Genomic DNA, 72,089 nt, shown 5'->3' with positions numbered 1-72,089 from the left:
AAAGAAAGAAAGAAAGAAAGAAAGAAAGAAAGAAAGAAAAGAAAAGAAAAAAAAAGAAATGGACATTTTTTTAGATAAGTACCATATACCAAAGTTAAACCAGGACCAGGTGAACATTCTAAATAGTCCTGTTAGTCGCGAAGAATTAGAAACTGTGATCAAAAACCTCCCTACCAAAAAGAGCCCAGGACCAGATGGTTTCAATGCAGAATTCTACCAGAACTTTCAAGAAGAGCTAATACCTATACTCCTTAAGGTATTTCATAATATAGAAACAGAACAGTCATTGCCAAATTCCTTTTATGAAGCTACAGTTACCCTGAAACCTAAACTACACAAAGACTCAACCAAGAAAGAGAATTACAGGCCAATCTCACTCATGAACATCGAAGCAAAAATTCTCAATAAAATACTGGCAAACCGAATCCAAGAACACATTAGAAAAATTATCCCCTACGATCAAGTAGGCTTCATCTCAGAGATGCAGGGCTGGTTCAACATATGCAAATCTATCAATGTAATCCATTATATAAATAAACTGAAGGAAAAAAACCATATGATCATCTCATTAGATGCTGAAAAAGCATTTGACAAAATTCAACACCCCTTTATGATAAATGTCTTGGAGAGATTAGGGATACAAGGTTCATTCCTAAATATAATAAAGGCTATTTACAGCAAGCCAACAGCTAACATCAAACAAAAGGAAGAGAAACTCAAGGCCATCCCACTAAATTCAGGAACAAGACAAGGCTGTCCACTCTCTCCTTATCTCTTCAATATAGTGCTTAAAGTCCTAGCAATAGCAATAAGACAACATAAGGGGATCAAGGGGATTTGAATTGGAAAGGAAGTAGTTAAACTTTCGTTATTTGCAGATGATATGATAGTGTACATAAGCGACCCCAAAAACTCCACCAAAGAACTCTTACAGCTGATAAACGCCTTCAGTAACGTGGCAGGATACAAGATCAACTCCAAAAAATTAGTTGCCCTCCTATACATAAAGGATAAGGAAGCAGAGAGGGAAATCAGAGAAGTATCACCTTTCACAATAGCCACAAATAGCATAAAATATCTTGGGGTAACTCTAACCAAGGAAGTGAAGGATTTATTTGACAAGAATTTTAAGTCTTTGAAGAAAGAAATTGAAGAAGATACCAGAAAATGGAAGGATCTCCCTTGCTCTTGGATTGGGAGGATCAACATAGTAAAAATGGCAATTCTACCAAAAGCAATCTATAGATTCAATGCAATCCCCATCAAGGTCCCAACAAAATTCTTCACAGATCTTGGGAGGACAATAATCAACTTTATATGGAAAAATAAGAAACCCAGGATAGCCAAAATAATCCTATACAATAAAGGAACTTCTGGAGGCATTACCATCCCTGACTTCAAACTCTATTACAGAGCTACAGTATTGAAAACAGCTTGGTATTGGCATAAAAACAGAGAAGTTGACCAATGGAATCGAATAGAAGACTCAGATCTTAACCCACAAATCTATGAACACCTTATTTTTGATACAGGAGCCAAAAGTGCACAATGGAAGAAAGAGGGTATCTTCAACAAATGGTGCTGGTATAACTGGATGTCAACCTGTAGAAGAATGAAAGTAGATCCATATCTATCACCATACACAAAACTCAAGTCCAAATGGTTTAAACACCTCATTATTAATCGGAACACACCGAGCCTGATAGTGGAGAAAATGGGAAGTACTCCACAACATATGGGTACAGGAGACAGTTTCCTACGTATAACCCCAGCAGCATTAAGAGCAACATTGAATAAATGGGACCTCCTGAAGCTGAGCAGCTTCTGTAAAGCAAAGGACACTGTCACTAAGACACAAAGGCAGCCTACTGACTGGGAAAAGATCTTCACCAACCCTGCAACTGACAAAGGTCTGATCTCTAAAATATATAAGGAACTCAAGAGACTAGATTTTAAAATGCTAATTAACCCATTTAAAAAAAGGGGGCTCTGAACTGAACAAAGAATTCTCAACAGAAGTTCAAATGGCCAAAAGACACTTAAGGTCATGCTCAATGTCCTTAGAGATCAGGGAAATGCAAATCAAAACAACTTTGAGATACCATCTTACACCTGTCAGAGTGGCTAAAATCAAAAACACCAATGATAGCCTTTTCTGGAGAGGTTGTGGGGCAAGGGGTACACTCATCCATTGCTGGTGGGAATGCACACTTGTGCAACCACTTTGGAAAGCAGTGTGGCAGTTTCTCAGGAAAATTCGGGATCAACCTACCCCAGGACCCAGCAATTCCACTCTTGGGAATTTACCCAAGAGATGCCCAATCATACTACAAAAACATTTGTTCATCTATGTTCATAGCAGCACTATTTGTAATAGCCAGATCCTGGAAACAACCTAGATGCCCTTCAGTGGAAGATGGATGAAGAAACTGTGGAATATATACATATTAGAGTACTACTCAGCGGTAAAAAACAATGACATCTTGAATTTTGCAGGCAAACGGATGGAAATAGAAATCACTATTCTAAGTGAGGTAACCCAGGCCCAAAAAGATGAACATGGGATGTACTCACTCATAATCGGTTTCTAGCCATAAATAAAGGACATCGAGCCTATAATTCATGATCCTTGAGAAGACAATAAAGATGAACCCAAATAAAAACATACAGTTTCCTCCTGGATGTTGGAAGTAGATAAGATTGCCGGGCATAAATTGGGAACTTGGGGGTTGGGTGGGATTGGGGCAAGGGGAGATGGGGAGAGAAAAGCGTGAAGGGGAGGATGGGGAGAGCTTAGAGGAATGGGATGCTTGGGATATAGGAAGGGTGGACATGGGAGCATATATCTTAATTAAGTGAGCCATCTGAGGGTTGTCAAGGGACTTGACTCTAGAGGGGTTCCCAGGTGTCCAGGGAGATGCCCCCAGCTAGTTCCTTGGGCAGCTGTGGAGAGGGAGCCGAAAAAGGCTAGATCCTATAACCATACTCATGAATATCTTGCATATCACCATAGAACCTTCACCTGGCGATGGATGGAGATAGAGAGAGAGCCCCACATTGGAGCACGGACTGAGCTCCCAAGGTCCTGATGAGGAGCAGAAGGAGAGAGATCATGAGAAAGAAAGTCAGAACCATGAGGGGTGCGTTCACCCACTGAGACGGCAGAAAAGAACTAACAGGAGATCACCAAGTCCAGTTGGAATGGGACTGATGGAACATCTGACCAAATCGGACTCTCTGAAAGTGGCTGATGGTGGAGGCTGACCGAGAAGCCAAGGACAATGGCGATGGGCTTGGTCTCTATGACAAGGACCGGCTCTGTGTGAGCCTTGTCAGTTTGGTTGCTCACCTTCCTGGACCTTGAGGGAATTGGGAGGACCTTGGACTCAACATAGTTTAGAGAACCCTGATGGCCCTTTGGCCTGGAGAGGGAGGGGATGGGGGTATGGGTGGAGGGGAGGGGAGAGAAGGGGGAGGGAAGGGAGAAGATGGCAATTTTTAATAAAAAATAAATAAACTGGAAAAAAATAAAAAAATAAAAAAATAAAAATAAAAAAGATTATCTAACTGAAACATATCTCTACATATCTAGAAAATCTAACATGAGTACAAGCTTGACTATTATAGATGATTATTTATTAACCTATATTTCTTAATTGTACATTACCTTTTTAAATGAGTTGCATAATCACAATACCTTAATCAAGAGCAGAAATATATATACATGGTATAACAAAATTGACCTTAAATTTGTATTAATGAACCAAAACCCATACCTATAAAAATCTCTATAGCATATCTTCCCTTAAATGTAAACAAATATTTATAAACAATATTTGTAAATTTGGGCATAGTTTTCTCCAAATTGCTTACTGCTTTTTGTTGAATGGAGTAATTTTGGGGGGTGTTCACAGCGATCTTTCAGGGGGACTTTGTCCATCAAGCTACATTAATCTGGAAGCAATCCACAGGTTCTCACCCTCTCTGGAAACAACAACAACAACAATAACAAAATGAACCTCTTTTCTGATATGAGATTCCCTTCTGTATGCTGTGAATACCATTGATTAATAAAGAACTGGGTTAGCCTGATAGGGTAGATTAGAGCTCTGCAGGGAAAACTAAGCTAAATGTTGGGAGAAAGAAGGCAGAGTCAGGGAGAAGCCATGTAGCCTTGATGGAGAAAGAAACTGATAACTTTCCCTTGTAAGCCACAGCCATGTTGCGATACACAGATTAATGGAGATGGGTTAAATTAAGATGTAAGAGTTAAGCTGGCGGTGGTGGCGCACTCCTTTAATCCCAGCACTCGAGAGGCAGAGGCAGGCGGATCTCTGAGTTCGAGGCCAGCCTGGTCTACAAGAGCTAGTTCCAGGACAGGCTCTAGAAACTACAGGGAAACCCTGTCTCGAAAAACAAAACAAAACAAAACAAAACAAAAAAAAAAAAAGATGTAAGAGTTAGCCAATAAAAAGCTAGAACTAATGGGCCTAGCAGTGGTCTAAACAATATAGTTTTGTATAATTATTTCAGGACTGAGCAGCTGGGAACCCAAGAAGCGACCTCCTTCAACAAATTGGCGCCAACGTGGTCAACTAAATCCACATAAAATATGAAAGGGATTGGAAAAGAATTCTAGACACTAAAAGACAAAGTTTAACAGCATATTCTTTTTTCCAGATGGACTTTGCTTGCTGGCAGCATGCTGCAGCTCCTTTAAGAAAAGTTTTCTTGATTTAGCGGTAGCAGAAAAAAAAAAGCCATGGTTTCAAAATGGCAGCTTCCTGGTTCATGAGCACGAACACTCTGGCTCTTTTGGAAGGTTTGGCTGTGGAGCACTTGAATGGGGTTTGTTGGCCCTGGTGCTTGTACACCTGCTGGGAAAGTAGCTGAGATCATGCTCACAGCTCAGTGCCCCCTGCCTAGGCAGGTTGCAGGATCAGGACTGCTAGGAGTGCATAGGCAGGAGAGCATGGCATCCGCCATACACAGAGATATTTCTAGGCTGCCCAATGCTCTGCATGGCATATTTAGCTTTTTCTCAGATTAAAAGGGTTTATGTGTTGCATGCCCATTCTCAGAGTGGTCTCAGAGCTGGCAGTAATGGTATCTCTATCATTTAAAAAGTGGATGGAGGTGGAGCCAGCATCCAGAGCCACTACGACCAAGCTGCTTACCGTTTTAAAAGCTTTCGAGACAGTAAAGTATTACAGATATACAATAGAACAGATTCAAACATAAAAGACCTCTAAATCTGTCACAGTTTTGGATAAATATATGTAGGCTTGGAAGAGAAAATAAAAAAAAAAATAGACAGCTATAAAAAGAAGTAAATGTTTTTTTTTTTAAAGGTCAAGTCTTTAAAGAGACAGAGTACAGACAGTCATAGATTAAAGGAGTAAAGATAATAAAATAAACATTAAAAGGTAATAGATTTAAAAAATAAGCCACATAAAGATGAAATACAGAGAGTCTGGCTTATGTGTATTATTGTATTTTCTTTGAATTTTTTGACTGTGAAGGAGCTAAGTACAGAGAGACATTTAATTGTATGGGCTGCTAAGCTAAACCAGCATGTATATTATAAAGGTATCTTGTTTTCAAAATGTGTGTTGGAGGTTACGTTGCTTTGAAAAGAGATTCTTCTTTTGTTTCCACAAAGGATGAGAGCCTGCGGACTCTTTACAGGCTGATGTGGTTTGATGGACCAAGACTCACTGAAAGGTCACCTTGAACACCCCTCAAAAAATTACTTCACCTAATAAACAGCAGGAAGCAGTTCAGAGAGAACTACTCCCATTTCCAAAATATTGTTTATTAATGTTTCTTTACATTTAAAGGGGGATATGATATGGAGATGAATACTTTGCACTGGTATGGATCTTGCTTTATAGATACAAAATTAAGTTCAATTTTGTTATACTGTGTGTATGTGTATATATATATATATATGTATGTATACACATATATTTCTGATCTTGATTAAAATATTGTGTTTGTCAAGCTCATTTTAAAAATGTAATGTATAATTAAGAAATATAGGTTAATAGTCATCTATAATAGTCAAGCTTATACTCATGTTAGTTAGTTTTATAGATATACAGAGATATATTTCTGTTAGATAGGTATTCTTCAAATTTTTCAAAGGCTTTCAGAATATGGCATTTAAAATGTTTTAAGAAGTTAGGACTTTTCATGACAGTGAGACACATCTGCTCCTGGCAGTACCAATCTACTTCAAGAGGAAGATGGGCATTGAAGAGGCTCCTTATGGAGTTAGTTAGCCATTTGCACAAGAAACTGCTCTTGCCTGGACTGCTTAACTGGACACAAAAAACCCGCAGAGAGAGGACTGCTGAACTTGCCTAAAGGTGAGATGCTTCTTTGGGGTTCCTGTTTCATGAAACAGTCTGCAAGACATTCTGAAGGATACAGGAGAAAGTGACTGAACTGTCCTTAAAATTTCCTGCTTCGTGGAAATGTCCATTGAATACTATGGGCCTGTTGGCTGAAGATGGATGCTCCAACAGTACAGAAAAACTTTAGGTGACTGTTCAGGCAGGGAGATATCGCTGTCATTTCTAGAGTTTTGGAAGTTGCTTACTTCTTGTTTACTTAGGTAATATTATATCCTTCTGGAGTATTTGATAGAGTTGAAGAAGAGTTATAGTTATAGTTTTCCTTTGTTATGATAAAGAGAAAATAGATATAAATATTGTAACTGTAATTCTTGCTTGATAATTGTTTTGTTATATGTAATTTTACTATGTTAAAGTTAAAGCCTTCCTTTTTGTTTAAACAGAAAAAGGGGAAATGGTGTAGGAGGGTCTTCTTTCTATGTGTTGCTTTCATTGGTTGAATAAAGAAACTGCCTCGGCCTTTTGATAGGGCAGATTTTAGGTAGGCGGAGTAAACAGAACAGAAGGCTGGGAAAAGGAAGGCAGACAGGGAGAGCTGTCATGAAGTCGCCAGGTCAGAGACGCTGAATCTTTCCCAGTAAGCCACGACCTCGTGGTGATACACAGATTAGCGGAAATGGGTTAGATCAGGATATGAGAGTTGGCCAAGGAGAGGCTAGATATAATGGGCCAGGCAGTAATTAAATTAATACAATTTCTTTGTGCTTATTTCGGGGGTTAAGCTAGCTGGGCAGTGGGACGCAGCCTACTCCTTCTACAACACTGGCTAAACTTTGATTTTTAGTATCTAAAATTCCTTTCCAAGCCCTCTCAGGTTTTACATGGATTTAATCCACCACATTGGGTGCCAATCTGTTGACTGAGGTTTTCTGTCCCACCAGGTCCCACAGCCGTTTAGTCCCAAAGAAAGACACAGGTCTACATTAATTATAAACTGATTGTCCTAGTAGCTCAGGCTTCTTATTAACTCTTATAATTTACATTAGGCCATAACACTTGTCTGTGTTAGCCATGTGGCTTGGTACCTTTTTTGGCAAGACAGTCACATCTTGCTTGCTCTGTGTCTGGCTTCCTTTCTGTCTGGGTGACGACTGTAGACTGAAACTTCCTTCTTCCCAGAATTCTCGTTGCTCCACTTCTACTTCCTGCCTGGTTGCCCTGCTGATACTTCCTGCCTGGCTATGGGCCAATCAACATTTATTTAAAATACAAGTGACAGGGTACAATCTATGTCCAACAACACAAGTTTGTGGATTTAATCCTAAATTGTGCAGTTTCTTCTGTTCTCTTTCTTTCCTACATTATCAAAAATGGAGAGAGAAGCATAAATTTCTTGAAGTAGGGGTTTTCCCCATTTGTCTCATACTTCTACTATTCTAGCCTACTTGGGATGTAGCAGAGTTGGGGATATACTCATTTGTAATAACTATACCACTTGTTTTCAGGCAGGAAGTTTACAACTTTCCTTGCCTCAAATTCTGCCCAAGTGAACCCAAACTCATGTAAATAATGGAGAATATGGATTAGTTGTTTTTCTACTAGCGTAATAAATCCCAGGATAGAAAATCAGATTACAAAGAAAAGCTTGTTTAGGCTCAGAGCTTTGAAAGTTTTGGTCAAGAAGTGGTTTTATCCCTTGCCTTTTGGCCTGTAGTAACACTTCCTCAAAGAAGAGTATAACACAGAGAGCATCCCATGCTTCTCATAGCCAGGAATGAAAGAGAGAGGCACCACTGTCTCCCTGTTCTTCACATAGCAGGCCTCCAATGACCAAAATCCTGCTACTAGCCAGCCCTTTTTGGACCCTTCCAATCATACCAACCTAGGCCCTCACCTTTAATATATGCTGTTTAGAGGGATATACCAGATGTGAACTATAGCATAGATGACAGGACCTTACATAACTGAGACACCGTAAAAAGGCTACAGTGAGGCCTCTCTTTCTGGTATGCTTCACCTTTAAGCTGGTTCTCCTCACAGTAGAAATAGGAACGCATTAGCTGCAGGTGTGACACACATACCAACAGAGTTTGTGTCCCACATTCTTCTTAAAAGTTCAGCAGTTTCAATGACAGTCCTTTCTTTCCTCGAATGCTCCTATCTTTACAGATAATCAGCACTTTAGTGTACACTCACTGCCGCAATTCATATTATATGCTCCACTTACAAAACTAGTGCTTCCTAGGATTTCAAAGATGCCTAACAGAAATAAGGAAGAAGGAGGTCATAGTGTTCTCCAGAGAGAGGGACCAGTGGGTATTCATCGCTGCAGGGAAAGAGATATGATATGCGGCAATAACTCATGTGTGTATGCGGGGGGGCTGTGGAATTCAACAGTTTGTTGCTGCTGGAAGCTGAGGAAAGTGATGTTATCTCAACCCAAGTGTCTGGGAACCAGAGAGTCCAGTGGTGTGACAATAAAACCATAGAAGTTAAAACTGTTCACCTGTTGGACAAATTAGTGAGGAGTGCTAAAAGCTTACCTCTGGTTTACGGTAGAACGTAGGAAAAGGGAAGTTGGCATATTTTAAGCGACCAAACTGCTGTGTTTGTTAACAGTGGCTCTGATCTCAGGACTCTTAGTGTCCTTTCTGCCTTGTGGTTGACTTGTGCACATTCTTCTCAGCCAGGCTCCCTCGGATGCCCAGGACTTGCTATCCCATCATATTTGTGCATTGGTTCCCATGATGAAATTCAGATGTTCTTCAGTGAGATTATTATCATAACAACTTCTATGACTGGATAAGAAAAAAGACAAAAGATAACATGCACTATTATATTAGGTAAAAGAGAAATACTGGCTAAATATTACTACAAAAGGCTAGTGACATTTTATTACTGTAAAAACAAGCAGCATCAAGCCATAGGCTGGGGACCATGCTATGCACTGCCTCTGAAAGTAATGCTTCAATTAAAAACGGAAAAGTTTGCTTTCCAAAAATCACTCTTGCTTTATTCCTTTCCATCTGTTGGCTCTAATGACTGATGCATTCCTGAATCTGTTTTGTTCTGTGTCCAGACAAATGAGAAAGCCATGTCCACAGCTATCAGAGGATTGCTTGCATGTGTAAAGAAATCTAGCTCACAGTAACTTGATACTTGAAAGCGTTCCCGATCAGCACTCCTTTAAATACTTAAACATTGCACGGGACCCTAAAGGCATTTTATTTGTGTGTCAATATTTACCAAATAGAAAATCAAAGCTAAGGATGGTTTAAAATGTTCACTTAAAAGTCATGTCATTGCCATAAGTATACGAATAGCATGTTATGAAAAGTATGTTTCCAAAACAAATGTAATTGAATAGGAAAAGTGACACTATTTTACATTTTCCAAATCTTTTTCATGCCTCACTTAATAGACAAAGTCAAATTTTCACATCTGCTTCTGCATTTACTATTTTGCTACATCCTTTATTTTGTAGATTCTGGGAAATACTGGATATTTGAGAGAACTGAACAAGGCCACTGCAGACTCCATATTATTGAACAACTTTCCCTTTTGTAGACCCTCTACAAGTGTCAACAGGATTTCCAGGGTTCTCTAGATAAGCTTTTTAAAACCATTGTTTTTCATATACACTCCATTGCAACATACATGATTTTCTCATGTCTTTCAGTAAACAAGGTGAATCTTATTCTTAAATTGAACAAACAATATGAGAAAATATGGCATTTAGGAAAAACAGTTTGGAGAAGAATGGGAACCAGAAGATGTGTGGTACCTATGAAATTCTTTCATGCACGGGTATGAAGAAGTAAATTATAAATACAGCCACTGCTGAGACGCCAGCTGCATCTCCTTTATCTTTAATTCAGTGACACAGAACAAAATGCCAATGACAGGAACATTATCACAGAGATGGCTTCAGTCTGTTAGGCTCTAATTTTATTCTTCAAGTAACTAATTTGAATGCTTCAGCCTTTAATAATGGCTAGGAGCTAAATACACAGAAAAAAAAAACCACTCCTGATGATTTTGGAAAAAAAAGTCTTGCATAACACCAAAATGGGAACCAATATTTTTCAAAAACCTGGCGATGTGATAAATAGTATTTAATAAATTCAGTGATTGTCTGCACCTGCAATTACCAACAAAGAATAAGTTCACTTTTTCCCATTTGTATGTATGTATACCTACCCCCACACACATTTTCTCTCCTGCATACATTCACTAATCCATTAGGCGTTTTTTGTGGGGAACTTGTCTAAATAACGGCAGGCATTATTCCTGGCAATTGGCGTATGTGTTTGCTATTTCTCCTGTAGCTATGATAAAATACCCTAATAAAAGGGACTTAAGGCAAAAACGGTGTGGGGGGGCTGGTTTGGGCTCAGGGTTCTAGGGTCCAGTCCATCTGGCAGAGAAGTCATGGCAGCTTGGATTGGTCACATTGTCTCCACAGCCAGGATGCAGAAAAGGGTGAAAGCTGATGTGTGGTTCTCTTTCTCTTTAGCCCTAAGGTGGGTGCCAGCTCAGGAAACGGTACTACCCACATTTAGTGCAGATCTGCCCACTTTTATTAACCTAATCTAGACAATCCACAACAGGCATACCCAGAGATTTGTCTCCTTGGTAACCCAAAACTCCTGCAAGTTGACAAGATTAGTCAACATACCATGCAAATAGAACACAAATTCTTGCCCTTGTGAGTCCTGTGCTGTGGCTCAGCCAACAACTCAACAAACATGGGTAAGTTAAATACTATACTTCTAACTGCAGCCTTTGCTGACTGGTCGGCCCTGGTGGTGAGGCACAAAGCGGGCACTTAAAATGTTTCCTGAGTGAAGAAGTTACACGTGAGACAGTCAAATTTCTCTCCACAGCTGCTCCCTTTTGCTAGTGTGTTTTAATGACTCCAGTTTTGGCTGTATCACAGACTGAGGATAATTTCAAGAAGAAGAGACAGAGAGCATGAAGAAACAAGCACGGGATTTGGCTCTTGGGGTTCTCTATTCACCTGCTTCCCTGGGTGACTTGTTTTAGAACAGCACCCCTAAATAATATGGCATTCCATCCATTAGACTGGGTGTACACATACTGCCATAAGTATGAAAGAGAAAATTGAAAGAATAAGCGATGTTAGTAATAAATGATATGATGATGTAAAAGATGAAGGGAGAGGACTATAAAAATATTTGCGCATAGAGGGAGAGAGCAAGCCATTGTGGGAAAGAGTGCATAAGGGGTGAGGAGGGAGGAGAGCAAACAGCACAGAATGGTGACTGAGAGTTTGTGTAGGGTATTGTGGGAACAGGAAGCTGGCTGAGAGGTCTGGGAGCTGATAAAGGAGGGTGGGCACACAAAAGGACTTTTGACTTTCTTTGTGTTGGGAAGCCAAGGGGGGTTGTGAACAGAAGAGTGATGAGCCTCACATCTTTTTAACAGGTTTGGTTTAGAGACAATATGATTAAAGTCAACATAATGATGAATAGTGTCCTGTGTGTATTTTGAAGATGGAAAAAGCCAACAAATTATTTGCAAGGAAAGATAGAGACACTATAAATGTGTTGGGACACAGATACATAGAAGCATTTGCTGACATGACAATGATTGAGGGCATGGGAGAGGGGCCTACTCTGAAAGAGCATTTTAATTAGATTGCTGAGGCTTCATTTCTGCCTTATGTGCTTCAGTAGGCCAACAGAGTAGAACTCTCACCTCTTAGATATACTATGCCTCATCTGCACCCAAGGAGACTGAAGTATAGCAGAAAAACGCCTTTTCCTAATAGATGCGAGGACCAGGCAGCATGTTTATATTCTGATTCTAGCTCTCTCAAAGAAACATTTCTTTGTGGAATTCATTTTCTAATCCAGGAAGTGAATTGCAGCATGCACCCTCATGGAGCCTCTATCGGAATTCAATCCCAGGTATGAGCTATGTATCAGTTGTGTAAAATGGCAACAGGAAAAGGCCCCACACCAGGTGATTGTGGGACTGGATGTACCACATGCAACCCAGGATAAAGGGTAGTACTGTTATTGTTCCTTCAAACTTAAGTCTTGATGTAAACATCAACATTTGATATCACTTTGCTATGACTATATACATCTACTGTAATACCACAGGGACTAAAAAAAAGGATATGACAAGGAACTAAGCTTAAAGTTAGATGACATATCTCCCAATATCTGTACACTAAGTAAGGTTATAAAATATTATTTAGAAGAAAATTTATTGACGCTTTTCTCACCAAGAGACTTTTACATGTGGGTGTGTGGTGATATTTCATTTATGATCTGACAATAAAGCTTTCCTGAAGATCGGAGTGCAGAGCTAAACCGCTAGAGGCCAGGCAGTTCTGGCACACACCTTTAATCCCAGGACTTGGAAAACAGAGGCAGACGGATCTCTGTTAGTTCAAGGCCACCCTGGGCTACACAAAATCGATCCAGTCTAAAAGAAAAATAGAGCTCACACAAAGGTGATGCAAACAGTTGGGATCGTATGCCTTTCATCCTAGCAGTAGGGAGTTGGAGACAAGAGTGGTACAGCTGGGCTGAGAGGAATGTAAGGCAGGAGGAGATAGGCACTCATTGTTGTCTAGGCAGTCTGAGCAGTTACTCTGAGGATGCCACTCTGAGGATGCTGTCAGTCTGAGGATGCAGTCAGAGAATGCAGTCTGAGCAACTAGCTGAGGACAGGATCACCCCTTTGGGCTGAGCACTGGTAGAGGTAAGAACTCTAGTGACCAGTGGCTCTGCTTCTCTGATCTCTCAGCTTTCACACCCTAATATCTGACTCCGGGTTTTTATTATTAAGACCAACTAGAATTCATGCTAAACACATACGTGTGTGTGTGTGTGTGTGTGTGTGTGTGTGTGTGTTTCCTTAAAGAAGCCACACTTAGGAAGATCCTGTGAACTGATTGGCTGATTAAACTTTGTAATAGCGGTACAGAATGCTGCAAACAAGAGCCAAATATTTGCCCACCCCCCCCCAATATAATCACCATAGTAACCATTTGCTCTTCATTCCTGTGTCATCTTTGTGACTGGTATGTACTGCTGAAACCTAGCTGGCCAGTAGCTTCTATCAGCGTTTTTTAATTTTCCTGTGGTTCTGTATAATAGTAGGGATTGAATCCAGATCATGATAGGAAAATACCCTACCTCTAGATACCTATTTCGTTTTACAGCCTTGAAACTAAGAATGTTATAGCATTTAAACATATAGAATAGATCTATATGCCCCCAAAGTCGCCGACCTAAGCAATGTCCTATCCCTACAAAAATATTTGGTAAATCCATTCATGTCTAACTTTCTCTTTTGGTGGCTATAAAAGTTCATGAACTATTTTCTAGAACAACAGATCAAACAGACTGAATCATGTCTGGATTCACAGTTACCCATGGTTGTCTCCATATGAATTCTTCCTCCTTTTGGAGCAGAGGCTGTGTTTGCGGCTATCATATTAAACACCAGAAACATGTTCAGTACTGAAGTAAAACAGTTAATGAAACCTCAAAAGGCAACATTGTCGCAAGCACAATGCAACAGTTATAGAAAGGAAACACTTAAAAAGATGAAAAGGCCCCAATCGTCTCCCTGTTTAACTGCCAGTAGAGAAAATTCACTCTGTTCTGTAAAAGGCCATGTGTGGGTTAAAATGAACAACGCCTAGATTTTGACGTTTAAAACTACATGCTTGCCCAAAAAAAAAAAACGAATCCGCGAAATTTATTCTAGATTCTTAAGATGATTGATTTCTTTTTTTTAGCTTCTTATGCTGTTCGGGTTCAAGAGACTTGAGGCCCTTGCAGACCCCCTTCCCCATTAAACTTCCTAGTGAGGTGAATAAATTGGAGCGTTCCAGGGGACCCTCCAGCCCACGCCGTGCCTTTGCTGAACGTCTTCTTGATAAGGAACAAGCAGTACTCTCCTTAAGGGCACTTCAAAACGAAACTTAGGACTTGGCCAAGGGCTCCTTGGGGTCAGAAGCCTGGATTTCGGGAAAGCTCCTCTTCCTGGTCCTGAACGTCGTCTTGCTTCCTCCTGCAATGGTCTCCGGTGGACCCTCACCGTGTCAGAGCCAAGTAGTGATGAGGTCACGTAAAGAGCAAGGAAGAGTCGGGGCCGGAGAGCCGGCCCACCGCGGCGAACAGCCTGCGAGGTCCGCGAGCAGAGAACCGACAGCGGGTTGCGGGCGCCGCGCGCGCTCGCCGCGGGGGCGTGTCTTCCGCCGGCGCGGCCCCGCCCCCTGGAGCGCCGGGCGGTCACGTGGCGGCCGCGCGCGTCCCCGTCCGCTGCGGGCTCCGAAGCCGAGGAGAAAAGGCTGCGAGGTGGCTGCGGCGGTGGCCGAGAGGTGGGCGCCGGGCGGGACCGGTGGCGAGCGCGGGTGTCCGAGGGCTGCGGGACCTCGGCGGGCGGCTCTGAGACCGCGCTGGCTGCGGGGCGGCTGACGGCGTCCGCGGCGGGCGGTGGCGGGGTCGGGGCCGGTAGGACAGGGACGCCCTTGGCCAGCGCGGCCCGGACGGGCGCGCGGAGGGAGGCTGAGCTGGCGCAGCCCGGACCGTGACGGGCGCGGCCCCGGCCCCGGCCATTACTACGCAGGCCGGGCAGCCGGCAGCGCCACCGGGCTCGGCCGGGCCTCGCTCGGCCACGGGCTGCATTCTGTCTTCCCCCTGCCCTGCCGCTGCGAGCCGCTGCCGCTGCGAGCCGCTGGGTCTTACCCAGCGCTCGGAGCCGTCCCTCCTCCTTGCGCTGGCGGAAGCCTCCGAATGTTCTTGTTTTGATGGCTACCAAAACGTGAAACCACCGGGAGGTGTCGGAATACGCGTCGGGGCCTCCCTAGCCGGGTGCATCTTGAGAGCCCCGGCTGTCGCTTTGTTCTGGTTGCTGGGTGTGGAGTTCTTTCCCTTACTCTCCAACCCGTGAGAGCGCACGGGATCCCCATTGTTGTCGCTGTCTTATTTTCCTGAACGTTTTTTTTTTTTTTTTCTTTAGAGAAAGGCTAGGTTACTTGTTTTTTTGAGGATGTGGAAATGGAACAGTCCTCTAATTAGGTAAGAGATTCCGGACTGTAAGTTAGCACACGCATTCTGACAACTATATTTTATCATTTCTCCGGATGCTGTTTAAGCACTTCTCAAGTTTTCAACATTTTGTTTTCTCTTTTTTACAGCACCGAAATACTAGAGAACTTTAGGGAAGAAGAAAGCCAAAAGGAGATAGAAAAGGCTTTGTTCTTTGATTGACATTTCAGGTGCCAGGGTGTGTTCACCCCCCCCCCCCCCCGTGTGTGTGTGTCTTGTTTTGCAAACGGGATGTGCACCTGAAATGTGGGTATTGAAAACCATATAACAAATTTGGACGCATAGAACATTTCAGTAAATAATCTGTATTACACATTATTAAAGGACATGGCATGTTGAAAACAAATGAAGAAAATGACCCATACAAACTAGCAGTAAAGCGTCTGGGTGCTGTAAAAGCACCTGAAAATAGGTCACGTAAATCTCATTTTTAAAGAGGAAATTCAAGAGTGACTGCCACACTAAAGGTGGAGTTTTGGATGTGTTTTGGTCTTGGATATGGGGGAGTGGAACACTGGGTTTATGTCTCAAGTGGGCCTGTGAAATGTGGGCAGAATGAAAACCTCTGTGCGTAAACGTTTCAAGTTTCTGTGACTTGCTGGTGATGGTTAAGAACTGAGAAGAGTTGCAATCGTGGGAAAATGTCCCACATAGCTGGTCACTAGATGAGAGGAATGAAAACTGGTTCATTTAGGAGACTTGTCAAGTGGGGAAGTGTCACTTTGGAATTGTTTTGTTTTTGTTGATTTGTTTGTTTTGCTTTTGTTTTTCGAGACAGAGTTGCCCTGTGTAGCTTTGGAGCCTGTCCTGTAACTTGCTCTGTAGACCAGGCTGCCCTTAAACTCAAAGAAGTAGATCCAGAGCTTCCTCTGCCTCCCAAGTACTGGGATTAAAGGCATGTTTGTTTGTTTTGTTTTTAAGGATTCAAGATAATTCCTTGACTTGGAAGAAAATAATAGTAAGAAATTTTTCATATTCAGCTGCTTAAGGCACATTTTCTGTTAGGCATACACGTGTTTGAGGAATTTTACCAGTTGTTCCTGGTTCTTAGACATATTTTTTCTGTCAGTATTAGAAAGGGAAGGTACTGAGCCTTTTTTTCTATCCTCCTGCCCGGTTGGGTTCTTGATAACAGTGAATATGCAGAACTGCTGACTGGATTAGAAACTGTCTTTCTGAGGATAGACACTGTGTTTACACTGGTCTACAGATTACTTTGCTTATTTGTACACTCTCATTTACATTTCTAGTTAATTAATACAAAGCCTGTCGTTAAAGGCCTGTTAATCAAAACATTAAAATTGTAAAATCACAGAGGAGCGGGTGAAGCTGCAAAAGCAGAGGCATGACTTGTCCAAGGTCACACATCTAATTAGTCAGAGGACTTCTTATTCACAGAATGGTTGCTGGCCTTGAAACATCTGTGTTTGATATGATTAAAGTATCTATCGACATTCATATCTCTTGAGTTATTGAAATAAATGCAAAGTCTACTTTGCAGAGAAGAAATTTAAAGATTTACACTTAAATATGAAGACTGTGAAGGCAGTCAGTAGACTCATAGGTTGATGCTTGTTACATTTAACTGGTGTGTTTTGACATAACACTTGTTTCCAGGTTTGACTTAGTCTTCTTTTGACAACTGATTTGATGATGAAGTGCAAAATTTGATACATACTTGTGCACTTGGGAGGAATCTTTCTTAAGAAATTTTAAGATGTGTATGTTAAATCCCACCTTACCTCTTTTCTAGTGTTTATAATAATATATAAACATAAACGTGTATAGATAACTGAGGTTTGAAGTAGACCCCCGCATCATTGATACCTTTTGTATTTTGACTAAAGAGTAAACTGTTTCATTAAACCTTAACTTTAAATAGGAAAACCAGAAATTGTTCAATAGTGTATACTTTGATACTTATAGTTTTATTCATGTTTTTATATGTTCATCTTTCTCTTTTATTTTTTTAAAAAAGGCCAATATTTTATTTATCTATTACTTAGGGACAGTGGACTTTTAAAAAATTTAACTGAATTGAAAAATGGGATTGCTGTTAATCCTAAATCTTTTCACTAGGAACTAACAGTGTATTTAAGTAATTGTAGTGTGAATTACTTTAGTGGTTATAGTATTTAAGTAATACAATATGACTTTATTTTTCAGTTCTTTTTTAATTTAACTGGATTAATTGATAAAGATCTAAATTCATTACTAATCTATAAACTTCTTTATATGAATTTAGTCTGTCACTTTTTTCTGCACAATTGCTAAGAGGCAAATAACCTTGTTTCTTTTCTGTTTTTGTTACTTTATTAGTATTTAGAGTTTGGTGTATAATTTGAAAGTTATTGTAGGAAGAATTATGTATATTTGAATCATACATGTTCACTAAATTATTTCTAGCAAGTAGTTTGAAATCACCTCCTCTACTTTAAAAAATCTTCTTGATTAAAATAAGAACACCTTTATGACTTTAAAAGCATCTTGTTTGAAATAATGTGAAAATTCTTTTCTGATGTCTTCATATTGCCTCTTCTGAGTGTTAAATATATGTCTTGTGTTTTACCTTTTGACATTGCTGTTTGCAAGATTGTAGTCAATGAGTCAGTTTGGCAGCCTCACCTAAACCTGTCCACTTTGATCACAACAGAATATATACAGTTTGGGTTTTGTTGGTTTTGTTGTTTGCTGTGTTCAGCAAAATAAGCTATCATATAGAGTTCAGTTTTTCTGTTCATTGTTTTTAATAATAAAAATTATTTTTTATTTTTTATTAATATGTTTGTCAGCTTCATATTTTAAGAGAGGTGTGTGCGTTAACACAGAAGACATTGTAGGTCCAATTTGATGAGAATGGGAAGACTAATGAGCCACTTAGTACTCAGCAGCTCTGAGTTGTGCTGAATAGAAAGTATATATGGATTTCGGTACACACACAAATGTAAAGTGTTCCATTAATGATTTTATATTGAATACATATTAAAATAGTAATACTGTAGATGCATTGAGTTATATAAAATAGAATTTTCAAATTAATTTAACTTGTTTCTTTTTATTAGCTTTAATTCACCTAGTAGAAAATTGGAAATTAGATACTGGCTTGTTTTTTAAATAGTGTTAGTTTCCCTAAGAGAAAGATTTTGGGTTTTTTTGTGGTGTATCCTTTTTCCTCTCTCTCTCTCTCTCTCTCTCTCTCTCTCTCTCTCTCTCTCTCTCTCTCTCTCTCTCTTTCTGTCTTCCTTTTTTCTTTGAAGGAGAGTGTGTGCTTGTTTGTTTGTTTTTAGATAAAGCCTCATTATGTAGCTCAAGCTGGCCTGGAACTCCTGGCAATCTTCCTGCTTTTGCCTTTTCAGTGCTAAAACAGCTTTTTTTAAAGAAATTTTTTGAAAGAAGAGATGTAGTATACTTGAATTTGAATCCCATCTCAAAGTATCAGTAGCGTTTTGACTTTGAGTAAGCCATATTCCTTTTGAGCTTGTTGTTCTTTGTAAATTATGCAGTGCCACCCAGTTCCAAGGCTGTTTGGAGGATGTACTGACAGGTTGATCTCCCAGTGCTTCGTGGACTTGAGGACTTGGGTGTGCACATATGTAACCAGAGACCTGATTCTAGTCTGGATTCATACATTTGTTTCCAAGGAACCTTCTGGTAGTACAGTGCTAGGCATTTTCCTTCCCTAAATTTTACTGTCCATTTGTCTCAACTTTGAAAATTCTGTGAGATACAGAAATGGGAAAAGTCACTTAGAAAGTGTATGCACTATGCCCTCATAGAGATACTATGGACTGGAGACCTTCTTACATCTGTAAAGTTATTCCCATTTGGCTGGGCTCATGTTTGTTGAGGGGATACTTTGGCACAGTTGTGTCTGAGAGTCAAGGGTTTTGAAAATAAAGGCATAGTTGGAAGTAAAATATTTTAAGAGTGCGCTGAATAAATAAGGGTCAGTTAGGGTAGCACTTGAGTTTGTCCTATTGTTAAAGATCTTTGGAGGAAGAAATAACAGCCAAAATTTAAAAATTGTTGAAAAGAATTTATAAAAGTCTTACCTTCTATTCTTTAGGCCAGAATAAAAATGAAAAAGAATGTTAAAAAATTCAGGCAACGTAAATGTATTTTAGCAGAAAGCACATTAACTGGTGGGGAATCATACTGCCAGACTACAACCTTCTTAGGTGTCTAAAAAAAAAAAAAAGAATGAGGTGTCCGAACACAGTAATACAGTAATTCTTAAAGATTTATATGAGTTATTTTTGCAACTTCTTAGCTTCTGTTTACTTTAAAGTACAAGCCAGTTGTGGATATAAAATATTTATGGACAAGACTGGAGTAGACAGGTAAGTGAATAGGCAGGGACAGTTTTGAGTCACCACAGGGAAAGCGTATGTAAACAGTGTAAACAAATGCATGGATGAAGTCAAGCATTAGAAATAGGGACAGTTTTTTCCGTATGTTTCATTATGAGGAAAAAGGCACATTTTCTCCTTCTAAACAATGACTTGCCAAGATTTTTGTAAGAAATTAAAAACCAAATTTTTAGGTGATAATTTTAACATTTAGTCATATATGTGCCTGGAATACATGATTAAGATGACTCAGATGGTTGGTTCTGTTTTAAACAACTTGTGAGATGGGAAGGACAGACAGTAAATATCCAACAGAGTTTTTTGTATACACACACATGTTAGAATGTGGACAGGGGTGTACAACACACCACATACATGCACACACACACATGTTAGAATGTGGTCAAAGTGTAAATTGACTTCTGAGTCATGTTCCAAAAACATGACGAATGAGGCACAGAATGTCTGTATCCTTTCTTTTCCAAACCAGAATATTCTTTTTTTACGAGACAGAGGACATATAGATTACTGTACCCTCTGGTCATCCTTACCTTTATCAAGAAAAGCCTGCTAGTCACTGTTTGGCTGTCTGTATTCTTGGGATTTATCTACACTCTGGAGCATCCTTCAGTAGTCATTAGCCAGGTGACTCGTGTGTTTGCCAGATGATAGAAGGATGCCAGGTTCTAGAGCTGTTGCACGCCGTCAGTTCTTCAAGGAAGGATTCCTTTATGGGTTTGGTAGTTTTCAGAAGATACCTTCTTCTCAGAAGAACACAGATATTTTATGTGAACAGATAGATAACTTACGTATTGCAATCTTTAAACAAATTGCAGTTGAAGTCAACACAAATTGATTGGTAACTTAACCACTTAGAGACATAAAATTTGTCTTCAGGATTCAGTAGAAAAGTCGGTGTATAAATTAATAATGCTAATGTTCATGGTAAGCTCAATAATTGGAAAATATGTAAAATGCAGGAGAGGGAAATGGCTTAGGTGACCATTCCTGTGCAGTGCGGTGAATTTTATTAGGCATTTTATAAGCTCTAGAAGAGGAAGATTCTTAAAGGCAGAGGGTGTACAGAATTGTCAAGGGCTCTCAAGAGCACTCATTTCATTTAACTGTGGTATTAATCTGGAGGGCTGGTTGTCACTGATAAATACGAGGCAGTTATGTATTTAGGGTTCAGAGACCTAAAGCCTTTGTTTTCCTAAAGAGGTTTGCCTTTATTGTCTGTACTAGAAAACTAAACTTGGGTTTCAAGTGTAGGAGGTCCATGGTCTGTGTTTCTAGAAGTGTCACTCAGAGGCATACTGAGTGAATGTAAGGCTGGTTACATAGTAGTACATAGAAGTAGATTCCTAGATAGAGGTTGACAGACATTGGTGTGATAGGCTGTATGGCCAGAGAAAGTAGCGAGAGTGTTTTCTCTTTTTCTGTGTGACCCTTAGGTGAGTAAGGTATGGAAACTGAAACGCACATTGCAAGACTCATCAGAGGTAGACCACAGAGGAGTTAAAAATACAAGGTTGCCAGACACGGGTTCTGATCAAGAACTTTCACATGATTCTAGATTGGGCAGGAAAGGAAATGACATCAGGAACTGTATAAAGGAAAGACAGTGAGGAAGTGGTCAGAGGTCTTCATAACTAAGAACAGGTGTGTGAATGAGAAGTGAGCTAGGAGGACCAGTACTTGGAGTTCGAAAATGGGATTATGGCTTCTGATTTTGGGTGGCAGTGTCAAATGGTGCTTTATTACTGAAGGAAGTAAAGTTACTTAAATTTAGAGAGTTATAAGTTGAAAATAAAGGATATTTTTATACTTTATGGACTCACCTTATCAGTATCTCTAGCCTAGAATCTACAGTGGGAGAGTTCCCCAAAATGCATACTTCTAAGAAACTGTGCACTTGTTTCTAATGAATATATATTGGAGCAAGATTTAAGGAAATCTGGGAAGCTAGCTGTCATTCTCAGGGATCCACACTTCAGAAGTTTGTGGTGCAGCCAGGAGCTAGCATGAAGAGGATGCTGTGTGGTGATGTGAAGCTGACACAGCCAGTGCCACACATCTCAGAACCAGTGGTTGTGGCAGGATGTTTACCACTGACCTGCAGATGGGAGCCGAAAACATCGTGAGAAAGTGGACATTGTCTCCTCTCTGTAGGCTGTGAGAGGGAAGTGCAGTGAGAATCCTGCAATACTTCTCAACTTTTTGGCACCATGCAGGCCAATGAAAAAGCTGGCACAGAGTAAAATAGTGGCTTCCATGTTATCTAAAGTGGGAGCAAAATGAAGCATATTTCTCAGAAACGCTGTTTAGCCAGTTACTTAGAAAATTCTTTAGCTTTGAAACCAGTTCTTTGTTCTCTTAAGCATTTGACGGGGAAAGCTGGTTTCTATTTAGAGGCCACGGGTGCTACATTTACCTTTAGCTAGCAGATTCTTAGATAGGTTATCTAGATAGCTGCCAACTGTGAGAGGCTTACGGAACAGAAAGACAGGATCCAAGTCTCTTCTCTCTTAGCTTTACCTACTCTGCAGTGATCATGTGCATGGTTTTAAGGAAGCTTTTCATGAAATGATGTGCCCTACAAGTGGGCATTAGAAACACGGGAAGGAATATTATATGAGAAGAACTGGTGGTGCTTGTGGATTCCCTGTACAGGACATAGCTTGAGAGAAAGTGGGCATAAAGGTTGTAAAATTGGGTGTGTTTGTACATATAAAGCAAACCCTTTAGTTAATGTGCAGGAGGGTATCGATGCTGACTCATCTCTGTATTGTGGACGGCCAATTGACATTTTGTTGCCATTTTGACTTGTTCATACAGAACTTGCTTATTTTACTTAAAATATTTATTTTAATAGAATGTAAAAATTATGACATACTTTATTCTTTAACCATTTTCAAAAGTACAACTTTATAGATAATTTTATTGACATGTTGTAGAGCCATCCTTACTATATATTTTTAGAAAGATTCCATATTCCAGACAGAAAATAATGACGTTTTGAGGCAGCAGCTCCCTATTATCTCTTCCTTCTGGTCTTTGATAACCCTTCAGTTGGTCTCTGTGAAATTCCCTATTCATTTAGGACTATAGATAGTATTTCTCTCTTTGTGTCTAGTTCATTTTGTTTTCAAGGTGCAGCCATATTGGATAAACTTCATTTATTGGATAAACTTCATTCTTCTTTTGTTTCTAATAGTGCACTGTTAAATGCTATGTTTCCTTTATCCATTCATCTGCAAAGAGACACTTTGTGTCCACTTTTTTACTTATAATTCTATGATGAACTTTAGTATACGAATCTCTGTGAGTCCTAGTTTTCTTTTAGTATGGATCTGCCAGTGGCATTGCTAGGGTGTTATAATTATCAAACATCCACAGGGGTGACATCATCAAAGGTGTAATTTTTCTGCATGCTCACCTACATGTATTTATTTCTGCTGTCCCTGTAGACACATGGGACATGGCTGTGGGTCTGACTTACATTCAGCTAACAATTGCCAGTACTAAGCACCTTCCCATGTGCTCACTGGTCCTTTTCTCCTCCAAAAAGTGATTTCTCATACCTGGTGCTTATTTATTTTTATTTGTTGTTGAGCTGTAAGTGTTTTTTAAGTAGTTTGAAAATTAAGTCTCAGTTTTCAAAATGGTCTTTTATAAGTTATCCATTTTTTTTCTGGTAAGGTCTAATTTCTATTTTCCTTTTGTTCCCTGTGCTGTTGTGTGTTCCAGTGCTTAAAGAGTTTCCCTTCTGTTGACTTCCAAGATTTTGAGGATTTGCTTATGATATTCTGGTCATTGACCCAAAATTTTTGTGTGTTATTTCTATGTGTTGTGTGAAGTATGACTTGACTTGGTGGTGTAAATTAGTAGTCCCAACAGTTTTTGAATGGGTTTGATATATTTTCTCAAAGATCAGGTGGCTGTATGTTTATTAGTGAAAAGATTTATTTACATATTTAATGTTCTTATGTGTGTGTGGCTGTGTAAGTTTATGTGTATTACATACATGTAACAGCCAGTGAAGGCCAGAAGAGGGTATCAGATTTCCTGAAACTGACATTATAGGTGGTTGTGTGTGATCTGCTATGTGGGTACTGAGATCCCAAACCTGGGTTCTCTGCAAGGGCAGTAAACTGCTGAGCCATCTCTCCAAGGCCATTCCTGGACTCTTAATCTTATTGATACATTATACATATTTCTCTATGTGTAATGCCATAGCATCTTAGTGTCCAGATTTGTAGTAAGTTGTGACATTTGGAGGTGGCAGTTGTTGAACTTCTTTCTTATTTTCAAGATTCTTTTAGCTAATTCCATGTGAATTTAATGACTAGCTTTTCTATTTATGCAAAAAGGCTGTTAAGATTTTAATAGGAACTATATTAAATCTGTAGATCCCTAATGAACATTATTTGTCTTCTCACATTCTCCACTTTATGAACTGGTTCTCTTTTTACTTATTCAACACTATTTTATTTACTTCAGTACTATTCTACAAGTCTTAAGTCAATCTAAAACTAATTTACTGCTTTAGAGTTTGTTATAAGTGGATATTTTTCTTTGATTTCCATTTTGTTGGCTGCTATTATGTAACAACACACTACTGGAGTTTTGGGGTGTGTGTGTGTGTGTGTGTGTGTGTGTGTGTGTGTGTGTGTCTAAGTCTAACTTACAACTTAACATATACAATTTTGCTGGGCTTGGCTATTTAACTTCTTAGGATTACATATAGAGAAAATACTGAAGTTTCACTCTCAGTATGAGTGAAGAATGTACATTTTAAAAACTTATTCTCTGTTAATTTGTATGCCTGTATTCTTTCTTCAGTCTAATATTCTGTTAAAGGATCATATTTAAGTGACTAATTCTACTGATCTTAATTTGTAGAGTTATTTTTGTTGTTTTGTTTTTTGTTTTTTGAAGCAGGGTTACTCTGTAGCTTTGGAGCATGTCCTGCAACTAGCTCTTGTAGACCAGGCTGGCCTTGAACTCATAGAGATCCACCTGCATCTGTCTCCCAAGTGCTGGGATTAAAGGCATGTGCCATCATCACCCGGCTGTAGAGTGATTGTTATTGATACAGTTTTTCTTTTGCAGTACCGAGAATGAACCAGCAGTGGAAGACAAAACCCAACAGGTTGGCTGACAACTGGTAAAGAAGATGTTTTGTTTTTGTGACAGGTGCCTGTGGGATCTGTGATAGAAATGTAAGTAGAGTAAAGCCATGGCTTTCCCAAAGCTCGTGGAGCCAGGAGGGTGATGCAGAGACCCATACTTGTGTTTGGTTTTACTTAACCAAAATGAATTTTTTTACTACTAAAATTTTTTTACTGCTAACTAGAGTTAGCAGTCCTGCTCACGCTAAATGATTACAGTCATAGTTTCTAAGAGTTTCCACATAGGGGAACTATGATGAATGAAGGCTGAAGAGCTGGAGCCTGTGTTTCCCACCTTTACTTTGCATAATGATTTACTTGAGAAAGGTCTCTGGATTTTAGAACTAGTTACTAAAAGTTTGTTTCATGACATTTAAGGACTTTTTATACTGTACTTGATTTAAAAGTTAGTACATCTTATTTTATTCATATCAGTTCACTCTTAATTTATATTTTCATTAGTTGTTTTTTCCTATCATTTTGGCTTTGTGTAATATGCCATCATGTGTTTGATAATCTTGAATCTACTTATATTAAATTTCATTATATTTTGATAAAACATTTTCTTCAATCAACATCATAGTTCTAGATCATAGAAAATGAAAACCTTGTGGACTTTTAGTCTTGATAATTACACTGTTCAAATTCCTGGACCATAGTATCTTGCAGATACTATTTCACATTTTTCAAGTTTTGACACAGAAGCTAGTTATCTCCTGTTTCAGTATGACAACACTAGATAATTCCCATCTTTACACGAGTTTAAGAAGTATTAACATAAAAAAATGGTATGACTAATATTTTAATGGTTTAAGTACAAAGTTTGTATCAATGATCTTAAAATTCTGCTTAGGAACTTCTTTTGGATTATGTAAACAATAAGAATCTATTAAAGGTTGAGAGATGACTAATACAAATGACTGGGAGGAGGAAGAGCTAGGCAGAGAGAAGACTGAAGCCTATTGAAAGGTTAGTATTTTGTGTGATGGATATCCAGAGGTCTGGAATTAAGTTCACAGGATTTGGAATGAAGAGGCATATTGTACAGGAGTTGTGGCCAGGGGTTAGGTGAGCACCAAGAATGGTGGACAGAAAAGCTAAAGATACAGGATTTAGGGGCAGATACGGTTGTTCTCAGTTGTGTTTATTTCAGATGTGTAGGGTGTTGATGTGGAATTTTGGAATACAGAATCAAATACAGGCTTGAGATGGAGTATTTCCAGAGAGAAGGTGTGAGGAGTCACATAGATCCATTCATGTGAGATACTCAGAATACCAACTAAGCATATATAATGTGTGCAACAAGGAGTACCTGTAGGGTCTTGAGGGAGTACTGGTATTGAAGGGGTACTAGAGAAAAGGGAAACAAAAGAGATGAATTGAAAATGCTAAAAATCCAAATGGAAAACATAAGGATTATGAAAAAGAATAGGTGAAAGGAGGTCATTAAATTAAGTTTAAGATGCTAGTCAGAGTTCTAGGGAGTTAGAGCATGGTCTCAATTACAAAAATTAAGGGATTAGTTTTGCATACAGCTTGCAGAACCCCATCCTGAACCAGGAGAAAGACAGTAAGGCAGAGTACAAGTACAGCTGTGTTTTGCTGACGATTCTTTGGCTTGTATAAGTGATCAGTGATAACAGGAGTCAGTGTTTCATAACTGAGAGGGTTGAAGAAGTTTTATAACCCTCTTTGGAGCAATAGGAAATAAAGATGTCTTGGCTGAGTTACTGGGAGCAAGCTTGGTGGTCTCTGGCGGTCAGAGCAGCAGGCCAGTGAGTGGAGCTGCAGTTTCTGCTTTATCTTGCTTTGGTAGACATCTCCCCTCCTGCCTTTTTGGGGGATGTTTCCAGTTCCTTTCTTCCTTTGATCATTCTTTAAATGTCTTATAGGCTGCTTATCCTGTGTATCTGTTGGGTAGCCCAAGGTTTGTGTCTGGTTTTCCTTCTCATCCACCCATTTTCATGGCTTTAAGAACTATTTATTATGTTGATGACTCATAACTGGATGATTATATATATGGACAAATTTTATAGAGATCCTTAGCCTTTGAAGTAAGATTTCATCACATATTAATAAGATTAAGGTTGTGACCTGAAAATCTATTTAAAAGCCATTAGCATTGAGAATGAATGTCTGAATTCATGTGTCCCCTCCCTACAGGTGACTGTTTCCTCCTTTGTGCTCCCTGGCATCTGTTGTGTTCAGCTCATAAAGTGTGTGTTGTACAAATGTAAGGACTATAGTTCAGATCCCTGGCACCCACATAAATGCAAGGTGGGCAAGACAGTTCGCAATTTCAGTACTAAGAGGGCAGAGAGAGCATCCCCAGAGCAAGCTGGCTAGCCAGACAGCCATAGTGGTGAGCCACAGTTTTATTGAGAGACACTGCCTCATCGGAAAAGGTGGAGAGCAATTGAGAAAGATTTCAGAAGTCAATCTTGGGTACCCATGTACACAGGACTACATGTATGAGCCCACCTGTGCCCACATGGGGGGAAAAGGAATTTCATTAGAATTAATTTCTCTGACTTAAATTCTAAGGCATAAAGAACTTTGAGACCCTAACAAAAGGTGTACATAGTCAGTTCATTTGGGTTGGGCAAGGAGAGATAGATGATGCTGATTGCAGAGGGGTTAATAAGCATGTCCTTATACTTGTAAATTATGTTGTTTCAGGTTTGATCTCTGAAAGCATGACAAAATTGTTTGGTGCTCTTATAGTGAGAAACATGTTAAGTTGTATTTGCTTGATTTATTTTGAATGAGTTATAAGTTATACTTTTCTGATTTCTATAATATAAAGTTTCTAGTAGAGGGATTTAATTTGTAATGTTGAAAAATAATGTTTACATTAAGCGTTCTATGATTATTTTCCATAGATACTCTATTGTGCCCTTTCCTGTAGGTGCAATCTAATTTACAAATTAGTATCATTTTGAACATATGTCTTGAAAAACTAGAGTTATAGGAAAAGTCAGAAGAATAGGGTATAAGATTGAGTAGGCTCTGATAAAAGCCAAAGGATATTCTTTCTCAGTTTTTAAAATGCAGACACCAGCTATCCAATTTTTAGTCACTGGACCTAGTTTGGAGTGTTCTTAGACAAACAGCCAAAGTCCTCACGAGTAGTTGAGTTTGAAATGGCCGAATTAACTGATAGGGAGGCTATCACTCATTGAAATAGCAGTTGAACCAAAATTTCTAATCTTTGTGACTTGTTACCTCCACTGTCTAGTTTGTTTTCCCTTCTTTAGTCAGCTCTGTTTTCATCCTTTTTATCTGTGGTTTCCTGTTGGAAATTCATGAAATAACAGTTAAATCATGTTTCTTTAGCATAGTAAAATAAGGCTTTGATGATTTATTTACTGGCTGACTGTTCAGCTCCACTCCTATTACCCATTGCTTGATTCAGGACCTTCTGTATGTCCCTGCCTAAAATCTCCATCATCCAGCACCCCCATCTGCCTATCTCAACTTCATGACTTATGCCCATTCATCTCTGGTCATTGCCTTTAGTATCTTAATCCATTTTCACTACTTGATATTGTGATTTTTCTTCTACTTGCATTTGTTTTCTTTTTGAACAGAGTACACATGTATTCTGTTTATCATTAGATTATGATACTGTTAATGGATAGGTAGATGTTTAATAGATGTTATCTTAATAAGGCAAAAGTTCCAAGTGTCCAGACTGGAGAGAGGACTCAGCAGTTAAGAGTGCTTACTGCCCCTGCAGAAGGACAAGAGTCCATTCCCAGGAGTCATATCTCACAGTTCACAGGCATCCATATCTCCTGTTCCAAGAGATAAGAAACCCTCTTCTGGCCTTTACAGGCACCCATAAACACATATATGCACAAACATCTACATAAATAAAAATAAACTGTTTTTCAAAATTCCAGAGTTTTTTTTTTTATGTGTGTTAAGTTCACTACATCCAAGTTGGCAAATCTTTTCTTTTCCTCTTTCTCGTCACAGCACATCTTATATCATGATTATGTGGAACTTTCGTAGAACTTTAGAAACTATGTTTTGTGCTTTTTTTGGTTTTCTTCCTTTTTTTGATTTTTATCTGAACTTTGTAATTTTCAGGTAATGAAATTTAAGCTACCGGTTTATCTACATGTATTAATGAAGGAAACTGAAACTTGATTATTAGATTTCTTGTTTAATATTGGTTTCACTGTGTCTTATTCATGTTACACTTTCTCCGTGGGTGCTTTCAGTGTTCCATTATTTAGCTCTTTGTTGTGCTTCCTCAGCACTGAAAATAAGTACCCTGATAGAACTTTTCCGTACTGACAGGGCGTTTGCGTGTATCTTGTATTGAAAAAGTTTTGAACTAGATATCTGAGCTTAATTAAAAAATGAAACTTAAGTATGTTTTATACTATGGTACATTCGTAGCTTTGCTTTTTAAAATGTTTTGTTTTCACAAATATCTGCAAGGTCCTGTATGGGAATGCATCAGTCACACTGGAGGAAGTACACAGGATGGTTAGGTCCTAGTTAGAGGAGATTTTGATAAGTGCAGATAGTGTGAGAAGTGGCAGCCAGACTATTTAAGGCACCCTTAGAGATTTGGAATTATACTAAAATTAACCTTCTAAAGAAGAGTGTGACTGAATTAAAAGGCATATATACAGTGATTTAATAATCGATGTTTGGTGACTTAGAAAAGGTAGAATGGGTAGTGGTACACAGATTTGGTAGATCAGAGATATTAATGACTTATGGATATTTTGGATGCAGTAAGGCAAAAAAGGACAGGTTAGGAGCTACATTTCTGACTTGTATTAACATCCAGGACCATAACCTAATTTTTCTTTAAAAACAAAGGCTGCAGATTGCTGTTGTCTGGAGTTAGAGTTTGAATGGCACAGATGGTTCTCTGCTTCTCTTCATATCTTGACTCTGAGGTCATTTGGAGTAGACTTCATGTTTTTAAATGTTTGCATTTAGTTCTGTCTCACAGATTCTGTGGCTGGATAGAAACAGTATTTAAAATATACTATGTGTGCCTTGCTTAATAGCTATACTTCCCATTGATTCCTACAACTGAGAGGTACAACTACAGATGAAGAAAGGGTTGTTCCATAAATTGAGTTTTCCCTGCTTTCTTTCACTATCTCTTCTATCCTGTTTGAGATAAGGGATTATGAAGCCTGGGCTGGCTTTGAATTTGCTGGTCCCTTCATTTTCATATCTTCCATGTATAGTATATGGTTTGCATGGAATAGGTACTTACTGGGTATTTTCTGAACTAGTGAATTAAAAGTATTAGAGAAATTTAAACCTGGTTTTACTTTTTTTCTTCTCATTTTCCTAGGATGGCTGGCTGTGGTGAAATTGATCACTCAATAAATATGCTTCCTACAAATAAGAAGGCGAGCGAGTCCTGTTCTAATGCTGCACCTTCTCTAACAGTTCCCGAATGTGCCATTTGTCTGCAAACGTGTGTTCATCCAGTCAGTCTGCCCTGTAAGCATGTTTTCTGTTATCTGTGTGTAAAGGGCGCTTCATGGCTTGGGAAGCGATGTGCTCTTTGTCGACAAGAGATTCCTGAGGATTTTCTTGACAAGCCAACTTTGTTGTCACCAGAAGAACTTAAAGCTGCAAGTAGAGGAAATGGTGAATATGCTTGGTATTATGAAGGAAGAAACGGGTGGTGGCAGTATGATGAGCGCACTAGTCGGGAGCTGGAAGACGCTTTTTCCAAAGGGAAAAAGAACACAGAAATGTTAATTGCTGGGTTTCTGTATGTGGCCGATCTTGAAAACATGGTTCAGTATAGGAGAAATGAACATGGACGTCGCAGGAAGATTAAGCGAGATATAATAGATATACCAAAGAAGGGAGTGGCTGGACTTAGGCTGGACTGTGACACTAATACTGTAAGTCTAGCAAGAGAGAGCTCTGCCGATGGTGCGGACAGTGTATCAGCACAGACTGGAGCTTCTGTTCAGCTTCCAGTGCCGTCTTCCTCCAGGCCCCTAACTTCAGTTGATGGTCAGCTAACCAGCCCTGTAACACCATCCCCGGATGCAGGCACTTCTCTGGAAGACTCTTTTGCTCATTTACAACTCAGTGGAGACAGCATAGCTGAAAGGAGTCATAGAGGTGAAGGAGAAGAAGACCGTGAATCACCATCTTCTGGCAGAGTACCAGACACTTCTGTTGAAGAAACGGAATCTGATGCCAGTAGTGACAGTGAGGACGCCCCTGTGGTGGCTGCACAGCACTCCTTGACCCAGCAGAGACTTTTGGTCTCAAACGTAAACCAGACAGTAGCTGACCGATCAGACCGATCAGGGACTGACCGATCAGTAGCAGGGGGTGGAACCGTGAGTGTCAATGTCAGATCAAGAAGACCAGATGGACAGTGCACAGTGACAGAGGTTTAAACAAACGTCTTCAGTGCCACACTCAAAGGTGAAATGGATACCTGTAAATTTCTGCCCACATAACATTATACTCATCCTTAGTAGTGCATTGTGGGAGTTGGGGTGGGAAGGGATATGGGAAGCACATACCTGAAATTAAAATGTCTAACATGTCTCTGTTGAAATTTATTTAATGTGAGGAATTGGGGTGTTAACATTTGAGAGCTGTTCAGTAATAACACAGTTTTCTTGATATCTGTTTATAGTGTATTTTTTTAAGTCTTTAGTTCTTTTGGCCAGTGTGTACCTGTGCATTCATGGTCCTCATCTGACTCTTGCACTACCTTATTTTTCTGCATGGATTGGTATAAAATCATTACTAAAATTTGGCACCTGTGAGATATTTGATATCATTGAGCAGGAAGTTTAATGTGGAAAATAGATGTGAATTCGGGATTTGAAAATAGATGACTAACAACTACTTTTAGTTGGTCTTCCTGAGATAGGAAAGTAAGCAGCAGCTAATCGGTTGTCTCAGACCCTGTAACGCACTTCGTGGCGTTCCTTTCCATAGGGTTTGCTGTCTTGTCCTTGTACCTTGAGGTTTCTCTTAGTCTGCATTTTCCTTTTTGATTAAAAAACTTTATAATTTAATAAATACTAGAATTTATGAAAAATGTTTCATTTTTGAGTCTGGAAAAGGGATGGGGGTACTTTGGTATTTGTGGCTAAAGAGCTTTTTAAAGGTGGGGTTTGAATTGATTGTATGCTGCTCAAATTGTCCCTACTCAGAAGTCTGATGTCTTCCTAAGAGAATGTGTACAGAGAAGGTATATGGCATTGTGTTTGGAATAAACAGATGTGGAAAAAGACCCAAAGGCTGTGAGATTTAAATTTCTCAAGCAGCTAATACCATTAATTTTATGTTTCTTTTATCAGTCTCTATTAGTGGTATTACTGTCTGGCTTACACAGAAAACCCACAAGCATGAAGTTATAGATCAAATAAGCCCATTTCTATTGCTTGGCAAGGTAGAAAGTATTTGTGAGCACAAAAGTGGGAAGAATCATGTCTGTTTTCTTTAAAACGTGAGATCATGTGGGTACATATTTCTAAATTTCCTTTATTAGGACTATCGAGTTAGCTGGGGGCTAAAACAACAAAAAAATAGTCACTACTTTGAGTAGTTTTCACCGCTTGTTGAAACAGATTGGAAAAACAATTCTTAGAGAAACATTTTAAGGAAGTGAATTCTGGGATGACGTAATGCTTCGATTACATGCTTTTATTAAATTTAGTATTAAAAGACAGCCACACAAAAATTAAATATTATTCAAGAAATAAATCTGGCAAAAATGAAAGTTAGTGTGTAAGGATGCCTCACAGATCTTTAATAGTTCAGCTATAAACCCCATCGACAGTACTGTTTTACCAATGGCTGAAGAAGTCCAGAGAACAATGCAGAGCTACTTTGTACAGCCAGTGAGTGCTTGCTCTGTGTACTAGCTTTCACTGTTCATTGGGTCATTTGAAATATGGTTTAAAAAGACCAACTAAAACTCCAAACTCAGCAAAAAAAATGTACTTTTTTTCAATGAAGGGCCATTTCCCACCAGTACCCTAAGTCTACAGAGCAGAACAAATGACTACTGTTTCTTACACACCTCTCTCGATTCCTCCCTGATGTTTGCTTCATATGAAAACTTTACTGAGGTCTTTTTATTTTGTTTTTGTAAATTAAATCAACTTTAAGAAAGAACAAAATGGCCAGACACAATAGTATATACTAGCATTTGGGAGGTGGTGGCAGAGGAATTAGAAATTCAAGGCCACCGTGGCTACAGAACAGGTATAACACCCTGCCTTAATATTTAAATGAATAAGTATGTTACCAAGGATAAGCCCAAGGTTAGGCTTTCTGTTTGAAATTGATCCTTGATTCTAGGATAAGAATTACTATAGGAATGTACAAATTGCTAAAAAATGATTTAAGTGAATGTTAACAAAAAAGAAAAACCAGCAAATTGAGATATAGAAAACACCACCCAAACCAAATAGACATATTAGCAGTCAGCGTCAAAAGAGTTCTGCTGCTCATTTTAAAGTCACTTCACTTCCCCATGTTCTCACTGCAGCTTCAACTTGTAGTACACCCACACCTTAGAAACTATTTAGTATGTTTCCCTCTCTTAGCAATAGCGTCTAAGTTTGCAGGGCCACCCCACAGTGTTCCTAAAACATCTCTTTCATTCTGTAGCGCTTCCTCTAAGTACAGCTCTCTGCCTGAACAGACAGACTTTTTTAACCCTCTAATGACTTCTGGAGGCCCACTGACAAACTGCTCTAGCCACTCTTGGGCCTCTTCGAGAACCTTAGCTTCATCAGAAGACTGTAAGACCTCATCAGCCAAGCCTAGATTTACAGCTTTCTGGGAGTCCAGTTTGAGGGTCCCACTTAACACTTTGAGAGCTTGTCTGCTACCTATGATTTCAACCAGCCGGCTGGCACCACCCCAGCTTGGAACTATACCCATCTCCTTGTGGACAAATCTGATCACACTCTCCGCAGTCATTAACCTGTAAAGACAAAGAGGTAAAACTGTAACTACATGTATATACTATAACCAAAAAGCAGTAAGTACTCCTGGGCTAAGAGAAAATTGGTCTTTTTAGGCAGATATCAAAACACAGTTGGAAAATGTTCCCAACAAGAATTTAATTCACCATGTACTATTAAGCAAACATTTGCTTTTGAAAATAACATTTTGTTTCAGCTTTTCCAAACTTTGAAGGTAAGAACTCAGCCTTCACAGTTAAGGAACCTTATGTTAACAAATTCTTAGAATAACGGAGATAGACAATCTCATATTATGGTTGAATAAGCATGCACCAGCGCTTGGCCCCAGATAGTTGGTGTCTTGGCACAAATCAAAGACCGATGCAGGAGCAGGAATAGCAGTAAGGAAGATGGCAGTGGCTTGGGTTGCACTGACAGCAGTAAGCTCCTGCAGAAGGAGTTATATCCCCCACTAGTGTTTTTATGATCAGGATAATTCATAAAGAGAATAATAAATGGAAGTTAATGTAATAATTGGTGCCTGTGGGAAAAGCTTCGCATCTGCTAGTGCTTACACACCTTCACCAGACTAAAGTTCTTCGGTGTTTGAGAAGTGTTTGTGCACTGTTTTTGTTGCACGCAACAACAGAAGATTTATTATGTTAAACGCTAATCTGACCTGTCAAATTACAACTTAATTTTTTCTTAGACATAATAGTCTTCAAAACTATTCACTATAAGAAAAGCTGAAATGACTTCCCTTTCCAACACGTTGTAAATTCAGCTGCGGATGCCTTAGTTCTCTTGGTATCAAGGCTCTCAGACTGCAGCCTAACCTTCAGTCATGGAACAGTGCAGTGGAGGATTGCTGCAAAAGCCTACCAACCCACTAGAGAACATTCTCAGATGAGTTGCCACAATGATCAACAGTTACTTTAACAGTCAAATAATGTAGAAACTCCATTGTCTAAAATTTTTTTTTAAAAATTGCATTGTTTAAAAAGCAAAAATAAAGCTTTTAAATGGGTGTGAGGCACAGCAAGTTATGTCAAAAGAATCTTAATCTAACCCTACAATTGGAATCTGCCAAAATTTTGGAAGGAGTTAAGCTCATAAAAATATAATAGTTATGAAAATAAAAATGATTGTTACTCTTTAGCCCTGTCTCAGGCTGACTTTATATGCCAGTTTTTAAACTAAATTCTGGAATTGGCATGTGTTGGTTTAGCTATTAGCACAGCTGAGAAAGTGATGATGTGAGGAGTAAATTCATTTAGAACTGAATAAAAATTAGTGAGACAGTGGTTATCAGTGTGGGACCCAGGAATTGAATTCAGGCACTTTTGCCTGCTGAGCAGGGGATGTCAGATCACTTGTTGACTGCAGGAAAGGCTATGCTGTGCTACTACTGCTTTCTGACGAGGGAAACCTAAGTTTCTGCGTTAGCAAACATATCCAAGAACCTTTTTAAATGAACTTAAACTCCACTAAACAGGGAAGCTGGAGTTTAGAAGTGTTCATTGATGAAGAAAGGTACTTATAGAAAGGTACCTGCAATAAAATATGGAATATGTATTGAACTGGAAGACTGCAGAGCCTTCCTGTGCAGTACAAGGAACCACAGCCACTGCGTGGCTGGAAATCCTATCATGCACACTGCACCCCATACAGTGCAGTTAAGGAATGGGACATACAGACAGAGGAAGAGGAATATTTAGACCCTAAAAAGTTACTTATCCTATTTTGGCCCAAGTTTGTTTGTCTATAAATAGTACCCATTCAATAGTACTCATACCATAGAACCAAATGTGTTTTTATATGATACTTAGAACATACTTTATAAATAATAACAGGAACTGTATGCTTTATTTAAAAACTAATTATACTGTACTACATTATATTTTATTTAGACATAAAGTATGTTTTATAGTCTAACACATAAGCAACTTTGTGTATTAGCTTTTACTATGGTTTAGTAGAGTCACTAAGTAGGTCAGCACAATAACAGTGTGTCTTCTAGAATTCTAAATTGTTTCTTCATCTAATATTACATCATCCTTAGTGCATTCAAAATTAAAGCAACTGTATTTACACAGTGAAACCTAGTAAGTCAGTACTTCTCAACCTGTGGGTGACCCCTTTGGAGATCAAGTGACCCTTCCACAGAAAGTTCCTAAGACCATCAGAAAACACAGTATTTACATTATGATTCATAACAATAGCAAAGTTATGGAAGAATTTTATGGTTGTGGATCACCACAACATAAGGAACTATATTAGAGGTCACAGCATTAGGAAGGTTGAGAACCACTGCAGTAAACGGTAGTGTGCTGTCTGCCCTTCAGTAGTAATTACATGGAATGGCGACAATAAGAAAGATTCATGTTTTTGTCTTTCTAAATAATGAAAAACAATTCATTGCAAGACAAAGAGGATTCAAACTGTGAAAGAAAAACAGATATGTACGTCTTTAAAGTTTCTTAAGGGAAATTAGGCAATAAAAGTAACATAATATTTAAAGATTTTAAACCAGTGATATTGTAAAGGTTAAAGTGATATAGGGCAGAAAGAATGCATGAGTAATATATTTTCTTGAAGGAAAATCTGTGAAGAACTAATATTAACACTAATATTCATTTAACGATACAACCTTCTAGAATTTATTCTCATGAGATAGTACTAAAATACTAAAAAGAATACTGAGTTACTCATTATAGTCTGCATATTCAAAACATAAAATGTGGAGGCTGGGACAGCTTAGTATATAAAGTAATTGAGTTTGGATACTGAAGCCCACAAAAAGCTGGGCATAGCAGCATTTATCTATAAACCCAAAGCTGGAGGACAAGGACAGGTTGATTCCAAGGGATTGGTGGCCAGCCATATTGGTAGAAGACACCTTATCTCTAAAGTTCAGACAGAGAGATTTAGAGGAAGACTCAACACTGAGCTATCTTCCACATGTGTGCACTGTAGGAACTGAGAAATGCAGGCCCATTTCTCACCACTGTCTGGCGGTCAGAGAATTTGAGAGACTAATCGGCATAATTTGCATCTTCCAACACAGGAGGTGGTCATCTGGCCTTTTTGAAGTTAAGTAAACTCAGCACCATCCTGAGGTGGTCAGGATATGCTAATGTGATTCTGCTTCTTCCACTGTAACTATGAGGTCACCTGGAAAGGAGGTGTTTTCTGCCTATGTGACAAAGTGTTGACCAAGAAATGTGAGTTGAGTCATCCTGATACCTAGGCAACAGAATGTTAATGATGGCTTTTGTTACCTGCTCCCCCAGTTTACTTTCATATAAAAGCTGAGGAAAAATAAATGGGGGGAGTAGGTGGGGTGGTGTTTGGGGTCTGAATAATCCCTTGAAACTCCCTCCTGATACTGTCATGTTATTTGTGTCTTTATTTTCCCACACCTCTGGTGTGGGACAATTGTCTATATTCTGTCAATTATGTTTTAAATTAACACTGATTGGCCAGTAGCCAGGCAGGAAGTATAGGCAGAACAACCAGACAGGAAGTAGAGGTGGGTCAACAAGAACAGGAGAATTCTGGGAAGGAAGAAGCCAATTCCTCTGCAGTCCTGTCCAGACACTGAAGAAGGAAGATATGACCTGCCCCGCTGAAAGAAGTACTGAGCCATGTGGCTAACATATACTAAAATAATGGGCTAACGTAAGTTATAAGAGTTAGTAAGAAGCCTGAGCTAATGGGCCAATCAGTTTATAAAATATAGACCTCTTGTGATTTCTTTGGAGGTAAACGGCTATGGGACCTGGTGGGAGGACAGAAACCAGGCAGGAGAGAAACCCTGTCAACACACATCTATCTTGGTGAGGAGTGTTTTTTGTTGAGGCTGGTGCTCAACAATGGACAAACATATACACACAGATGTCCCTCCCAAAACAAAAGAAAAAAGTAATGTAAACATTGAATGCATCCATGTTTTCCATGTAAAATCACATCAAACGAAAAATACTGAACTATTCTAAGTAACTAAAGAACACATTTTGACTATCTTTTTTAGTTTTAAACAAAAACACAATGCAGAAAAAACAACCAAAGTAGCAATGTTACGAAAAAGTGGAACTTTGTGAATGGCATGGGAAATTCCTTGTATCATTCATACCACCTTTCCATGAGTCTGTATATAATTTAAATGCTTATATGCTTTTGACTGTCAAAAGTAGTTATGAAACTGGACTCTGAGCATTGAGCAATGCCCATTTTTAATTCACAAAAGTCTTTGTGTGTGTGTGTGTGTGTGTGTGCATGTAGACATGAGCACATGTGTTGTCTATGCCAGAGATCAAGTATCATTCCCAAGAAACCATCATGAAACAGTTGTTCACTAGCATCTGGACCTCACTCATTAGGCTAGACTGGCTGCCCAGTGAGCCCTAGGGGCAGGCAGAGATGGTTTCCATATCCCCAGCTCTGGTTCAAATATGCACTACTAGGCCTACCTGTGTATGGAGAAGCCAAGGATTGAACTTGGCTCTTAATAGTCACACAGTAAGCAGTTTACAACTGGGGGTTATTTTCCTAGGCCCCAAGTCTTTTTTTCTTTTTCTTTAATTATATTACTATCATTTTTTTTTTTTTTGAGGCAGGGTTTCTCTGCATAGCTCTGGCTGTCCTGGAACTAACTCTATAGACCTGGCTGACCTTGAACTCAGGAAACTCACAGAGATCCACCTGCCTCTGTCTCCACTGCTGGGATCAAAGGTGTGCACCACTACATCTACCTTTTTTTTAAAGCTATTTTTTCTTGGAAAGAATTAGAAGAAAATTTTGATTTAAGTTAGTATTTCTGACCCATGCACACACTAAATCTATTATCAACTGGTGATTGTGGGGTGGGGAGAAGGGGTATTGTTCATATTAAATTATTTCAATCTGTCAAAGAATTTTTCCCCTGGAGAGAAGAGCTGCTTGGATGAAAATGTCAGTTGCATGAATTCCAGGCAATTACTGGGAAAGTTAAAAGGAGCCAATATACACACTTTAGGTGGGAACTTCCCATTTTTAGTACAAAGCTGTGAAAGCCTTTGCTTTGCAGATACCAATTAAAATACTTTATCACAGAGATAACTGCTAAGGCACTGAAAAAATCAACTAGCATGACATATTGAGTTATTACTTCCTTGTAACCAGAGCTAGGAATAAAGGCCATTCAGGAGGGAATCCTCTCTGGTACTCCTCATTTTTAATACTATAGATGTCCTTGGGATGTGGAGTTTACAAGGGCTCAGTAATTCAGGATGGTGCTTTGCAAATTTCCATTTCTTCATTTAGACAAAAATTGTTTCTATTATCTCTCCTTTCTAGATAGTGGTGTGGGAGAATTGTCTGTATTCTGTCAATCATGTTTTAAATAAATGCTGATTGGCCAGGCAGGAGGTAAAGGTGGGAAAACCAGACAGGAAGTAGAAATGATGTAATGAGAAGAGGAGAACTCTGGGAAGGAGGAAGTTGAGTCCTCCCACTCCTGCCCAGACCACTGAAGCAGCAGGATGTGATCTGCCCCACTGAAAAAAAGGTACTGAGTCACATGGCTAATATAGATCAGAAAAATGGGTTAACCAAGATGTGAGAGTTAGCCAGTGAGTGGCTAGAGCTAATGGGGCCAATCAGCTTTGTAACTTATAGAGATCTCTGTTATTTCTTTGGGACTTGCCTGCTGTGGGGTACCGGGCTGGACAGAAACCTAAACAAGCAGGCCTGGCCCCCTCATGTTACAGAATGGTGCCCACGTGGATAACTACATCCACATAAAGTCTGAGAAAGCTTTAAAAAAATAAAGACTAGAGTAAAACATTTGGGTTTTTAGCCATACCAGAAAAAATCTGGGCTGTTTTAAAATGCTGGCTTTCTGGGCCTTCCTGCTAAGGAAAACTCTTTCAAGCAGGCGGGCTGGACTATGGAGCTATGGATACATTGTTGCAGCTTGCTTCCTGGCAAGAAAACGCCATAGGAGCTTTTGACTGTTGTTTATGAACACACTATTGCAGCTTGCTTCCTGGCAAGGAAATGTCTCCATATTCCTTAGCAAATTAAAGACCCATGTGGTCACAAAAAGAGAGATATACAGTAAAGAGAGATTCAAAGAGTAATTAAACCTCTAAATGGTTTACAGTATGTTAAAAATATATACAGGCTAAAGATTAAAGTTCTCAAAAAAAAAAAAAAAGAAGAAGAAGAGAGAATAGCCTGGGATGCAGATACAGATGGATCTCTGTGAGTTCAAAGATAGCCTGGTTTAGAGAGGGAATTCCAGGACAAAGATATACAGAAAACCTGTCTCTAAAGATAAAAATAAAAGAAATAGAGGTTAAAAGCCACGTAAAGATAGAAAATACACAGAGAATCTTGATACTGTATGTTATAATGCTCTCTTTAAATTGTTTAAATGCTGAAGAAGGAGCAACAGCTGCTAAAAAACATTTGCTTATAAATGCTGCAAAATTAATCCAAGATAGGTATTTTGAAAATACCTTGGTTTCAAAATTGAAGTCAAAAGGTATGTTACTTTGGAGAAGAGATTTTGCTTTTGTTTCCACAGAAAATGAGAGGCTGTGGATTTATTCAGAGTTAAGAAAAATCCAATTTGATCAAGGATAACCACCTGAGAAATCTCCAGCAGGAATAGATGGCCCAGATGTCTGAGTTCTTCATCCAGAACAGGTTCAAGACTGCTGCCTGAGATGATCAAGACTCACAGGATACTTCAGTCAGGACTTGATCATAACCCTAAATTTTCTTTAGGTCCCCATAAGATTATCAGCACCCCCAACCAGCAGGAAGTAGCCTGAAATACTATGCCCACATTCCCAAAAAAAATGGACTATGGATATTTTCCTTTGTTTTTTTTTTTTTTAAAGAGGGGGAAGTGGTGTGGGAGAATTGTCTGTATTCTGTCAATCATGTTTTAAATAAATGCTGATTGGCCAGGCAGGAGGTAAAGGTGAGAAAACCAGACAGGAAGTAGAAATGATGTAATGAGAAGAGGAGAACTCTGGGAAGGAGGAAGTTGAGTCCTCCCATTCCTGCCCAGACCACTGAAGCAGCAGGATGTGATCTGCCCCACTGAAAAAAAGGTACTGAGTCACATGGCTAACATAGATCAGAAAAATGGGTTAACCAAGATGTGAGAGTTAGCCAGTGAGTGGCTAGAGCTAATGGGGCCAATCAGCTTTGTAACTTATAGAGATCTCTGTTATTTCTCTGGGGCTTGCCAGCTGTGGGGTACCAGGCTGGACAGAAACCTAAACAAGCAGGCCTGGCCCCCTCATGTTACAAGATAGAACACAGCTAGCACCAAATTCTATAGATATTTTCCCTAAACATATATACTAACTAGAAAGTCTTATTTAATGAAATACAGTTAAAAGATTAAGACCATTAATAAAATAGACCAATTTTAACTGTATAATCAAATTCCCAATATTACTACTCTTATATTCTACAGCAAATATTAAGTAAAATAAAAAGTGCTTGAATGCAAGTCCTGTGATACCATTATAGACAGCTACTAATCTCTGTACGAGACAAAGGAAGAGTCACCTCTCAGCAGACAGAGTAGAATGGCATGAGCTTCACCAGGCCATTCAGGAGAGCACACAGTATCAAACTGAAAAAGTGTTCACTTGGGCCTTTGCATTTAATATTTTTAGACTGTGTTTGACCACAGATTATATTGCAAATACCCAATTAGTATCTGCAAAGCAGAAGCTTTCACATCTTTGTACTAAAAAGGGAAGTTCCAATTTAAAGTGTGTATTTCAACCCCTTTAACTTACTTAACTTCCCTGGTAACTGCCTGGAATTCATGCAGCTGACATTTTCATTCAAGCACTCTTCTCTCCAGGGAAAAAGTACTTTGGCAGACTGAAATAACTTAGTATGATAATAAAACCACAAAATTCTGATTTGGGAGGATGGATACTATAATTGGCTGTGACTAAATGCTCTAACAAATAATAAATACATACTACTACGAAAAATTTCTAGAAACCTAAGACATATATTTTGTAGATGGGTATATCTGGCATATGTAAGTGCTAAAAATGTTCAATTCATAATGGGATGACTTCCATAAACATGAGCATGCTTTCACTGGAAAGCTGTTCAAAAAAGCATCAGCTACATTATAATGCACATCTGCTATGAGAGACATACAATCAATAAATATCACAACAAATAGTAAGATTCCAATAGGCATTAAATCTAAAATGACACAGTTTATCAAAGATAAAGTTGTCTCTGATAGTTTTATGATATTTTTCCTTTAATTCTAAATCCTAAATATTCCAAATTATGGAGAAGAAAATTCATGTGAAAGATGATACAAATCTAGCACATGGTTGAAGAAGAGCACCAGATATAACAGTAAAGGATTTTTATTTTCTCCAGTGAACATTGATAATCTCTTAAGTGTGCTCTTTTAGAGGAATATTAAGTGTATCGGTATCTGTTTGCATACAGCTTAGAACTCCTTAAGTTTATTTTATATTTATATAATTACATAATTTAACTTTATACACTATACTTGTATTTCTGGGAAAAATAAAGAAAACAAGCATTTATCAGCTTATATATAAAACATTTCTGATGGGGGAGATCACCAATCCCCTTGTTTGAGGGGAGTGCCCCCTCCGGGGCCCCAAAGACCTTTAAAACATCCGTTTGCATTTGTTTTCGCTCTCTTTATTTCCTATACTTCACTGGAACTCTGGCTCTGTAAGTTTCTCCCATTTCCTCCTTTTATTTAAGCTGAGTATTTTATAATAAAGCTAGTTTGGTGCCGACCGACCACGCCCCTTCATTTGGCGGCCAACTCGGGCATTTGGGAGCCTTTAGCTCCAGACCCCAATGCCAGCCACAAGGCGTTGGGCTTTTGATTGATTCAGCGGTTGCCCGAGCCCTGCTCGTACATAGCACAGGACACACGTGACTGCCTGCATCCTGGCGCTCAAGTTTGGGCAGCCACCACTTAACAAGGGCCGGTACTGCTGACTAGGTTTGGCTCTCCCTTACGTGGGGCTAGCGGACCAAAGCTAAGAGTGTGTGTAAATGGCATTTTCATTACTGGCCTGCTGGACACAGGTGCGGATGTAAGTATCATTCCTCCAGAATCTTGGCATCCTTATTGGCCTCTACAGGACGTAAATGTTCAGTTCCTGGGAATTGGAACCCTATCTCGAGTGAGGCAGAGCATGAGATGGGTTGAATGCATAGGACCAGAAGGACAAATAGGAAAATTAAGGCCATATGTAGTCAATATTGCAGTGAATTTATGGGGCCATGACCTATTGCAGCAATGGAATACCCAAATTAACATTCCTGCTGCTTCTAGAGCCTATATTACAGAGGAAAATATTGAAAGATATTACAGGCGGGGAAAACCAGCTATTTGGGCTGTACAAGAACAGAAAGCAATTGATGCCCCTTCAGAGATACCAACAGCCCTACCTCTAAAATGGTTGAATGAGAAACCAATATGGACAAAGCAATGGCCTTTAGCTGAAGAAAAGTTGCAGGCTTTAGAACAGCTGGTACAAGAGCAATTGGATGCTCAACATATAGAAGAATCTACCAGGCCTTGGAATTCTCCTGTATTTGTGGCTAAGAAAAAAATCTGGTAAATGGAGAATGGTGACAGATCTCAGGGCTATCAACAAGGTTATTCAACCTATGGGCTCTCTGCAATCTGAAATTCCTCTTCCCTCTTTATTACCAAAAGGATGGCCTCTCATAATTATTGATTTAAAGGATTGTTTCTTCATTATACCTTTACGAAAAAAAGATAGAAAAAAAGTTTGCCTTCACAGTGACTACTTATAATAACTCTCAACCTACCAGGAGATACCAGTGGACCGTCCTCCCATAGGACATGTTGAACTCTCCCACCCTGTGCCAATACTTTGTAAATCAACCATTGCAAATAATACGCAAGCAATTTCCAAAGTCTATAATTTATCATTACATGGATGACATTCTGTTGTCTGATTCAAACATGGATACCTTAGAAAGACTGTTTGAAGAAGTAAAAATAGTTTTACCTAAATGAGGATTGCAGATTGCTCCTGAAAAAATTCAGAGAGGAGATTCTGTTGATTATGTAGGTTATAAAATAGGTTTGCAAAAAATTAAGACAAAAAAGGCACAAATTAGGAGAGATCGGCTACAGACTCTTAATGACTTTCAAAGGTTGTTAGGAGACATTTCCAGCCTTTGACCCGCTGTTGAGATAATACCTGATATGATAATTCATTTGAATAAAACCTTGCATGGTGAAAAAAATTAAACAGTCCCAGAGAATTAACAGCTGAAGCAGAAAAAGAACTGAAAATGGTTGAAGAAAAGTTACAGGAAGCACATGTGGATAGAGTGAATACAGAACAAAGTTGTATTCTTGTCATATTGCCTTCCAAAATTTCTCCTACAGGAATTTTAATGCAAAGAGATGATATTTTCTTAGAATGGATCTTTCTACCACATAAACCAAGTAAGAAAATAAAAACTTATATGAAAAAGTTTCTGAATTAATTATAAAAGGCAAATTGAGATTTTTGTCAACCAGCAGGCATAGACCCAGCAGAAATTATAGTGCCTTTTGCTGCTGATGAGATAAAAAAAAATTGTGGGAAGACAATGAACCATGGCAAAGAGCTTGTGCTAATTTTTTGGGAGAAATTAATAACAACTATCCAAAAAGCAAGAGGCTTAACTTTATAAAAAGAACTTCTTGGATTCTTCCTCGAATCATCAGTGACGCTCCAATAACTGGAGCCCGTACATTTTATACTGATGCTAATAAATCAGGGAAGGCAGGTTACAAATCAGAACAGTTGAGTAAGGTGGAACAAAGTCCTTATGATTCTGTCCAAAAAGCAGAATTATATGCCATTCTTATATTGCTAAGGGATTTTTAAGAACCTCTTAATATAGTTACTGACTCACAATATGCAGAAAGAGTTATCTTACATATTGAAACTGCTGGATTTATACCTGATGATACAGAACTAACCTCATTGTTTATCCAGGTACAAGACATGATCAGGAACAGGCTTTGCCCTATGTATGTAACACACATCTGATCCCATACGGGTCTGCCAGGTCCTCTAGCACAAGGTAATGCAGATATTGATCAATTATTGATTGGTAGTGTGCTGCAGGCTTCTGAATTTCATAAAAAACATCATGTCGATAGCAAAGGCTTGAAGAAAGAGTTTTCTATTACATGGCAACAAGCTAAGGAGATTGTAAGAAATGCCCTACTTGCTCTTTCTATAACCAAACACCACTGCCTGCAGGGGCTAATCCAAAGGGCACTCAAAGGAATGAAATCTGGCAGATGGATGTGTCCCACTTTGCAGAATTTGGCAAATTAAAATATGTACACCATACCATTGACACTTATTCAGGTTTTGAATGGGCAACTGCTTTAAGTTCAGAAAAAGCTGATTCAGTAATCACTCATTTATTAGAAGTTATGGCCATCATGGTATACCTGCACAAATAAAGACGGATAATGGTCCAGCTTATATCTCTAGGAAAATGAAATGGTTTTTTGCTTATTACAATATTAAGCATGTTACAGGCATACCATACAATCCTACAGGTCAAGCAGTCATAGAAAGATCAAATACAACTATAAAGGATATGTTAAACAAACAGAAAGGGATGGAAGATACCCCCAGGAATAGATTACATAATGCTTTATTAACCCTGAATTTTCTCAATGCTAATTAGAAAGGGACAACAGCTGCAGAAAGACATTGGATAATGGAAAAGTCTTCTGAATTTAATCAACCAGTTTATTTCAAGGATGTGCTGACCTCGCTATGGAAGCCAGGAGATGTGCTGTGTTGGGCAAGGGGTTTTACTCTTGTCTCCACAGGAGAGGAAAAATTGTAGATACCGTCAAAATTAATAAAGGTTCAGTTTGAAGAAGAGAAGCCCCTTGAAAAAGAAAAATAACAGTTCATACACAAGGATGATGATCATACTGATGGTAAGAAAAGCATATAGGTTGGGGGCAGGGTTCTTTTCTTATCTCCACAGGAAACCACTGATCTTCAAAGAATTTAAGGGACCCTGGATATTTAAATACTGATGGATGGACACTAGTTACAACCCAATATGGATCAACACGGAACCCAAAAAGGTTTGGTAAGTATAAAACAATACATATGTATACACACACACACACACACATACATATATATATATATATATATATGTATATGTATATATATATATATATATGTGCGCATTACTGTGTTTTTATTTATACATATGTAAAGCTGGTTCTGGAGTTGGACTCTGGCTCAGTCCCTCTTCAATTACAAGCCTGTTGATAAGAGATATCTCAGAGTTTCTGTCTCAGGTTAGGAGCCATGATATGGGACAGAATAATAATAATATACTTGATAAACTTTCTTTGACTTTCCTCATATCTGTGTCTGTCTTTAATACACCTTTCATTGAATATATGTTTGTATATGTCTTTGTAGATAATGTTTACCTTTTCCATAACAAACAACAAATTTTCCTTCAGTGATCTTTGAAGTTTCCAGGATGAAGATGGGGCCCCACAACATCAACTCCATCTGGTTACTATGATGTCATGTTTTTAATAGCGCTAAAATCAGACCTGTTTTTTGGTACCATCTGCACAGGACAGTTTCAAATGGTGCACATTTTTGACAACATTCTGGCCGGATCTCCTCAAAACATTCAGAGGCTAGTTACAATTTTCTCAGACCAAATGTTAATCTGGGACTTTTACCATCATTTGCTTTCACAGGACCCCCTAAGAAGAACGTCGCCCCCATGTCAGCTGGAAGCAATCTTAGAGGACGACGCCCCCTCTCCCAACAGAGTTTGCCCTCAGGTTCAGGGATACCAATTGGTTGTTGGTATAGGGTTGACGGGATGGGGGAGGTATTATATGGACTCAGGGTTGTTTATTGGAAAAAAAGGGGGGGATTAACTGTTTTGATGGGATGATTGGTATTTGTGAATTATTGTTTTTAGAAAATTTTATTGGTGCTGATTCTTGTATATTGATACAATGAACATTGTATATGAGTATGCTTCCACCTCTATTTATGAGGTAGAACTTCTACCTCTGTTTAAAACAATTATTATATTGAGATATTTACCATATTGCAATGTACATTTCTACCTCTGATATTATTTATGTAATAACATTGTTTACATTTGGAGATCATTGTCCTCATTTATTGCACAGTTGTTTATTCTCTTAGTCTTCAAGTTAGATAGGTTTTGAGAATTATAAATCAATAGTCATATATGTTTGTCATATTTATATTTAGGATAATCAGGTTTTGTAGATACACAGAAATTATATTTAGTATAGATAGTATAATCTTCGACCTCTTCGAAAAGCTGTAGAAAATGGCCTTTAAGCTAACCTAGAGTATTGTACTTATGAGACACAATCACTCCTGGAAACACTGCTCTACTCCCGAGAGAATGTTGAGCAACAAAGACACTCCACTGGGAGCTTGTCTTCTTCTTGGCTGAATTGGCCTTTGGGCAAAGAAAAGCCCATACCTCGACTACTGACAAAGATACAGAATATCCATACATGGATAAAACAGCATTGTCTTATCTTGCCAAGACAGGGTAGGATAGTTCTACTAAAGGTTCCTTGCCTTTGAAAAATGTCAGTTGTGTTAGGCCTTTGCCAAAGTTTGCCAAAGCAAACGAGACTTTGGGTGATTGCCCAGGTAGTCAGTTGTCTCTGTCATTTGTTGCACATTTTGGAAGTTTCTTGTTTGTACTTCCTGGTTGCTTATGTAATATTACTTCCCTTCTCCAATCTTTGATGGGGTTGAAGATTAGGTAATTGTAATTACCCTCTACATTATTTAGACTCCTTGAAAATGAATGCTTAGTAAAATTTTTGTTATATGTTTCTTGCTTAATATTGTTTGCCGTTTGTAATTTTATATTTATTATCTGTTTCCATTGTGTATAGTTGTATTTGGTTTTGAATCTGTCTTATTTAGACAAAAGGGGGAGATGATGGGGGAGCTAACCAATCCCCTTGTTTGAGGGGCATGCCCACTCCAGGGTGGGGGGGGGGGCAAATACCTTTAAAACATCCGTTTGCATTTGTTTTCGCTCTCTTTATTTCCTGCACTTCGCTGGAACTCTTTCTCTGTAAGTTTCTCCCATTTCCTTTTTTTATTAAAGGTGAGTATTTTATAATAAAGCTAGTTTGGTTAATTCCTATTGCCGACGACCATGCCCCTTCACATTTCCTATTTAGTCTCACATCACCCACAAAGCCAGTGTGACTTTCTTTAAGAACAAAAACGTAACAAGCTAATGCAGTCTGAAGTCCTGACAGCAGAGGGTGCTATGATAGAACTTCTTTTTTTCATTGTATCCATGAATCCACTCATACTGATTTTCAGAGGCTGAGATCTTGGTAAACCATCTCCTACACCAAAACAACTTTTTTTAAAGTTTCCAAGTAATAAATAAAACTGTTAACTGAAACAATTCCTTAATCACCAAATGAGAAACAAAAAGTTTCTTATTCAAGAGTTTGCTCAATCTTCTCTCACATTTTTCTATTATTCTACATCATTTATAAAAAGTTAAAATGAGAAAACATTTATTACAGAACATTTAGTTTATAACATTGGAAGTCATAAAAGGCATTGTGATAATATTCAGTGTATTAAATTAGCTTTGCAAGAGGTGAGAAGTTGTGGTGAAGAGGGGAAGGGGGGGAATCCAAAGGTGTTGCCAGGCACCTAACTTTTGACTGTGTCATGGTTCCTTAGGTCCTGGTTTTATAACAATCATAAAACAGAACATTTATGTTTAATATACACAGAACAAAAATGCTAGATGGTCTTATCAAAACTTAGTTTCTAAACTAGCCAAACAATACACAACAAAATAAATAAATCTATGCCATAGAAATTCCTTGTTAGGAAAATTTTCATCTTCATTTATGACATTAAATAACATTTTATAAAACTCCATAGAGTTGTTGTGTGGAATCTGTTATAGTTACTTTTCTCACTGTGATGGCAAATTCCTGACAAGAAATCAATGGAGGAAGGCAGGCCTTATTCTGGCTCACAGTTTACAAGAGTGCATGCCATCATGTCAAGGAAAGCATGGTATCAGGAGTACGAAGGGGCCTTCCATTATGGTGAGGAAGGTAAGGCATCGGGAATGGGGAAGGCTGCAATCTATCATAGGGAGGAAGGTAAGGCACTGGGACTGGGAGGGCGCATTCCTTCATGGGGAGGAAGGGATAACATGGGAGAGTAGCACTGCACACTGCTCGCACACTTAGAAGATAGAAGCTGTGAGTCCTGGTGCTCGGCATGCGGTCCAGAGCCCTGGGCCATGAAATGGTGCTGCCCACAGTCAGGGTGGATCTTCCAACCTCTGTTAACCTAGTTTAGGTAACCCTCCTGGACATGCCCAGAGATTGGTATCTGAAATGGCTCTAGATCCTGTCAAGTTGGCAATCAACATAACTGTACCTAAATATTCTTTCTGATGAAAATTAAATAATTAGCACAGCAATTTACTTTCACTATGTGTATTTATTTAAATGATAATTGACTAAAGCAAAAATATAGTAATTGTGCCATTACAATGCATAGAAGCAAAATAAATATGTCCAAAGACCAGGACACAAGTAATAGATGTACAGTGTAATATCCTAATATCTTGCATTAGATAGTTTATTATTTGATGGAAGGCTGTGACCACTTTAAGAGGCATATTGTTACTTCAAAACTAAAAGAAACCAATTTCTCTTTGTCTGTCTGTCTCTCCCCCCCCCCTCACTGTGTGCGTGTTTGTGGGAGGTCAATAGAAGTAAAAATTTATTACACAATCTACAATGAGGCAGTGAGAAAAGACAGTAAGAAAGAACAAACAGAGAAAAAATATTAATACGGTAGAATGGGGACAGGGGAGAGAGTGCAGTGGTTAAGAGCAGTTTCTGCTTTGGGAGAGGACCCAGGCTCAGTTCCCAGCACTGACATGGTGGCTCACGGTTACCAATAACTCCAGTTCCATGGGATCCAATACCCTCTTTTGCCCTCTTGAGAGCACCGTGTGGTACACATATCTATATGTAGACAAAACACTAATGCATATAATAAATAACTTTCTAGAAGATGGTAGACTGAAATGAAATCATATCAATAACAACAATGAGCATAAAATAGCACAAATCCGCCATTTAAAAGGCAGATGCTACAACAATGAATAAAAAAAATGTATGCTCTTAGTCTGGCCTTGTGTGCAGATAACTAAGCCCAGTTTCTTGAGAAACCACGGCAGAAGTAGGAACAACAACTCCAATACTTTCCTGGCTGACTAGGTAAGACCCCATTTCAAAATAAAAAATACAAAAAGACAAGGGACTTAGCTCAATGGTAGACGGATCACCCAAAGCTTCCATGGATTTAGTACCTCGTACCACCAAAAATGGAAAGAAGTATGCTCCTAATTATGTGATCTACTATAATTTATGTTCAGTTAAACATCAGGAATATAATATAAGGACAGAAAAGTTAACCACAAATAGGTAGGAATGGCTATATATCTTTATCACACAAAAGAGATTCTTGATTGAATTCCAGACCAGGAAAAAGTCTGAACTTCATCCCAGGGACCCTCCATCTAGAGGAGAAAAGCAGATACTATCTCTTACTTTGTTCAAATATTACTTGAAGATGCATCAAAGATTTTAAGACCTGAGACTTTGCAACTCCTAAGGGAAACCACTTCAAGATACAGGCACAGTCAATATTCTCCTGAATACCACATCAGTGGCCTGGGAAGTCGCAAAACTTCCAGTCTAACGAGTAGGACTGGATTAAATACAAAAGCTCTGTAATGCAAAGGATGGAGCTGTAAGGATAAAAAGGCAACTCACAGAACAGAATGAAATCTTCCCCAGCTATTCACCTGTCTGACAGGAGACTGGTAATCCAAAACACACACAGAACTCAAAATTATACTTCCCCAAATAATAATCCAACCAATAAATGAACAAAGCAAAATGGACAATTTTCAAAATAAGTGTAAATGGCCAATAAGCGCCATATACATATACATATAAAAGAATATGTTCAACATTCATTAACTGCTAGGAAAATGCAAACGGAAACTCCCCCAGTCAGACTGCTCTCACCAAGTCACAGAGGAAGAACAAATGCCGACCATGAGGGCAACACCACGGGTGGGACGGCAGCTTGTACAGCCACTGTGAGGATGCACACAGCTTCCTCCAGAGACTCAAAGCAGACCTGCCCTGTGACCAGTTATGTGCACCACTCCTGTGGATATCCCTTTAGGGATCAAAGTCAACATACAGTAGAGACCTGCATACCCATGCTTTTGGTATCATTATTCACAAGTGTAAAAACATAAAAACGTTCCATATCTTAACTGTGGTGGTTACATGGGCATCATCAAAATACCTTTATACTACACAATTAAAATGGGTGCTTTGGGCTACATATAATTTATATCTGAATATAAGATTATTTCAAAAACTTTTATAACTCTGATATTCAAAACGCTATTTATCTGAGCAGAAGGGCCATGTGCTTAGCTTCAGAAACTGAGCCAAAATTTGACTGAAACTTTTCTCTTAATGTATATGCCAAGATTTTGAAAGATGAAGTGTACATAATGAGTAAAAAAGAAGGAATAAGCACATTTAGTCAAAGTGGTTTTTAGGAGCTGGAGAAATGGTTGCCCAGCACCCACGTCACAGTTCAGAACGTCTTTAACTCCACCTCCAGGAGATCTGATGCCTTCTTATGATCCTGTGGGCACAGGCGCACACACAAAAAAGAAAAGTATTCACACAAAAAAGATAAATAAATCCCTTTTTAAAAAGTAATTTTTAAAAAATATACATTATGTGGGCAGGGTTTTAGAAGCTGAAACTATCTTCTGTTTAATATTATATCAAATCATTCTATAAGTAAATATATAAGTAAATTCTATAAATATGTAAACTGTATTGCTATAAATACTTTTAAAAAAGATAAAATAAAATCAAGATTAGTCCTACAGCCGAAAGCATGCCAAACAAAAGGAATAGTTTTAAAGTAAGACAGATTATTATTTTATTGACATTTCTGCTAAAAAAATAAAGTGGTAATATTAGGTAATACTAAGACTCAAAATAATTTTTCCTTTGTGAGCACAAAGGGTGAACATTATACTATAACCTATATACTCATGACCTCATTGAAATGTATCTAAATATTTATGGGAGAGATCAAAAGTTAACACAGTAGCTTCCTCAAGTCAGACAGATAAAGTGGCACACTGAGGATCAGCAGATGTGCAGCCAGCATTCAGATTCCTTGCTGCCCTCCCGGTTACACATACCAGTTTTTGAACACTTAAAAGAATCAAGTGTATTTTTAAAAATAAAGCACCTAACTTTCTTGCAAACACAGTTCTCTGCCATGACTCAAAGCCCCAGGGACTCCTCAAAACTGTCAATACAGAACAGTTCAATGTGATACTGTCTTACTCCATGTTTATGGATCTCAGGACAAACATACAACAGAATACAGAGGTTTGCACAGAGTGGTTCCTTGGGACAGTATTAAGAAGGCAGCCTCAAGCCTGGGCAGATTTTATGGCCTCTGTACCCATATTCTTATGGAGAGCTGGAAATCATTTTAAGGGGGAAAAGCTACAAGCTCCCAGAATTTCCTGCATTTTTGTTCTCTCATTTATAAGGTCATTATGAATCACAGATGGTGAAGACTTGACCTCAGAAAGGAATGGATCTCAGAAAACCTCTTGAAGACAGCCACAGGGGAATCTTTACGTCCACTCTCTTCTACATAAACACTCTTCAGTTGTTTACTCCTTTTGAATAATTCTCTTAAATTTTAAGAGTTTCATATATTTCACTGACTTTCCTTCTTAGGACCTTTGCTAATATAGGTTTATAAAAAATTACCTGGGTTTTTTAAATGGATTATAATTGAACAATAGTAACTGTACTAAACTAAAAATTATATACTTAAATAACTGATAAAAAGAAAATAGTCTTTAATCAATTATCTTGTTTAAGAATATATGAAATACTGAAATTAAGGCAAAATTACATTATGTGCTAAATGTGTTTATACTTACAGCAATTTTTGCCTTACCTGAAATCACACGCTGTGGTAAATTCTGCTCCTCCGCCCATTGCCCAGCCTTGAACCAGAGCAACGCTTATTAATGGTAGTCTGTATATTGAAGGAAAACTGATGTGAATAATTCTAACATTAGTGTTCATTTATATACATTATTTTAAGGTCTTCAACATTTCGCATTGTTAGCAATAAGAACCATCAAGAGTAGTGTGAGTCCTTGAACGTGTGCACCATCAGAAGTGAGATGAAGCCAAGCACACAGCAGCTCACACTAGTGCTACAGAGGGTTAGCAAAGCACCTTCCTGAATCACTGTCTGCTTTGCAGTGGTAGTACTGTAACTGTCTTCTAATCAGATAGCCTATGACATACCTTTAGCACCAGGGGCTCTCCACAGCTGTCAATACAACATACTCGCTGTGAAACTGTCTGCTCTACAGTCAGGTTGGGGATTTTACAATCCTATCTGAAGAGATAACCTGGTCTAAAACACAGAGCTACAAAACCAAGCACTTAAGATTCCCACCAAAAGACTTAGCATTACTATCTAAATGGTCATAGACTGCTCCTATATATAAGCATTATTTAGTGTTTAAAATAAATCTTATTGTTTCTGTTTACAAAGACATGTATAGGGGACATTGGTAAACACTTTCAATCCCAGCACTTGAGAGGCAGATAGAAGTGTATCTCTAAGAGTACAAGGCTATCCTGGTCTAGTTCCTGCACAGTCAGGGCTACTTAGCAAGACCTTATCTTTAAAAAGTAATAATAAAATAAAAGTACACCCTGTCACAACAGTGTGAGAATACTATCAGGCAGATTGAAAATGCTTCCAAAGTATACAGTTGTAACAGATTCGAGCCAAAATGTAACGTATTGGTCTAATGAGACTAAATAGTTCCTAATAAGCCCTCTTCCACATAGAAAGGATTACTTGAATGAGAACAACTTTTAGCTAGATGTGGGGTTGCACACCTGTAACTAGAAGATGCACACTCAGAAGATGGAAGCAGGGGAATCAGGAGTTTAGGGCTTGCCATGACCAGCAGTGTGTGTGTGTGTGTGTGTGTGTGTGTGTGTGTGTGTGTGTGTGTGTATGTGTTCAAACTGAGCTACATAATATCCTGTCTCAAAAATAAATTGAAAAATTTAAAAATAAAAAATCTAGAAAAAGGGACCGATGACTCAGTGGTTTAGAGTGCTTGTTGCTTTGGCAGAGGACCCAGGTTCAATTCCCAGCACCCATATGATAGCCAATAACCATCGAAACTCCAGTTCCAGGGTATCTGATGCCTTCCTCCTGTCTCTGAAGGCACTAGAAACACATGTGCTGCACAATACAGACACCCAAGCAAAATATTTATACACACATTGTAAAATAATCTAAAATTAAAATTTTAAGCTAGGGGGAAAGTCAAGAACAGTGTGATGGAGAAATAAGGACACGGTACTTAAAACAGGAACATGAGGATTCTATTATTTTTTTCTAGACTCTCAGATGAGTATAAAAATACAGAAATGCCTAATTAATAAGCATGCTTAGATGTGAATTTTCTCAGTTTTCATATGTTAAAACTGCTTACGTTTAGAATAAAGTCAGAAAGAGATTCAAAACATGTCAAAATTTGTAACCTGAAATGCATTTTTTTCTCCCTTTTTCTTTATCCAGCTACGAAGTAAGCCCATTTTGTCAGAGAGCTTTTATATTTTCCAATGCACAGGTCTCCCTCATCTGGATGCAGTCTGCTTCAGCCCACTTCTACTGTCCTCCTTCCTGGAGGGGCCTTTGCGTGTTACCTCTCGATCACGGTCCTTTCTCTGCCTGGTGTCAGCATCTGACTTTCGCTATAACTGCTCCTGGCAGGAGCTGGTTATATGGGCACTGCTTTGTAAATTATTTTCCGCTTCTTTTCAAGGCTGTTCACACCTCACTAACATGTCATTCTAATGACTGCTCTGTGTGGCATAAAGAAATAGTCCATTATTACAACAGACACAGTTTGAAGCTCAGCTAACCTTTTTAAATGTACAAGTAACGAAATAATAAATTACTAAACCCGGTGCTTTAAAAATCCTATTCTTAAAAGAAAGATACATTACCTCATAAATCTTGTTAAGGTGTTCTGCATGAACATAGATAAGGCCACTCCATTCTTCAAATAAAAATAAACATAAACACAAATAATTATTACATAAGAAACATTTTTAAAATTCAGAGTTCGAAAAGAAACAAAGTCAAATGTTTTGAAAACAGACATTTTCATTTTGTACTCCGTGAGGTGGAACCGTAAATGATGCTGTACGTGCTGTTCTCCCAGGGCTTGAGCTCAGCATCGCACAGGGTGAGTCAGACAGTTCTCACTAATGTGGCAAAAGTTCTAAACCCAGAAGGTTAAGGAGGAAGGGAAGGGTTGATGACGTAACAGTTTGAGGACCTAGTCCATCATGGTAAGGAAGGCGTGGCAGCAGAACCCCAGGCAGCTGGGAATCCAGCATGCGCAGTCAGGAGGCAGAGGGGAATGGCATTACTCAGCTTATTTGCTCTTCATTTGGACCAGGACCCCAGGATATGCAAGTGTCACCCACATTTAGGGTGGTCTTTCCATCTCAATTAACCTAATCCAGAAAACCCCTCATAAGAATACACAAAGGTTTATTTCCAAGGTGACTCTTGAATCCCATCAAGATGACACCCAAGACTGACCACTGCAGCTTCGTGGAAGAGTGGAGCACCACTCAGTAACTCGGGAGAAACTCGAGTAGGACCCTCCACCTGCTACCTCTAGGAAGCCATGTGTAAAGAGAGAGGTATAGTGAGCTCTGGGATTTGCACTCTACGGCTTTGAGTCCCAGATTTTTCACAAACTCTGTATTTTCTCATAGGAGCCATACCTTCTTCAATCCAGTATAATCCGGCATTCACCCTTGTCTCAAAACATTTTAATATTCTATTTGTCCAATTAAATGACTTTTCCTTCTTGCATATCATCTCTTCAGCTTCACACCTGTTCCTTCACTCCGGTCCTCTCTTCCTAGGCACACTCTTCACTCCTAATTATCTGTTGCTTGGTTGTTCATCTCCAGCTTCCACCCTCAACTCATCACCCTGTACAGGCAATCCACTGAAGGCAAGTCCTCTTCGAAACACTCCCCATAGCTATGTCTCTCTCTTTTGTTACTCATATTCTTTTCTTTGAAAGTTTAAACCACTCCCGCTGCTGGATTTAAGTATTAGAACCTGCTGGATATTTCCCCGTTCTGGACTTCACTGGTACTGCATTAGTACCTCAAACTCAGCACTGCAAACTTCCCAGGAGTAAAAGGGCCGCTTAAGCTCTCGTTCTGTCACTGGGACAGCGGGCACTGGAGCCTATCCTGACTACAAGCACAGTTTTCTCATCCACAGGAATGAGGACTAAACCAGGGATTCTAGTTGACTTACAGAATGGTGGGAAAGGCAGAAATCTGTAGAAGGAGCTACAGGCCGCTTCCCGCCGCCTGGCTCCCAGCCACCAGCTAGCTTTACCCAAAATAATTGCACGGAAATTGTATTCATTTAAACACTGCCTGGCCCATTAGTTCCAGCCTCTTATTGGCTAATTCTCACATCTTGATTAACCCATTTCTATTAATGTGTGTAGGACCACGACGTGGTGGCTTACCGGGAAGATTCTAACCTGCGTCCATCTCGGAGAGGAGAGCTATGGCGACTGCCTCACTGCCTTCTACCTCTCAACATTGTGTTCTGTTTATTCCGCCTACCTAATTTTCTGTCCTATCAAAGGCCAAGGCAGTCTCTTTATTTGATCAATGAAAGTAACATACAGACAGATGACCCACCTACATCAGAAATCTGTGCGTTCTGTGGGTAACACACGCAGACCACTTAGTAAGAACAGTCAGCAATGATCACCAGGCTCAGATGCTGGTGGTATTACTAACTCCTCCAGGTCACACAGTCCTATCAGCAGGGCCCAAGTGTGTCTTCTCTGCTCCTCCGCTGAAATAGTTCCAACATTTACTTTCTTTTTTTCTACTTTTATCCCAACTGAACAAATCTAGACCTGTTTGTTCATCAGTTCATGGGTTGATTAGTTAAAAAAAAAAAAAAAAAAAAAAAAAAAAAAAAAAAAAAAAAAAAAAAAAAAAGAAAGCTTTACTTCGCACCTGATATTTCTGCATTTAATATCTTTTTCTTAGGAATTCTTCCCATCCTGCTGTCTGGTAACCCTTCCTGTAGGATAAGAGATTTCCTATCAGCTACAGAATGATCTAAGATCTTTGATAAACCAAATCCCACAAAATTGTAAAGTACTTTATTAATACAGAATCTTAACTTTAGTCACAAAATATCTGGCCTGCTGATCATGGCAGACTTTTCTAGTTAATAAGCAGTCTATGTGTTACACAGTAGTTTTTTTTTTTTAAAAAAGAAACCTCCTATACCTTAACTACAGTACTTAAAAACAGTTTTCTGTGAATTGTGTTTCAATTCATTATTTAACATATTGCTTCTACAGGATGCAATCTAAAGGATATAGTAAGTCCTCAACAATCTTGGTGGAACAACCATTAAGGTACTGTATATTGTTTTTTGGTTTGTTTGTTTTTTAATGCTTGAATAGAAAATAGCACCAATGAAGAAACAATTAATTTGAACTGAGGTGCAGAGATGTGGGGGTGGCAGAAAATGCTAGGCTATGCCTTCCTTGAGGCTAGTAGCATACTATTCAATACTAATGACAATTTTATAATAGAGTGAGTGTGTTTTGACATAAATGTATTGTAAAATAGAAATTAATACTGGCCCAAAAGAGCCAGGGATAATTTTATCAAGAATGGTGGCACACACTGTAATCCCAACTCTTGGGACGCTGAGGCAGGAGAATCTCTAACAGTTTCAGGATAGCCTGGTATACACAAAAACAAGAAAGTAAACAGGAAAAAGAAGAGAATGAATTGTTATTATTAATTCATCACCCAAAGCTACAGAGTCAAACACTCATTTATTTTCCTGAGTGAAGGAAGAAGAGAAATCAAGGGGCTAGAGACATGACTCAGCACTTAAGAGCATGGGCTATTCCTCCAGGAGCCAGGGTTCAATTTCCAGAACCTACACTTTAGCTCACCACATCTCTAACTTCCATTCCAGGAGATAAAATACTCTGTTATGTCCTCTCTAGACATGCAAGCAATACATAGGCATACATGCAGGTAAAACACCCATACACATAAAATAAAACAAAATTTAAAAAGAAAGGAAGAAAGGATTAGTTAAGCAAAAATAAAATAAAATAAAATACTACCTGAAAAAAATAACCATGAAAAAACAGATCTGCCAAAGTATGGGTATAGGCAGCTGGAAAGTACTGAACAAAGATGTGGAGAGATGCCACAGATGCTGTTTTCTGTCTGTATCCTGAGATCCTACTTTCAGCTCTTCCCAATAACATCCATGACAAAACATGTACAGTACCCAATGCGCACAAGGAAGCATGAGCATCACACTGTGCACTTGCACCCATCTTGAGTATAATAACTCGCATCTTGCAAAGTATCTTATTCTATGGCTATAAGAACCAGCTTTAGGGATTAATGAATTTCCGCCAAATACATTGAAGGATTTTTGGGAAACAAGTAATATTGTTATTATTATGATTAAAATAAAAATGCAGAAGAGTATCAACAAGCCTAAAGTAGTTAGACAGAAATTGGGGGTCTCTATAAACATTTAAGCAACAAAGACCCAAGCAATACACTGTCAGAAGAGTAACAAAGGAGGTCATCATCTTTAAGCTATGTTAAGACTGTGAAGGTTTCTAAGCCCCAAACCTTTCCTTGCTGCATTAAACCCACGTGCTGTGAAGTAAGCAATGCTGTATTTTTCTATACAGTGAAGTTCACCACTGTGGACTTGGATTCCTACTTACCTTTAAAAAAAGACTTCTTAGGGTCTGCACAACAACCATGGCATATAGTCTCCATCTTATAATTGAATAATATTTACACATTTTTGCTACTTTTTGCTTTTCTCCTTTTCATAACTGTTCAGGGCTAATCCTTGTGTTTCATTAGTCCATCTCCTAGCTTTCACATTTTCTATTAAGAACCAACTGTGTAATAGGGATAATGGTAGAATCTTTCCTCAGCATGAAGAAAAAGACCTCAAAAGAAATCAGCTTCTGACAGGGTCAGTTATACATGAAAGTAAAAATCTAAGGAAATAGCTTAGGAATACAGTATTGCCAGTGCTTATACCATGGTGGATATATAAGGGTAACACTGGGCTTGTCTGTTTCTGTGGATGCTTGGAAATTTTCTTCAGAATTTTTTATTGAAAAATTACAGTGGCAAAGAAACAACATAATTACCTTTTAAAGACAAGTCTTTTAATAATCACACTAAAGCATTTTATTGTATTTAGAGGACAATGTAATCCACTTCCTAAATTGGCATACATATATATCAGTTACTTCATCATTCCCAGAAAGGAAATTCATCAAACATGCAGATGCTACTGACTCATTTGTTACACAAAGAGTCAGTATGCTGGCCACAGAAATGATGTGCTGAGAGAACAGATTCAGAATGTGCAGTCACAGTAGGTATCATGGCCTCAGCTGCAAGGGTTAGATGCATTCAAACATCCAACTACAACTCATGTTAGGTGCCTGCAATTCCTAGACTTCAAGACTTTAAATTTCATATTTACATGTACATAATTACTTCTAAGGTGCAGAAGATTACAGATTATTTGAAAAAATATTTCAGGAATTACATATATACTATTTCTACTTATCAATTTTAAAATAAGCATTAATAAATATACCCTATTCTTTAAAAATGTTATTGTAACCCTGAATATTACCCACAAAGACATTGATGTGGTGGGTCATGACTATAAGCCTAGCTCTCAGAAGTTTGGGGTTGGAGGATTTCAGGAACTTTTTTTTAAGATTTATTTATTTAGTTATTATGTATACAACATTCTGCCTTCATGTATGCCTGCCTGCCAGAAGAGGGTGCCAGATCTCATTACAAATGGTTGTGAGCCACCCATGTGGTTGCTGGGAATTGAACATGGGACCTCTGGAAGAGTAGTCAGTGCTCTTAACCACTGAGCCATCTCTCTAGCCCCGATTTCAGAGACTTTTAAGACAGTCAAGGATACAAAGTTTACATAATGAGCAATAGGACAGCAGTAGTACAAAACAACTCTGAACTACAAAATAAGACTGAACACACACACACACACACACACACACGGATATGAGTATGAGGAACTTTCACAGATGAGAGCTCTAAGGAATCATGATGACTCCTAAATAGGATTCAAAACAGAAAAAGGACAAAATAGTGATGTGGGATTTCTCTCTGTATGCTGTGATTACCATTAATAAATTAAAAAAAAAATGGCTTGGCCTGATTGGGTAGAACAGATCTAGGTGGGGAAAACTAAACTGAATGCTGGGAGGAAGAAACCATGGAGCCACTACCAGAGATAGGCGCGCTGAAGCTTTGCTGGTAGGCCACGACCTCATGGTGAGGCACAGATAAATGGAGATGGGTTAAATTAAGATGTAAGAGTTAACAAATAAGAAGCTAGAGCTAATGGGCCAAGCAGTGATTTAAATAATATAGTTTCTGTGTGATTATTTCGAGAGTCTGGGCAGCCTGAAAATGAATAAGCAGCCTCTTATAACACAAAAGAACTACCAATACCAATAATTTATGAAATTTCTTCTCCCTCCTCTTTTACACCACTCTGACATGTAAAAGAAGTACATATCTAATATATGCAACTTGAGTTTACAGGTAATCAGAAATTCAATTATCAGCACCTATTCAGACTGCAGATATACCCATCAATTATAGTATTTTTATCATCCCCTTTATCATCAGTATGGAGTGTGTGTTGTGTAAGAACACTCAATGTAAGACCCACAATTTATGGATATACTATATATAGCATTGCTCATTATAGGCACTATGCTAGAGAACTAATTTCTAGCACTAATTTATCTGTGTAACAGAAATCTATTTCCCATATTCCCTCCTTAGTACCTGTCAAACACCATTCTACTCTGTGTTCCAATAAGCTTCTCTATTTGAGATTCCATGTGTGAGATCAGCGTGGGATTTCACTGCAGTAATCTTTATACCATAGTAATATGCTAAAAAAGGGCATAGGGTACACATAAGGAGAACTCTAGACTATCTTCCAACTGTTTCATAATCTTAAAATTATTCTAAAATATCAATTTTTGTAAAAAATATTCAATCAAATTAGAAAGGAAAGAGATGTGGTGGCACTACTAGGAAGGAGAGTAGCAGGAGCAATACTGAAAGCATCCTCCATAGCTACCAGCGCAACTAAGAGCACTCCACTTAGACCACAAAGATGAGTACTTTCAGTATGTCAACCCAACTGTCTTTCAGAGATCGTCTGTAGGTCAGACCTCAACATTTATTTGCTTTCCTGTATTATTCACCTTATAAATCTTTATAATTTCTCACGAAGAATAAAAAGGAAACAAACCAAACAAAACAGACACTACAGTTAGAAAGCTAAGGAGTACAAGTTATGACAACAACCACATAGGACAGTCTGCTGAGAGCAGCCTCGGCACACAGCCTACATACTTGCCTCTGGAGAGGAGAGTGCTTTCACAGCATTCAGATCAGATCCTGAGCAAAACGTATTTTTTGCCCCATGGACAATGAGGCCTTTCCCTTCTGTCCAATTTTCCAGTTCAATCACCCTTTCCAAAAGTTGTAGCATCATGACACCTACCAGATGGGAGCAAAAACACGAACAGATGTAAGAGACTGCTAAAAACAAAAATAGTAACATGTCGAGCAAGACTACCAGGACATATATTCTACTACTGTATATCTACTGTGTATCTACCAAATGCCTATTGTGCTGACTGAAAGGGTAAAAGTTAAACGCTGTGGATCCCTGAGTGGCGGCAGCAGGCCACCGGCTGATGCTGGCACTGGGCAAAATTGCCTTTCATCTAAACTGAAGATCTCCAAACATGGACAGAATTGCTGGAATCGACAGCCTAGATACTCAGGTCAAGGTAAGCTTGTCTTCCTACAGGTTTCTTAGCCCACAGGATCTTCTGGAGCCTGGCAGGCTCTGCACTAAACAGCAAAGACAAATACGACCTTCAGTGACCATGGAGGACACTGAGGCGTAGCTCTAGGTGACAACCAAGTTAAGTTCTCTGTCGTTTTTTAATCAGTAACTCAAGTAAAATTTTAGCCTTCTCCAAGATCTCTGATGCAGTTTGACAGCTGAGAGGTCTTGTCATTTAAAAGGACAACCTCACCAAACAAATTGCAGTAAATTACAAATACAAGATATTAAGGTGTGTACCTGCAAGTAATAAAGGTGTGAAGGCCAATACAATTTAACAAAGTTCTCTCTCACGCTGCCTTCCATAGTCTTAAAAATACTTTTCATTATGCAAAAATATCTGTCACAGTCATTCTAACATAAATATGCTACTGTTTATACAATGTATATATCTAAAACTTCTGTTTTCACAAACCCAAAGAATTCTTGTGAGTTCCAGGGAGCCGAATTGAAGGTTCCACCTTAAACAGGTCAGATACACCTGCCTCAATTCCCTAGTCCTAATTTTTTCCCCTTAACTTTGTCCTCTGTTCTGCTAATACCTTAGACGGGTGTAAGAGACACCAGACATTTCCATATCACAAACACCCGAAAGACAGACCAGCTACGCCAGGATGTGACCAGCACCCAGCCTTCTCAGGTCCCCCGCCCCAAAGAAGACACCCACAAATAAGCAGGAAGCAGTCTTGAGAATGTGCCGCCCCAATTCCTTTAACCTGCTGTACCTAACCTCCTGCCTTTTTATTATAAAAAATAGATAGGAATGTAATGATCTGTTCTGTCCCTTAAAGAGACAAGCCTTGCCTATTCCCTCCTCTGTCCACTGAGGCAGGCAGATCTTCCTTCCTGCTTGCAGCCTGACTCTCTCCCCTTTCCATCTCCCTCTTGAAGAGGCAGCTTCTGTCTTTCTCTTTTCTTCTCCTTCTCTCCTCTCCTCCCCTCCCCTCCACCTCCTCCTCTTCCCCTTCCCTCCCTCTCTCCTCTTCCTCCTCCTCTCTCTCTCTCTCTTTTTCTCTCCATTCTCTCCTCTTCTCCTTCTCCCCCTTCCCTTCCATAACCCACTAAATAAATATCCAGCCTCACTCTGCATGGCGTACCTGTCCAAGTCTCTGTCTCTTGCCTGCTCGTGGCTCCCTGCCCAGAACCAGCTGGAGCCACTCGGGGATCGGCAGCATTTTACTTTTCCCATTACAGTGATACAATGGAATATACAAACAAGGCATATAAAACAGCCCCGTCTTAAAATTTTAATTCATTAGTCTATGTATCTTAAGAAATCAGACAAATATATTTAGAAAGAAAAATAAAAATGATCATACATGTCCTAAATAGATAAAAAAGGAACATAATATTGGATACAGTGATAAGACAAAATTACTTCTTATAGTAAAGATAGCAAAATCACATTGTCTCAGTGAACAAGCTCAGTAAGTTTCATGAGCATAAGGTGACTGTGAGATTTTATGATTTAAAGGCTATAAAAATATAGGACAAAGTGAGTCCAGCTCTCTTCCTAGCAGGACTGACAAGATCTTAGTTAGGTCTAATAAATACATAATATACAAAAGGCATGGCTGACAAACTGACATGCCTGAGGAACAACATGAAAGTGCTTCACGGGTCTACCAGGAGTCAAGGCAATGATTTACGTCTTAGATCATTATGGTGATATCTTTACAAAATTCTTTCACAATAAATTTAATGGCTTTCCTTTAACAATATATTTAAAATTGGAATCCGCAGAGAATATCATCTGAAGATCTAATGACTAAGCTGTATCTTTGCACATCTTTGGTTATCTTCCAGGGCTATAATGTCCTTACTATGCTAGATAAAGGAAAACACAATTAGAAGCCAAAGTAAAGATCGTAACTGCAGGTTATAACTTCCGGACAATCTACTGTTTCCAAGCCTTGCTACACTGATCCCACTAAAATATACAGACTTATTTTAAGGAAAAAAAATATACAAGGTCAATAATCACTATTCTGCCATTCTTTAAATAACCAGTGGGATGGGGTTCTACAGTAAATGTTAGATCAATGTCATGCACTCACAAATAACTAAAAAAAATAATCCTTTTTAAGTATTGTCTACTTAAAATAGAAACTTCTCAAGAATGTCCTATGTGCTTAAAAAATATTATTGCATCCAAATTACTTCTAGTTTGGGAGAAACCAAAGATGCACACATTTAGTGTAAGAATAAATCAATCTATACAAATATATATCTTCAATCATGTATGATATTTAAGTACCTAAACAATAATGGTGTCTATGAACATTAAAAAAAAAATTATACTACTAGTTAATTTTAAACTCACTCTTTTGACTTAGTGCAGTAAGCCTAACGAATTGAAGGAGAACTTACACACTAAAGGGCCTTAGAGTGTCTGCTTATATTATTTTTAAGCAAATGCACTGGGGGTTCACTCATCTCCCCACCCAAGCTAACAAAACACCATACTTAAAGCAGCTGTGCTTTTATTTGTTTTGCACATTATGCATCAAAATAACACTCACCTATATAACTGAATATAAGCAACTACCATTAAAGGCCATTAAATTTATTGTGAAAGAATTTTGTAAAGATATCACCATAATGATCTAAGACGTAATTACATGCAAATTTGGAACACTTGAAATGTGGATGGTCAGCTGAGATATGAACTAAATGTAATAACAGATTTCAAAGGCATACTATGAAAATAAAAAAGAAAGTATCCCATGTGTAATTTTGTGTATGTTATTTTTGTTGAAAATATTTTAAAGCACTTGTGTTTGATATACATAGAAACAAAATCTCAGACTGTCTTATCAAAATTTAGTTTCTAACCTAACTGAATAGCATAATAAAATAAATAAATATAACACTACAAAAATTCCTTGTTAGGGACATTTTAATCTTCATTTATGACATTCAAAAAGTTTTACAAAACTCCATGGAGTTGCTGTGTGGAATCTGTGATAGTTACTTTTTTCACTGCGATGTCAAATTCCTGACAAGAAACAAATGAAGAAAGGAAGACTTTATTTCAGCTCACAGCTTATGAGGGCGCACGCCATCATGGCAAGGAAGGCATGGCATCAGGGCTGGGAGGGCAGCTCTATTTGGTTTTGCTTCCTAAATGATGGCTGCTAGAATATTTACATCTACACATGAATCTCATTTTTATTAATATTTGCATTCATAATTTTTAAAAAAAATCACTATGTGCATAATTACAAAATATTTCTGGTTCACATTACAGACATTTATACACACACACGCACACGCACACTACAAGGAATACCAAGGCTTTCAAGGATTTTGTCAGCATGGCCAGGCCCGGAAACAATAGCAGGCTCTGACTCGGTGTCACTCTCTCTCTGGAGAGGGGACCTCCCGTACCTGAGAAGGCATTCATTTTACTGGGGTTGTTCAGAGTGAGAATGCCAATGCCATTCTGCTTCTTCTGGAGGTCAATGGAGCCGCCAGGAAACTGCTCCAGTATCTTTTTCACTTCCTCCTCGTGGAAGCCATGGGATGTGTTATAAAGCGACACCCCAGTTTGTAACAGTTTCGTCCTTGCAGACAGAGATGTAGTCAAAAGACTTTTTGCCATTTCTAGAAAAGAAAGAAGTATGAAATTGCTTCAATAAAAGACTCAGTTTTATTTCTCTACCATTATGTCTGGATATAACAATAAGCCTTTCTCTTGAATTGTGAAAACCTCTCTAAGGAAGGTAGATTCAATTTAAAAAAAAAAAAAATTAAGACACAGCCTGATTAAGGAGGCCAGGCTAGCCTACATCTCATTTTCCTTCAAGGTCCCAGCTTTCCTACGGGTTTGTCCATGCTGGCGTTGAGTCATTCCTGCTCCTGTAAGTAAACCAATAAATGCACTAGTTCACCAAAGTGGTATTTAGAGGACTGTTACGTTGGCCTGTAATTGATTCTCAGTTTGGACTGAACAGACATTTGTGTGCCTCCCCAGGGAATAGTGTCTTGCAACACTTTGTATGTGTGCATTTTTTATCAACTGTTACAGATCTTTTATTCTACTGCCCACAGCTTTCCTAGAGGCTGTAAGCTAACAAATCTCACATTCCTAGCTCTGATTCAGGCCTCATTTATACCTGGATATCCCTATAATTCAATTGGGATATTCTGAAATTAAGATTTTTTAATGCCTCTCTACTATCAAAAGAAGTATGTCCAAAGCTTTCCTTGATTTGGCCTCTACTTAAAACTTGCATCTCTTCTCTCACGATCACCCCTCACATATACGTATACACATACATATACAAATATACATACATGGACTCAAATAACCAGAGTCTCACAAATATAATATGCTATATTATTTTCCCCCTTTTTTCTGATATGGTACTTTAGAACAGAATTCCTAAGTTTCCCCTAAAAGTTATTATTAATATTACCCCAAGTTAACATGTTACATATATCAGTAATTTTTGTTTCCTCTCACAAGGCAAATGGATGTTAAGGGTTAGGACTAATACACTCTTAGACTTAGAGGTGATTTACCAATAAAGAGCAAAAAGAAAAAAAAGACTAGTAAATTTGAGGGAACCCAGTCAAGACCTGTATCACCCTAAACAGTTCCATTTGCAGAGAGAGACTGAATTTAAGCTCTCTGCGAAAGGCAACCAAGTGTGCTTCCTCTCTATTGGCCAGTCTTATTCCCCACAGTATCCTTCATATTTGGGAAAAGATACTTTTACTCTCTCACGGTAATAAGGCCACACAGAGCAGTTGTCAAGGCTTTGCTGGATCTGCTTCTGACACTGAAAAACGTAAGCTCTCAAGGTCACAAACTCGATTGAAAAGTTGAATGGCCTACATAGCCAGGTGGAAACCTAAAGAGTTTGTCACTTTTATATGGGCTGCTTACTCTGCAAAGGTTTGGTTTGCTCCTGAGTATAATCAAGTATAAAGAGATAACTCAACTAAGAAATTAATTTGGAGCAATTGGTCATAATTCCAAAGGAAGAATGCTAAGAAAACTTAATTAGGCTTTAGATGACCATTTGAGAATATTAATTTGTCTGTGTTTTTATAATGGTTTGTTTAGGAAAAGAACAAGAAATTAATGTATAAAATATAGAGGCTTAAAAATCACTGGCATTTTAATTATTATTATAGGTTAGTAGAATCAGAACTTTTTGTTTGTTTGTTGGGTAGGAGCTTGCCTACTTTATCTCGATATATTTATTGTCTTGCTCTCCAACATCTGGGGACTCTGGCATGATAAGTATTATTGCTATCAGATCATGCCTCTTTACTTTCAAACCACTGAACACTTAAAATAGTTATGCAATGCATTGCTTTGTCTCATTAGAAAACCTTAACTTGTGAAACGGACACTTTCCCAAGAAAGGCTTCTGTTATGACATGTACCCATTCTAATTCCATATTTTTCTCTTCTTCCTTTATTCTGCGTCTCTCCCAATACTGACCCTGTTTCCTGTACTCCTTTCAGATTCCCTATCTGTACCAGAGCAAATCAAAGTACAGCGTGAGCCTGCTAGACCCAAAATTTGGGACCCCAGTTCTAACAATGTGATAATAGCTTGTTGTGCATACTTTCACCCCGATTCTAAAGTCACAAACTAAAGTATGTCATGGTCTGGGCTCAATGGTTAAAATTGTTTACCCCTGCCCCCAGAGAACCTGAGTTTGGCTCCCAGCTGGTAACTCCTGCTCCAGGAGACCCAGCCCTCTTCTGACTTCCCACTCTTGTGCACATAACCTGACCACTTCTCCACACACATAATTAAAAATAAATAGGTTTTAAATGTACATGAGGGCTAATGGTGCTGTTAGACATTAGTGAATTAGTGCAGCATCTGAAAATTCAAGTAAGGAGTTTAAGATTCAGACAGACATACATAAGCAACCTACATTTGCTTTACTCTTGGCAACACAAGGCAATGAAATTTTATAAAACGTTTTTCAGTGCAAAAAAAAAAAATAATAACCAAACCGTATCATGTGGGCTGTTGTGCTGTCCTAACAGGGAACAGATTGCTCCAGCTGAGAAAGCTAACTGCCAAACCACTGGACAGCTGAAAAGGATACCTCTCTTGGCCATCTGGGAACAAGGTTTCCCTTGCCAATTCTCCCACTAAGAATCCTTTTCTATTTAACCCCACACTGGAATCAGTAACTTGGGCTAGAACACTTACATAATTCCATATTTTAAAAAATCAGAGTAAGGAGAGAAACAAACAATAAAAAATCAGAAGGTACTTTAGACTGAAATATATAACCTGTTTCTCCGGTTTTCAATTTCATACTCCTTAACTCTCAAGTCCCGCTAGATGACACCCACACCTCCCCCGCACCCACACACACCCAAGAAAGTAACTTTCATTGCCTCAAATCTTATTTTTTGTCATCCTAAATTTCAGCACGTATGATATTACAATCTTTTGTATTTTGGACAGTAGTACCAAATCATCCCCTCCACTTCCCTAGTCTGCATAAAATCCCATCTCCATTACCAACATCTGCGGTCGTATCAAACACGGTCCAGACTACTTCTGACAAATTGTCCTGCAAAACTCTGTTGCCAAGAGAGCACCTGGAGTGCTGGGAATACTTCCTGGCAAATAATTTCCTTAAAACAAATTCGTAGGCTTCAGGATTTGACCATAGCTGGTTCTTCAGTCTGACTCACCCCGCTGCAACTCTGTCTCTCCACAAGCCGGCTTGCCTTTCAGAAATGACGATTACTGACTTCTCTTTGTACCCCATCAGATCATTAGCTAATCGGCTGTCAAGTAATAGTCCAATGAGGTGTCCAAAAACAAAACCAAACCGTTTCGTTGCCCTGCCCCTTCTTCCTCCAACCACCCGAGATTTCATAATTTTACCTGTCAATTCCTCCAAGGAGAATACTATTTCTTCACACTAAATGTCCGATTAGGCGTGCTCTGATCGCTAAACCTGTAACATCCAGAAGAAGAGAGAGTAACACGTTATAGAATCCGACGTGGAAGTTCGGAAAATAAGAAGTGCTAACTTTTACGCCCTCCAGAAAGCCTTTACCGGCAGTAACTCCTCAAGGATTTGGACAAAAGTGGGGAAGGGGTAAAAATAAAAAAAACTTTACTAACACCCGCTTAGTACGGTTGTTCCTCCTTTGTTGTCAAAAGGTTGGCTACACGAAACAAGAATGAAGGCAATGCTTAAAAGCAGCAAGATAATTTAGTTCACAAGTAGACATTAGAGAGATCAAACTGAACATCACCTAAGTTCTCAAGGGGATTCCAAAGTACTCAGAACTCTCAAATCTTCTCAGCCTTTGAAATTGCTGGAGTCGCTGTTTTCCCACGATCTCTGCAACACGCCCCCGGAATCGCCCCGAGACCCACCTGAGCGGCGCCTGCACTGCCTTCAGGAGCCGGCAGAGGGCAGCGCGCCTGCGCGGCGACCCGGTGCGCAGCGGCGCGCTCCTCCGCTCGGGATTCGCCGGCACGGCGCTCCTCCTCCATCACGCCACAGTGGGTTCCCGGCTTCCCCGGGGAGCCGCACTCCCACGCACGCCGACCGCCGCTGTCCGGATTTACGGCCCCAGAGCCCCGGCGCTGACTTCCCCTTCCGCTTTCTTAAGCCCCCCTCTTCCGCTCTCCTCACGCCGTGTGCCGCTGTGCGCGAATTGCGCGCGACCCTCTTCCGCTCCCACCCCGGGCTTCCGGGTCTCTGGCCCGCTGACCTGCTTCCGCTCCTGCCGCCCAGAGCCCGCTCACACTCGAGCCCTTTGGTTGCCAGAGCCCCTGGGCCATCCGAAGGAACTCCCCGGCCCCGGAAGACCCACCCGTTCCCTTCAGATCCCCCCCCCCCCCTTTTCGGTAACTTTCTCCCCAGATGTCGCGAGCTGGAGAAGGGACTTGGGTTTTTCTGTGGTTCTTTGCCGTAGGGTTCAGGCCAGGGAAAGGAGAGACCCTAGATGCTTCCCATCCTGTTTGATTGCTAATCTAGAAAGAGGAGAAAGGGAGAGAATGGCAAAGGATACCCAGCCTTTTTAGATTTAAGAGTTATTGTGGGCAGTATTATGTCATCAAAAATTAAATATTCAGTGAATACTTGTGACATGACATACGCTATGGCATGTGCTCTTTAAGGGCACCAAGCTAGAAATCTGTACCGACCTCTATTTTTATGGCCCAGGCTGTAAAAAAGTACATTGGAAGCCAACCGAAAGGAGAGGTGCTTTTACTCCACATTTTATCATTTGTATCATTTTATCCCAGAGAAAGGACTCAGATAGGTAGATGATATCAAAGGTAGACTAAAGCGGCTGAAACATTTTAATCGATAACTTGGAACAGTACGGGGATGTCTGTTCCTAGTTGAGCAGATGCAATTTGGGTGTTTTAAGAGGACAGTCTGAGCTAAGTAGAGAAATGGAGAAAGTACAACTTGCTTGTCAGTGTAGAGAAAGTCCAGCAGCATTTTTGTTTGTTTGTTTGTGTTTACGACAAGATCTAACCTACAGACACTGAGGAGAAAAAAGGCTTTACCATTCTTGTAAGGTGTGCGTCTTTGGTCCTCGCAAATGTCGAGAGTGTGTGTGTGTGTGTGTGTGTGTGTGTGTGTGTGTTTATATTTCATGTACAGTCTCCTCTCTATCCATATGTATGATTTAATCATTACTTGAATAAATTGTGAAGACAGATGCTAAAAAGAAATCCCACACTAACTCAGAATTGAGTATAATAAAGGGTTATTTATTTAGGGCTAGACTCACAGATTACAGTCCTCTGTACAAATGAGGAACAGGAGCTGAATCAAGCACCCAGAAGAGAGGGTGACCACGTGCTTTGCATCCATCGGCCTTTTTTTTTTTTTTTTTTTTTTGGTTTTTCGAGACAGGGTTTCTCTGTGGCTTTGGAGCCTGTCCTGAAACTAGCTCTTGTAGACCAGGCTGGTCTCGAACTACCAGAGATCCGCCTGCCTCTGCCTCCCGAGTGCTGGGATTAAAGGCGTGTGCCACCACCACCCGGCATAAAATGAGTTTTAAGTGCTTTGAGAAAACAGGAAGGTAGCAGATGAGAAGATCGAACCCCAATACCTAGTTTGTACTCCATATAATCTTGTAAAAAGCCAGAAAGCTTGCTACTACAACTCTTTTCTTTTTTCCATTTGTGGCCTGGTTTTTACCATGCATGGCATATCACTGTAAGTGTGCATCTTAGGGCAAAGACAGCTTTGACTCTAGTAACTGTGCTGAACAAATACTAGGGCCTGAAAGAGAGTTCATTTAGTCAAAGTGCTTACCTCACAAGCATGAGGACCTGAGTTTGAACCCGAGAACTCTTATTAAAACACTAGGTATGCTGTGTACTCATAATCTCATTACTGGATATACTGGCCAGCCAACCTAGTTTAACATAAACTTCAGGCTAATGGGAGATTGTTTCAAAGGAAGTGCATTGTGTTCCTGAGAATGGGTGTGGTCTCGTACTATAAATGCTGCTGTAAAGCGAGTACTTACTTCTGGCTGCTGGGTTCAGTTCCTGTTCCCTGTTTGTGTAGAGGACTGTAATCTAGGACTGTGATCTATGAGTCTGCCCCTAAATATATAACCCTTTGTTATATGTAATTCTGAACTAGTGTGGGACTATTTTCTAACTTCTTTCATCAGGTCAGAAAAGCAAAGCAGCCAGCCACTGGCTCTTACCTCTACCTCACTCCGAAAATAGCAATCCTGCCTCCAGATCTGAACTAGTGTCAGATTATTTTGTAACTTCTGTCATCAGATCAGAAAAGCAAAGCAGCCAGCCACTGGCTCTTACCTTTACCTCACCCTG

At 39.0% G+C, this 72,089-nt stretch overlaps 2 protein-coding genes across 4 annotated transcripts; one reads left to right on the top strand and one right to left on the bottom strand.

The window, feature by feature from the left end:
• Window positions 1-14,637: 14,637 nt before the first annotated feature.
• Window positions 14,638-32,238, top strand: Rnf146 (ring finger protein 146). The gene is made up of 3 exons (XM_038338571.1): window positions 14,638-14,727; window positions 24,922-25,031; window positions 30,313-32,238. Coding segments are annotated over exons 2-3 (1,077 nt in total). The 5' UTR covers window positions 14,638-14,727; window positions 24,922-25,029; the 3' UTR covers window positions 31,388-32,238.
• A 398-nt stretch (window positions 32,239-32,636) lies between these two features.
• Echdc1 (ethylmalonyl-CoA decarboxylase 1) lies at window positions 32,637-69,852 on the bottom strand. 3 transcript variants are annotated; one of them, XM_038338572.2, is made up of 7 exons: window positions 69,527-69,852; window positions 69,150-69,222; window positions 65,662-65,877; window positions 61,774-61,916; window positions 55,227-55,279; window positions 53,137-53,217; window positions 32,637-33,942 (listed from the first exon to the last, which is right to left on the bottom strand). In XM_038338572.2, exons 3-7 carry the CDS (start codon window positions 65,873-65,875, stop codon window positions 33,534-33,536), a joined length of 900 nt encoding a protein of 299 aa, XP_038194500.1. In that variant the 5' UTR covers window positions 65,876-65,877; window positions 69,150-69,222; window positions 69,527-69,852; the 3' UTR covers window positions 32,637-33,533. The 3 variants fall into 3 exon arrangements, with proteins under 3 accessions (XP_038194500.1, XP_038194501.1, XP_038194502.1); XM_038338573.2 differs by having other exon boundaries at window positions 69,651-69,852; XM_038338574.2 differs by lacking the exons at window positions 69,150-69,222; window positions 69,527-69,852 and adding an exon at window positions 68,954-69,017.
• Between the last annotated feature and the right edge of the window lie 2,237 nt (window positions 69,853-72,089).

The sequence above is a fragment of the Arvicola amphibius genome, chromosome 8 (genome assembly GCF_903992535.2).
Source record: "Arvicola amphibius chromosome 8, mArvAmp1.2, whole genome shotgun sequence".
Taxonomy (NCBI): domain Eukaryota; kingdom Metazoa; phylum Chordata; class Mammalia; order Rodentia; family Cricetidae; genus Arvicola; species Arvicola amphibius.
Note: the sequence above shows the minus strand (reverse complement) of the source record. Positions and strands in the feature narration are given on the sequence as shown.

Excerpts from the sequence above, each read along its gene's own strand:
- Echdc1 (XM_038338572.2), bottom strand. The coding sequence starts at position 65,875 with ATGGCAAAAAGTCTTTTGACTACATCTCTGTCTGCAAGGACGAAACTG. Across the intron at positions 53,218-55,226 it reads ACCTTAACAAGATTTATGAG|ACTACCATTAATAAGCGTTG; the intron begins GTAATGTATCTT and ends TTCAATATACAG. Across the intron at positions 33,943-53,136 it reads ACCACAGCGTGTGATTTCAG|GTTAATGACTGCGGAGAGTG; the intron begins GTAAGGCAAAAA and ends TTGTCTTTACAG.